Raw genomic sequence first — 71208 nt, 5'->3', positions numbered from 1 at the left:
GAGGAAGTTCTTGTGTTTGACCCAACCTGCTCTTTTGTTTGTCTGAACAGCTCAGCACATGGTGAGCAACAGCAGGAACCCCACGCCCTGCTTACAGCATCTGGTGCTGTCTTTTTTTGTTATCAAATGTGGCTGATACCTTTGAGAAGCTGTGTGGGGAAGGGTGGCCTGCTTCAGCCTAAGCACAGGGGAGATTTCTGTGCTGCATTGCACCTTGGGGGGACTGGACATGGCAGCTGGAGCTCTGCAGCCTGACACCAAAGCCAGGAGTTCTTGCTGGCACTTTCAATTTGCAATGCATAATAGCAAAAGGGCAAAACCACTTGACTTCATCAAAGGCTGGGGAGGGAGCACTGTTTGTAGTGTGCTACCTAATGGCTGGTTGACTTCTTCCTTGGAGCTGTTATTGTCTTCAGGAGAATCCCAGGCTGTTGTAATTCATTTTGAAACATTAATTATGAAGCTTTATGATGAGCTCATTGGGAACTCCTAAAATACAGCAGAGCCATGTGGCTCAGGTGAGGAGTTGGTGCAGGGCAGACAGTGGAAACTCCTCTCTCTCTCTCTGGGAACTGCCAGCAAAAGCTCTCATCACCCAACCTGCTGGCACACAGGCTGGCTGGACATGACTGCTTTGAGCCCCCACCAGCCAGGGGCTCTCCCTCTCTCCTTAGGCAGAGGATGTGCTCCCAGAGCTCCCAGCTCTGCCTGCTGGAAGCATGGCCCTGCTGGGGTGCACCCAGTGCTGTGCTGCCTCTGGGTGCCCGGCACAAGCCCATGAAGGAGTGGCCACAAGGTGCTGAGCTGGGTGGGTGGTGGTTAGATGACTCTGATGGATGATTCTGATGCATGAGCAAGAACAAATTCCACCAATTGTGTGTGAAACAGCCTTGTAAAATGTGGTGGCGTGATCAGTGGCAGCTGGGAGCTGATGGTGCTTGACAGGCAAGGCAAATGCTTGTTTCCTGATATCCAGCAGAGATTTAAATGTGGAACCTAATTATACTGGGAGCCTACAAGTGATGAGGCTCCCTGAGCATTTCATACCCGGGCTGGATTGGTGGTGCTACCAAGGAGGGGCTGGATTTCTGCAAGTGCTTTCCATCCCAGCTCCACAGAAACCTCTGAGCTTTCTGGCTCTGAAGAGTCTGTAAAATGTGCAAAGTTTGAATATTCCCCCCTTTTTTTTTATTTTTATTTTTTTCCCCCAAACACCTACATGCCCTGAAGGACAGAGAGCTGCAGTGCCTGACTGGCAGTCCCAGCCTGAGCACAGCACAGGTCACTCACAGCTGTGGCATGAAGAACCTGCCATCCTTCAGTGTTCCCACTGCCAGTCCTGTAGGCAGCTCCTCTGCCACAGCAGTGTCACCCTTCTCCTCCTCTGGAAAAAGGAAAAATACTCATAAACTCTTCTGAAAAAAGCCAAAACAGCGCAAATCTTGCCTGTGTCTGTTTTTAAATAAAAGAAAAATCATCTGGAGTCTGTGTATTGTCCTTGGTGATGTTCAGAGCAGAACACCTGCCACTCTGAAACCCTTCCAGCTTTCCTGGCTGCTTTTTCCAAGCGAAGTCCTGCTCCATGGGAGGAAAAGGTTATGTGTGGGAGTGAGCAGGGCAAAAGATTATGTGAAACAGAAACCCCGGCGCTGTTTGTTCTGCCATCTGCTCCACGCTCCATCCAGGCTGTGGGTGGTTTCCCAGAGTGCCCCTGCTCCCCTTCCTGCACGGCTGGCAAAGGCTTTGAGCCGAGAGAGGCACGTCCCTGCTGTCCTGGGGGAGCTGTCCTTGGCAGGGTGCAGCTGGGCACTGTGGCAGTGCTGCTGGCCACGCTGGGGCTGCCACTGAGAGCCTGCTCCAGCAGCAGTGCAGGAAAGCCTGGGCTCCAGTGCCTTTGGCACAGGCTCAGGGAGTGCCAGGGGTGTCAGGGTTGGCACTCTGCCATCCCTGCAGGGAGCACTGGGCCAGGACAGCCACAGCTTCCCTGGCACTATGCATGGTTCCATCGCTGCAGCAGTCGTGCAGGGTGCTCCCTGCTGAGCAGGGCAACTCCTGCCCACATGAGCTGCTGCCACCATCCCCATGGAGCAGCAGCAGGGCAGGCTGAGCCCTGCACAGCTCTGTGCCACACCATCCTGCCAGGGGTGAGATGTGCTGAAGTGTGGGAGGATGGAGGTGGCAGCTTTGTCCCTGCTTCAGGGACAGCTGGTGAAAGAAAGATGAAATCATCTTGTCTCTTACCCCTAGAGCCCTTTTCTGCTCTGCCTCCTCCCCCAGCCACCTTTTCCTGCTCTCCCCTGGTCCCCAGCCTGGCTGTGCCCGGGGCTGGGGGTTGTGCATTCCCTGTTCCACGTTCCCCTCTGCCCCCTGCCCACCCTCCCCACAGTGTGCTCACTCGGGAATGTGACCTTGCTCTCTAGATTATTTACAGACAAAATATTGCTGCAGGCCTGGGGAAGGGTTTTCTGTGTTGTTTTTGCTTTTTTTTTTTAAGTGACTGGATTCCACAAAAACTGAATTATTCCAAGGGCGTGGGGGCCTGGTGGGAATGCTTTGCTCTGTTTGGGAACAGGCTGCCTGCAGCCATCTTCCCTGGCCAGCACAGGGATGCTAGAGGCTCTTAGTTTCCCCAGCTACAGGGAACAATCTGTCTCTGGTTTTCTTGGAAAAACCCACCCCTTCCTGGGGGCAGGCTGCCAGGATGGGACAGGAGCCTTGCAGGGCTGTGGCACACATGGAACCAGGACCCGGCTGCCTCCAAGGTGTGTGTGAGCAGGCACAGAGAGCTGCCTGCGGCTGAGTGCACATTCAGGGCTGCTTTGGGTGGCTCCCCTCCCCACAGCCCTGGAGCTCTCCACTTCCCCTCACTTGGGAGCTCCTGGCTCCTGCTGCACTTGCAGCACACGCTGGCTTTGCTGAGGAGCTCAGACAGCACTGTCACATCCGATCGGAAGCTGTGGTGGGCTGATTTCTCCTTCTTTTTGCTTTTACTGGCAGCACCAGCAGCTGCCCTTTTCCCACTGCTGACAGCTCTTGTGTCTAGCTGAACTTCTGAAAGCCTCATGGAGGTGGTTTCCCATTGAGCAGAGCCCTCTTGCCTCTGACCTCGCACGGCTCTGGCCGTGTCCCCTTGTCGTGGCTGCTGGAGGCACAGAGTTGTGCCCTGCACACAGCAGCGAGCTGTTGTGTTCCAGCAGCACTGGGTGCTTGGGATGGGGCTGACCTGGGGTCCCTGGCTGGCACAGGTTTCCTTACAAGGTCAGCATAAGCCTTCAGGTGCCCAGAGCCTGGGAGTTGTGCCATGTAAGGCTCTGTGCTCAGCTTTTATTTGGGAGTAAGCACTGTCAGCTGAGCTAAACTCCATCACAGACAGCGAGTGCCTGTTTTGCTGTGGGAAGAGTTCTTGTGCCAAATCCCTTGGTCTGGCCTGGCATGCAGCGTGGCTTGATGTCTCTGGAGAACGAGCTGGGGCTGCTGAAGGTCTGGCAGAAGCACACTCCCCTCCCCTCTGAAGCGGGGGCTGCTGCCGGGAAGTTGCTCAGCAAGCCTGGCCACAGGGGCTGACCATGGAGCAGCACTCACAAAGCCATTCCCTGCCTGCTGGGGGGTAGGTGCCACTCCTCTGGAGTGACTCCAGCTTTCCCAGCCTGTGGAGGTGATGGCCTCATCCAAGCCCTTGCAGAGGTGTTAGGTGCAGGAAGGGTGCTGGGCAGTGAGAGGATGCTGGGGGGTGGAGAGGGTGCCCCTCTCAGGCAGGACCTTGATCAGCCAAGTGTGTTCAGCTGCTGGTGGTTTGGAAGCACAGTTAGCAGCAGGCTCATGTGGCTGGTGGAGTCATGGGAGGTGCTCTGGTCCATGTGCTGGTTTTGGACTACTGAGCTATGGAGTGCTCTGGGCAAGTCATAAATAGCATACTGCTTATAAACAAGGCTGAAAATCAACAGATTTTGTTCAACAGAATTGTGAAGTTCCCCTTATTGAGAAGCCATAGGGAAGGCTGGGACAGGAAGACAATGGTTTGTTATTTTAGTCAAATCCTTTTCTTTGCTGCAGCGAGCACATTCAGCAGTGTGGTAGAAACTCACCAGGTGAGAGGCAAAAGTACCTGCTGAGATGAAGTGCAGAGGAAGCAGATAAAGGGCATCATGGGGCTGTGCCTGTAGGGACTGCTCCTTATCAGCACACCTGCTGACTGCATTGCAAAAGCAGCCCCTGGTCACCTGTGCCTTTGGGTACATGGGGGTTTTTCAGGGGTGTTGCTGTTACCCTTTTTAGCCACCTGGCAGAGCAGGAGGGAAGGAAGCCAGGCTGCCATAAGAATGGGACCCAGTGCATTTTCCTCCAGATCTGCTTGCATGCATCCAGGTATGGATAATGCTGCTCCTCACTAACAGAGTCTCTGGCACTTTGCTTCCAGCCCAGAATTAATGGCTCAAGGGGCCTGAAGAAGCAGTGGTGACCAGCTCCATGCCATGTAGGGGCAGAGCAGCCCAGGTGGGTTCCACTAGAGGAAGGGGTGCAGTGAGGTTGCTGCTGAGCAGCTTTCCTTAGTGTCAGGCTAGCAGTGTCCCAGTCTTCAGAGTCAGCCTGGGGATTTCATAGGTGCTCGTGCCCCCTTAAATAGGAAATTTGGCATCCTGAGCTAAGCATCTTCTCCACCTGGGTGTCCCAAATGGTTAACAATCCCAGCAGCAAGGGATGGCTGGTGAGGAGATTGATTGCCTCCTGCAAGGTACATAAAGTCTCACTCTTCTGCAGAAACACAACACTTGTTCAGCCAGGTAAATAACTGGTTTAAAATCCCCTCTTGCAGCAGCTGACCCTACACATATTTATCCAAGTGACTGGAGCTGTGCCAGTCCCTCTGGTAAGTGACCTTTCCCGAATTTTTCTTTTCAAGTTGACATTTAAGAAGGGGGGGAAAAGTCACAGCAACAAATGGTGTTTTAACAGTGATAAAGCTTTACCCGTCAGCAAGGCCAGGAAAGCCACGCTGGAGCCTGTGCTGGTGTGTCCTGACTGCCTGGGTCTGCATGGAGCAGCATCTGCAGTGGGCTGCTCTGCTGCCTGGGCTGGGCTGGATAGCTCTGCAGCTCCTGGGAAAGGCTCCTGGGTGCAATTAAGTCTAAGGCAGCTGCTGGCAGCTGGAGGCACTCAAGGTATTAGTTCATTACTGCAATTCAAATGAGGAAGAGCCTTAAATCTCTGAGAAGAATCTGGGTTTGGCAGGCAGTGGAGTGCTTAGCTTATTGGGAAAACACCTTGGACAGTTTTGGTAAATGTTCTACTGTGTGTTCAGGCAAGTAAAATTTACCCTTAGTTTTCATGTTCCTTGGTTCCCAGCTTCAGCACAGCCAAGATTTACCCCTTGCTCCTGACAGTGCTCTCACATGGAGGTGTTTAAACTCTGAGACTTTGGAGGAGGTTCCCCTTTTAGCCCAGATGCTCAGTACATGAGCTCCTCTTCCAGGCTGGAAGTCCCAAGGGCTTCACAGAAGGCTGCTCAGCACATTGGGTTCCCCAAATCCTGCCCTCTCCACATCCTGGTGGATGCCATACCTCCATGTGCCACCTGTCAGCCACTCCTATCTACCCTGGGCTCTGCAGGATCTCTTGCATGCTCCTGCCTTCTCCATCTGCAAAGCACAGCCCTCCTGGCCTGGCCCTGCAGCCCTTTCCCAGGCTTTTGGCTTGGTTTCAGGTGGTGAGCAGGACTGAGAGCAGCAGCTGGTGTTGGTGTCTCCCTGCAATCCTCCCAGCTCCCCTCCACAGAGTGCTGCTAGTGATGGGCCAGCCTGGGGCCATGCCTGCTCAGTGCTGTCTGAGAAGAAAAATTGAAACAAGGGCTTCCCAGCTGGTTGTGTTTCCTGTAGCATGAGGGACAGGCAATTCTTGGGTGGTTTCCTGGCATTTCTTGCAGATGTCCTGATGGGAGTGGCTGCAAAAAGGCAGGAGGCAAGGAGGGGGCAGGGGCAGCACTGCAGTCAGACAGGGACGTGCTGCTGGCTCAGGGTCACCCTGGCAGCCCCATGCCAGAGACCTGTGGGCTGACAGCACCTTTGACAAGTCTCAGCTGAGAAACACCTAAGTGCCTCTGTGGAAAGAGGCCTGACGGATATACTTGGCTTTGTGGTTAGGCTTGTTCTTGGATTGAATATATCTGTGCTGGAGGAAAAAACAGTAACAATAAAGCCCAGGTAAGTGGAACAGTAAAGATGCTTTTAGAGAACTGATAGCCAGGCCTTGCCTTGGCTGACCATGTCCCTGTGCAGACCCAGTTCCACAGGCAGGGCACCACAGCCCCCAGGCTGGCAGCACAGGGCCAGCAGCTCACAGAGCCCCTGTTAGGGGTGGGGTGTCCATGTGCCACAGCTGTCCCCAGGAGGGCTCCAGCCCTGAACATTAACGCGAGGCAGATGAGTTTCTGTGCTGGGCTGTCGCTGAGTGTTGCTCCTGTGAGGCTCTGTGCCAGTGATGGCAGCTTTGGCACTGGGTGCACTAAGCTGTCTTCAATGTGCCGTGGCAAGAAGGGCTCGCAGTGCTCCTGCCCACAGCCAGCCCTGCTGCTGGCTCGCTGCAGGTCGGTACGTGAGCCCTGGAGCAGGACAGCCTGTGTCCGGAGCCTTCCTTCCTCTGAGCTAACGTCAGTGCTGGAAGCAGGCAGCTGTTTTGGTCCCAGCAATGCCAGGGGATGATTTCACTTTTGTTTCAGAGCCGATAACCTTTCCCTTCACAATGAGGGACGACGTCCCTGCTCCCCGTGCTTCCGTGTGCCAGGGGAAAGCCATTCAAGCGCCTCTACAGGGAAAGAGCCAGGTTAAAAATAGCTTCTGAATGTCCATGGAGCCTGGGCAAAGGAAGGGCAAAAGCCTTTCCATGTTCCTCTGCCCGATCCCATACACTGGGAGCGGCTTTTCTGGCTGGGCCGGGGCATGAGGACAGCGACCGTGGGAATATCTGGTGTGCCGGCCCTTTGCGTCAGCCTCGAGGGGTGGGAAGGTCTGTGAGAGGCTTTCTTCTCCATGCAAAGCTGTCCTGATGTCAGGCTCCAGGAGTGCTACAGACACCCCCTTTGTTTGTCACCTGCCTATCTCCAGCCTTCCCACCCTTCTCCAAGTCCTTTCCCTGCTGGGTTTGTGGCTGGATGCTTGGTCTGGAGCTCAGCGAGACAAACTCACCCCAGGCCTCGGGCGAGAAAAGTCCGGTCCAACCCAAACTGCTAAAGCTCAGCTCCAATTTTTATTTCCTGTGGGGGAGGAGTTGGCCAAAGTAATTTGTTTCTTTTTTTGAAAAAGCCTTTGACTTCCCACGAACTGCTGACCCATCATGTGACGGGCCGTGGTGGGGCCGTGGCCCGAGATGTGCTATCTGCTGTCAGCCCTTATCACCCTGCTCGTGGGGCAGGGCCTGGCCAGGGTGTGCTGGGGCACCAGCTCCAGCCTGGGCAGTGGGCAAAGCCCCTGTGTGTCACAGGGAGGGCAGTGAGCTCATGTACCAGACCCCATCCCTTATGGGAGATGCTTCCCTGCCCCCCTAGAGCAGCTGCTTCATGCCCACCCTGGCCTCAAGAGCACATTCAGCCACACATTCAGCTGGAAACTGAATGCCCACCTGAATGCCCACCCTGAATGCCCACCCTGAATGCCCACCCTGGCCTTCAGAGCACAGCACAGGCCATTTCATGGGCTGTCACACCTGGGCTCCTGTTTGACCAGTCCCTTTGCCCAGTGGGAGGTTTTTGCTTTGTCCCCCAGCACATGACTTACTGGGTGGCTCCAAACTGCTCTTGCTTTTCCTGGGCTGGAGCCTGTTTACAAAACAGTGGCTGAAAGCTGCTGTTTATCCTTAGGTACACATTGCATTCAGAGTTGCTAAATAGGCAAGCCCAAAATGAAAGTCATCTGGGTTTTCTTTAATTACAATAAAATCCTGATGAATCATGAGGTTCTGTACCTCAAGGATGCACCAGGAATTGACTCTGGCTGCAGACAGCAAGGTGCAGCAGTCAGCAGAGCCGGCTGGCTGCTTTAACATCTGCTGGAAAGACTTGTTTTTCCCTCCCCAGTCACATGCTAGCTTGTGATCTGATCATGAGATACAAAGGATAACCTTCCAATATTTACTCTTCTCATCTGCAATTTCAAAAGGCAGGGGAAAAGAGCAAAAAGCAGCATAAGGGAGGAAAACACAAGCCCCCTTTCTCACTTGGTCAGTGTTGCTGTGGGTGCTGTGCTGGTTGCTGGCTCAGGGCAGGAGGCTGGCTGCAGCACCAGGGGCTGTGTTTGTGCCTGTTGTGGCCATCAGGGCCAGTCAGTGAGGACAGAGCAATTGCTGCTCTGTGTTCAGCCACGTGGGCATCCTCTCCTCCAGTGCCACCACACCTGTGTGCCAGCAGAGGTGGGCAGGGGCTGCCTGTCCCAGGGTGACCTGCACTGGCACTGGCAGGGGAAGCCTGTCCTCCCCCAGCACTGGCCCTGTGCCATCCTTCAGCATTCAACTTTCACGTTTTATTATAAATGTCAAAGTGACATTTTTGATAACAATATCCTAATGTAGTCAGCCAGGCAGGTGGAGTTACTTGTACATGCTCTAGTCCAAAGGTCTATAGCAAGCCCAGCTGCAGGATTAAACCAGAATCACCCTTGAATAAAATCCCCTACATAATCTTTGGGGGAATTTTTGCTAGTGCAGCTTGGGTACGTTTAACTTCTGTGAGCTGATGCCTGTCTAAGACCAAAAACCCCCAGGACTGCATCGTGGTGCCCCAGGGGCTGCTGGCTTTGAGGCTTTCAGGCTGCTGGAGGTTTTGAGGGAGCTCCTGCTGCAGGGAGAGCAGTGGGGCAGGGCTGTGTGCTTGCTGAGCCAGAGAGCTGTGTGCCATTGAGTACTACAGCTGCAGATGTGCAGCAAACCTGGATTGCACGTGGAGTGGGATTGCTCTGGGAATGGCAGGCTGGGATCAGCAGTCTCTGTCTGTCTTCCCCAAACTGTGCCAGGGAGATGCTGCAGGCAAAGCCAAAAGGGCTGTGCCCGTGTGTGATACACGATGTGTCAGCCAGACACTGAGTGAGGAACAGCACCATAGCTGCCCTGGCAAACAGTGACTGCCTGGAGGAACAAGAAGGGCTGGATGTCACTGGGGAGAAGCAGCCAGTCCAGACTGAGTGATGAGAGCAGCACCCAGCCACAGGCTGGCCACAGGCTGGCCACAGCTATTCCAGTGTGACAAGGCTGAGTGCTGTGGTGTTTCCAGTAAAAACACCCACTGTGTCAGGTGGGGAGGGAGGGAGCTGGAAGGGCACAGAGGGAAGATAGCTCAGCTCAGAGGGAGGGCACGAAGGGAGCGTGCCTGCTGGGTGCCCTTGATGTGGTGAAGGGTGGTTTGTGCCAGACAGGTTGATCCCAGAGTTGCAGGGAGCATGGCTGGATGGTGGCGAAAGCAGCCTGCGAGGGGCTTGGATAGCTGGGGCTTGGTATGCTCCCTGCAGGGAGAGCTGGGGCAATGTGAACAGGAGGTGATTTTCAATTTAAACCCAAACTATCTGTGATTAAGGGCTGTCTCCAGTAGGCATGGTTATTTCTGATTTCAGGGTTTGGGAAGTCCTGAAACTGTTTAAATCCTAGCTGTATTTCCCCTGCTATTACAGGAGCTTCACATTGCAGTGTCCTAACCTACCCTCCCATGTCCACACTTAGCTTAAAGTCCCATTTTTTTTCTCAAGAGTAAACCACTTTCTTTCCTTTGGCAAATATTTCTGTGGCCTCTGCTGCAGCATTAGGCAGAGATGATTAGGAGGGCTGTGATGGGCTGATGAGGGGTTTGGGGTGGACTCATCAGTGGGCCATGCGGGACAGTGGCATATCAGCCTCTGGCACACAGCACTTGGAAGGCATTTGGGTTTTGTGGGCCTGGTTGACCTGTCACTGTGCCTCAGAGGCATTTCTGAGCACTGTGGTTTCCTGGTTCACTGGCCTTTTCCTTCCTCTGTGAAAATTAGAGCAGGCCTGACCCAGAAAGCTGGATGCAGAAGTGATCAATAGTGATGGCAGCTGGCCAGCAGCACTACCTGGCTCTTGCTGTCTTAGTCCCAAAAGAAATAAATGCATTCAGAAGACATGCAGGTGTTCTGGCTCCTGGGGCTGCCTTATCAGCTGGAGGAGGAGGCTTCAGCCTGTGGTGGAAGGGTTGTGGAAGGCTGAGTTTGCCATGCCCCATCCCTGGTGAATGACTTTGTTCTGCCTAGTCCCCCTTCCCAGTGATAGTGGTTCTCCAGCAGGTTTTGCTGTGTGAAGTGTTTGTTCTGCAGCAGGAGAGTGCCAAAGGCTCAGGTGAAGATGGAGGCAGGGCAGGTGACATGGGAGGGGGACACAGCAGCTCTGGCTGTGACCCCAGCAGAGCGAGTGCCTGGGGAAGAAGATCCATGCGCTCATCCCTGAGGGCACTGTAGACTCTTGCTCCTGGACAAGAAAGTACTCCCTGTCTGGAAGGAAATAAATCCTAAAGAACATCCTTTTGGAGCAGTCTCCTCCTGCCTGCTGTGTCCCTAGGGGACAACAAGGGCTTTGTAGCTGCTCAGGGCTCTGGGGAAGCAAAACAGCCACGGCATGAGCTCAGTGGCTGTAAATCAGCGGCTGCAGCACCGTGCAAAGGCACTGCCCACTGCTTTGATCTCCAGTGCTCTCATTCCATACCCTCTGCAGAGATAGACACAAGGTCACACTAATGGCTGATACATGAAAAACTTATGTGGCCTTTATTGATTTTGGAGTGATTAATGAGGCAAAGGGAAGGACAGTGATTCATGCACGTGAACGGTGCCTGGGAATGAGCAATGCTGGTCGGGGTGGCCTTTCAATTCCATGGTGGAGCCTGTGTCCAGCTGCTTAGGGGCAGCAGCATTGCTCTCCCAGACGTCTTTGCACTGGGCAAACACCTGTTAGTACGCAGGGAGCTCTCGTGCCTGCACCTCGGCTCTGTTTGCCTTGCTTTTCTCTGTCCCTTTTGAAAGGGGATCAAAAATAGCCAGACCTAAACTCTCCCTGTAGCTTTGTTGACAAAGCCTCTTGAGGCTTTCCTGCTGCTATCCCAGGTGGCCTGAGAGGAGAGGCCTGGGAAAGGTAAAGCACAGTGCCTTGCCCAGGCTCAGCAGGCATTCTCCGGCTTTGGCCTCTGGTCACCAGGACGTGAGCTCAGTGAAGGAGCTCCAAAGCTGGCTGCAGTGATGAGCCCTGCAGACAATGGTTTTTGAGTTGCTTTTCCACTCCCTCAAGCATGTGCAACTTCCCAGAGGCTGCTGAGCTGTGCCAGGGTGGATACCCTCCTTCCACAGCCTCCATCCCAGTGCCCCCTGTGGATGGGGTCCACAACCCCCACTTGTCTCTGTGCCACACATTCAGCTGGAAACTGATGCAAGGGGAAGTCATCCTAATTTTGGAGGGGGACATCAGGCCCAGCCTGAAGGATCTGGGCAGTGGTTATGCAACTTTCCTTTTATTTGAAGAAACTTCCCCCTCCTGGCTGCCCCAGCTTTGTGGCCATGACTTAAGCCATCACATTGCTGCCAGAGTTCATCTGCTGAGCTCACTGCTTTCACATGGGCTGTCCTGCTGAGTGGGTCAGAGACCTGCTGCACCTCTTAGGGCCTGAGGACTTGCCACAGTTAGGGATTCACTTGTTGCTGGCACTGCTGGTTATTCTTCTCTGCATTGCCGTTTCCTGATGTCTGTTCCTGTGTACACTGAGCCATGCCTGTGTGCTCCAGCTCCCCAGCCTGCCCTCCAGAGCTCTAACCCAGCCCCCTGTGCTGTGGCAGAGTGAGCTCCCAGCTGTTGGGGCACACTGCCCTAAGGGAAGGGCACAGGAAAACCTTCCTGGTGGCATAGGCAGGTGACAGCACCCACCCTGCACTGGGGTGCAGTGCCCACGCTCCTGCCTTTGCTTTGCCCACCAGGAGCACAGACACAGAGCAGCCCCACACCCCCATTCCTGCTCAGGAGCGGCCACAGGCTGTTGGCTCCCTCCAAGGGAACACAGGGTGCTGGACCCAGCGTTGTCCTGCTGACCATGGCACCACAGGATAGGGTGGGGAGCACCACGGGGAGGCACACAGAAAAACAGTGTGCTCCCAAGTTAGCTACCAGGCCAGGTTGGTTTTCCTGTTTACTCCCTAAGTGGAAAATAGGAAAGGAGTAAAAAACCTCATCCCCTTGGCTATATAAAGGTCGTCTTGTGTGGGCACAGAAATTTCACCTTCTTTTCCTTTTTGCCTTGGTGTTCCCAGGTATGTGGCGTGGGCTGTAGTGTCAGTAAAGTAAATAAAAAGGGATGCTGGGAATAGCAGCTCCTCTGCAGGAGACATTTCCTCTCAGACAGAGAATTTGATGGTCAGACCACTTTGCTGGTCTGCTGGTGAGCAGCTGTGTTGGGGTCACAGAGGGTCAGGCAGGGCTGGTGCTGGTTGAGCTGGGGACACACAGAGCCCCAGGTACACCTGGCACTCCCAGCTGATGGCTGCTCACATCGCAAAGAAAGGGCAAAAGGTGAAGAAATCACACTATCCCTGCAGAAATTCATGGGTAGGTGCCAGGAAAAGGTTGGCTGGCGGGCTTGGCCAGCAGGAGTGAGGGTTGGAGCAGATATTGTCATGCCAGGAAACTGTTTTGAGTTTCCAGCATCAGGATGTGTTATGGGGATCGTAAACCCTGTGATCCCAGAGATGTTGCTAAACCTTGTTTGCCTTGGACTGTTTGTCCAAAAAGATAGCAAGAGATGAACTCTTTCTTCTCTTCATGATTGCCCATAATCTTATCTGAAGCCTCCAAAGTGTCCTAGAGACTTCTCAAGGCGATAACACGGAGATAACCACCAAACAAAAAAGAAGTCAAGAGCAGCTATCTCTCAGGTCTGCTGGGAAACAGCACCGGTTTCTTGCCCAGCTTTTGTCACCCTTATTTGTCACAGAGGTGTCCAAGTCTCACTTGGGCAGTGACTGACCTTTCTTGCCTTCTTGCCCCTCTGGGATAGCTGAAGCTGTTTTGAGGAGTAAAGTCTCAAAGCTGCTTGAGGTGTTTGCTAGAAAATATTGCTGCATGAGAGCTGCAGCCCATGGCTCAGTGTCCAGGTGCCCAGGCCAGAGGGGTGTGACTGTGTCTCACCAAAGGGTGTTTTTGGTGTGTGTGCTGTGGGCCTGGGGATGCCCTTCAGGCAAGGGGCTTGCTGATAGGACTGGTGGTGGTTTCAAAGTACCTTTTACTTCACACAGTTTGTGGCTTCTCACTCGAGAGAGGAGCATCTAATCATCTCACCATAGACTTAGAAAAGTATGTGCAACTCTAAAAAGGATCTTCCAAACATAGTATTTTTTAAAAAATTCAGTTCAGTGTCTGTAGTCTTCCCATAACATTTACTGCCTGTCCAATTCTGGTGTCAGGACCTGGATTCTATGTTAATTCTGATTGCTTCATCCAGTTCATTGATTAAAAGTGTGACATTTCAAAGAGAGAAGAAAAAATTCTTATCTGACAAAGTGTGTCCCTGCTGCTGGTTCATGGCTTAGATATGGTTTTCAGAGCTATGAGTTGGCCAGGTTTTGCCACTGTTTTTATGTGCTGTGTGACTTTTTGTGTCATTCTGGTTCTCAGTCAAAATGCAATACCAAGAAAGAGCTGTACCAAATGTGAGCATCCTGTGTCAGCACCATAGCAAGTTACTGTGACCAGATCTGTTTTCTGCAAATCTTTCTTGATTAGCAAAATGAACTGTTTAAGGGAGTAGAGCTAAATCAATCAAGCCATGCCTTGGCTCTGGGTCATGGTGATTTGCCTCTAGCATTGTCCTGTTTACTCCTTCAAATACTGACTTCTCAGTTTCCTTTTGGATGAGCCCCTCAGCAGCTGGAGCTAGGGCAGGACACACATCCACTCTCCATGCCATTGGGGTGTCCTCAGTTAGTCCAGGTGCAACATGTATTTGGAAGTTGTAAAAGGGGAGGTGAAGGGTATTTCAAAGTCAGTTCTCCCAAGCAAAGCAAACTAATGGGGCCCATGAGTGCTTCACTACCCCACTGTGGTGATTTCATTAACACAAACCAGTGCACAGCCAGTGAGGACACGCTGTCAAAGCAAATTGATTTTTTTCTTCTGTTTTGCTCACCCACTGCAAGGCTTTGGGCACTGCCAGCAGGGCTTGTCCCTGGCTCGTGGGTGGACCTTTGCTTGCCAGCACTCAGCCCCACACACTTCTGGGGCTCCCTGCTGGCCTGGCTGCAGCACAGCTGAGCCACAGCCATGCCCGAGGGACAGGGGCACTCACGGTACAGGTCACCCCATGGCAGCACTGCTGAACCCCAGCAGCAGCTCCCAGGGAAAGCCCAGCAGCTGCAGGAGTGGCCAAGGGCTGGTGTGGGTGGCAGAGGAGCACAGGGACAGGCGCAGGGCACTGACAGCCCTTGGCCCGGCTCTGCCAAGCTTCCCACTGCAGCTCTGTGTGCAGAGGCTGCCCCAGTTCGCCCGGGGGTTACCACACATTTTTGTCATGCTTGCAAAATGCTGTTACCACAAATTGCACAAACCAGCCTCATCCTCATCTGATCAGAGCGAAACCAGCAGAGCTCTGCACGGCGTCTGCAGCGTGTCCGGTGCCTGCGTGCTCCTGCGGGCGCACGGCTCTGGCTCAGACTCGCTCTCATTTGCTGCTTTCGGAGGTTTTCTCCCACTGCAGACCTGTTGAAATGGCTGTGACCACTGCAGCAGGGTGCTTGCTGCCACTGTTACTGCCTTTTGCTGATGTGGCCTTTCCATGCACAGATGGCTGCAGTAAAGCTGAAGGTGTCGGGGAGTCTCTGCTGGGCTCTTCCTGAGCAGAACATGGGGGCTGCCACCAGCATCCTGCAGAAGAGCTGGGGCTGGGGCTGGCTGAGGAGCCCACCCAGGCTCTTCACTCCCTGTCCCACAGGGTGGGCAGCACCCTGTCCTGACAGGGCAAAGGGGGCAGGGCACCCCCTGTCTCCTCACTGCCAGGGCCCCAGTTCCACTTGACAGCTCCTCCTGACCTCGCCCTTGGCCCTGCAGTGGGACAGCCACGCGGATGAATGAGGGGCTGCAGCATGCAGGCACTCTGGGCATTCCCAGGAGCAGGTAAAAGTAGTACATTTAACAACTCCTACAAGTCCTAGAGGCTCTTTATCCTGTGGGAAGAGCAGCTTACCAGCACCAGTCCTCATGACAGAAACTTCTGTCTCTTGCTGGGCTGTGGTGTGGCTGGGTGCACATGTGAAATGCTGGGGAGCACTCCCAATTTCTTTCACTAGAGCTCACCAGGTGTGTTTGGCTGTGAGCCAGGCTGGAGCTCAGCCCCTTCAGAGCCGGATGGCAATGCTCTGGCTGTGGCTGGGCAGTCCAGGGGGGCTGGGAAGGACTCAGGTAACAGGCACAAAAAATGAGGGCTGTCCCAAGATGCTGCAATGAACTGCAGCCTGTGAACTGCAGCAGGGGCAGAATGACCCCATCAGTCCCACTGCCACCACAGTGGCAGGGTGTCTGTGCAGGGCCATCAGCTGGGGACACACAGGGCCACAGCTCTCTGCCTTAGAATGCCATGTCATATGCTGGGATCATATGGTTCCTCTTGTGTCAGTAATCAAGTGACTCAAAAAATCAGGGCATGAAAGTTCTTTGGCAATGCTGAAGCAAAACTTAAGGAAAAAATTCTCCTTCCCTTACACCATAAAAGTTCAACATTGTGCAGATGATCTAAAATTTTTTTGAAGTGCTAAAGGCTGTCTGGATTTTAAGTGTTTTATACTGGGTACAGGGATCTCCTGTGTCTGAAATATATGAGACCCTTCAGAGGGGAGCCTTTAGTCTTCCCAGACAAGAGATACAAGACACACAGCAGAGCCCTGCTACTGTTGGAGGCTGGCTGTAGGAAAAGCAACTGCAAATGGCCAGTCTTGGTATTCTGCTGTGCTTTGTACTTAAAAGTATGTGTTTTATCTTGACAGGTGAGGAGAAGCTGAACTTTAAAGGCTTGCCTTGCTCTAGCAGGAGGCCTCCAGGAGGTTGCCCAACTCGACTCCAGCCCAGGTCATTATGCTGGTCCCACCCCCTCCCAAATTCTTAGTTTTGCACATTTTTCTTTTTTGCAGGCTCGAGGATAATTAGCCACTCTCAGGAAGATAATTTTCCAAAGGCCCTTTGAGCCTTGCCTGTGTGCCTTTGGCACTCTCCAGGCAGGCATGGCAGGTGGATATTCTTCCTTTGAGCCCAAATAGGTTTGTAGGATGCAGCAGAAGCTTTCTGAGGTGCTGGACTTGTCAAAGACTGGCTTCATCCGCCCTGCCCGAGCTGGGCTTTGCAGCAGCTTGGGTGTTCCAGCCTCTGGACTAGGGGTGAGGGGACACATCACACAGGGCAGGGACAAGCCAGCACTGCCCCGACACAATCAGCATTTCTAAATGAGCACTGGGTTAATCATCACGGCTCCTATTTCCATCCCCACCTGTCACCTATGTCAGCTCACTTATGGCGACACCAGAGGGCAACCAAATGAGGAGAGCACTTTGGTATTACACGGCAGCTGGAGCAGCAGCTGCGTGAGGGCATTACAAGGCTGCAAACACCTCCACTCTTGGCAGAGCCGCCCTGCGGGGGTGGGACACATCCCCCCGGGATGGGGCTCCCCAGCAGCACGGCTTCCTGCGGGCTCAGCAGCCGCCTGGCCCTCCCTCCGTCCCTCCCTCCATCCCTCCATCCCTCCCCTTTGCCCCGGTGCGGCGGGGCTGCTGCGGGGCTCCGACTCCCCGCGGTGGCCGCTGCGAGCACAGCTGCTGGAGCCGGCTGGCAGCCTGCCTTTCCTGGGGAGCCGGTGTAAATAAACAGCGCCAGCTGCCAGAGAAGCGCTTTATATACACATACACCCAGAATGTATATAGAGCAACACCTATAGGCGCGCCTCCGTGCGCCGATGTGCGCACATCACCATGCGCGTCCCTCTATAAATTAGTTTGTGTGTGCGTATAAACGGGTATGGGTTATAAGCATCTACGGCTATAAAAACGCATATAAATTCTATAGGTGTATATATATGCGTATAAATATATTCATACATGTGCGCATGCACACTCAGTGTCCCTGTACATGAAATATCCATGCTCCGGCATGTGCACACGGACAGGTACACACATACAGTGCGCACATACCTTGTTCGTGTGCCTGTACACACGGGCACACCTCGGTGTCCCAGAGCCCCCCGAGTGTCCCCTTGTCCCCCGGCGTCCCCGGGCCCATCCCGCTGCTGGCCGGCGGGTGGCGCTGTTGGCCGCGCGATCCCCGCGTTGTCGGGAACGCGCGGGAGGTCAAGAGCGTCTCTGTAAAGTTTTAACAATTAAATATATCGCTCCATTAACCTGTGAGTATGTAAGGGAGAAATGGGGGAAAATGCCTTCGGGAGAGCGGCACAGTTTTCCAATGTATCTCTCTTAGGAATGAGTTTTCACGCGTCCTTGCTTGTGTTTTCACAGCAGGTAATATCCTGCTCGCTTGTACAGCTGAAGTCACTCGGGGAACGGGTGCTGTGCCGGGCAAAGTAACCCGAGGGACAGCAGGGCTTGTCCTGGCTGGGCCTGGGACCCCCACCCTCAGGCTGGCAGCAGGAGATGCCCTGGGCACGGCCCCGCAGCCAGCGGGACTGGCACAGCCGCCCCTGGCTCGCCCCTGCCAGGCTTCAGCTCTGGGCTCGCTGGGGCAGGGCAGCTCCAGCTGCACGAGGTTAACTGGTTTGGGTGAGTGCCTGCAGGGTCACAGAAGTAATGCTTTGCACAAAAATTGTAATGAATGACCGGGTTTCATTTCATCTGAACTGAAATGAAAAGCCTCCAACCCCGCAGAGCAGAATGCAGCAGCCGTGGGTTTATGCAGGCTGCTGGTTCTGCAGCACTGCGTGAACAAGGAGAGAGCAAAGGGGGAGAAGCTGCTGGCGCTCCCTGAGGCAGGGGGGCTGTTAGGGTGAGCGGGGCCATGGCCTCGCCCCTGTCAGCAAAATCCCACCCAACATGAGCCCTCCCAGTCGCCGAAGCTAACACTCTCCTCCTGAGAAAGGGCTAATCTTTACATGCCTCAGCCTTTCCCAACACATCCTGGTTCACAAGTTCAAAGTTAGGTCTGATCATTAACCCTGAAAGACTGGAGATTACTGAAGCGTTTAAACTGCGTGTTTGAGAGGGCTGAGAAGCACAAAGCTCAGGCACAAATCTGTACCCAAATTCCAAGGCAATCTTCGTGAGGCAGATGGAGGGGTTTGGTTCAGCTCTGTGATGCCAGCACATTGTGTAGGTTTGTGTCTTCATTTCTTTTTAAAGCTGCTTTTGAGCAGCTGATGTTTCAAAAATGGTCATGGATTTTGGGTGTATCTGCCCATGTGGTCTGTGGCTTACTGTCCCCGTGGACTTCTGTAAGAGAGATGAGAGGGTCAGAGTTCTTCACTTTTGACAAAGACTTAACAAAAATTTCTTTTGTGCATTTTCTCTATCACTTTTATTTTTGATATGACAGATACAGAAGAAAAAGCTGTTTGTGACCATGTTACACACAAAACCAGCAGCAGAAGGCAGAAACTCCATCTATGGTGGAGCTAGTTTTCAGTTCATTTCCATGGGGTGGTTTCGATGTCAGAATCACAGGGAAACATGGGTTGGAAGAGGCCTCTTGAGGCCACCTGGCCCTCCCTGTTGCTCAGTGTGAGTCCAGCTCCACTGGGCTTCTCAGCAGCAGTGGGCCCCTCAGCAGTGTGATCTGCAGCACCCTGATAACAATTTTGGAAGGATCTGAATGAGCACTGAGGAGCAAAATCATTGGTATTCTCCTTGATGGGATTTAATTTTAACACAGCTCATTAGTCTTCAAGGGTAGAAGTCTTGAACCTGACGGTGCCAAAGGATTAACCTAAATTTAAATTCCACAGGTGTAGCCTCAAAACAAGGGAGGTGAAGGTCACACAGTGAAGGAAGCCCATGAATACAGCCCTGTCTGTGACACTGAGGCTCCTGAGAGCAGAGGTCGAGCCCCAGGTGCCCCCAGGGCAAGGCTGGCAAAGGGCTGAGCTTTGAGCCCTGCTGTGCTGATGTTCCTGAGGGTCAGCGGGGGATCTGCTCCAGGAAAAGCAGAGCCCTCATCTCCTCCTTGAGCAGAAACTGCCAAAGCAGAAAGAATCAAGCACGAGCTGAGGTTGGTGCTGGTTTTGTTTTTACCTGTTTGCATTGCTGCTGCCTGGGATCAGTGGGCAAGGCTGGATCCTGCAGCTCAGACACCCTGCTGGGGCAGGCTGAACTGATGGGCACGGGGCTGTTCAGGCTGTGTCACCTGCTCCTCGAGGCACTGTCCCCTGCAGGCTCTGCTCCCAGCCTGGGGGTGCCAGGGCTTGTCCCAAACCTGGCCAGTGCCTGGGTGGTGGCAGTGGGCTGCCTGCCAGCCTGCAGGGCGCAGGAGCGTGGTGGCCATGGCCAGCCTCCAACCCACCAGGCACAGAACACCAGGGTGTGGCTCTGTTTCATCTTCTGCCTTTCATCTCCTAAAATTTTCCCACAATGCCCAAGTGGGCTGGCATGTTTTCAGCACTGAAAACCAGATGTTGCCAACTTTCCAGGGGTTGTGCTTGGTGCTTTGTGCTGTTGCTTTAGCAGAAGTGTGCACCTCATGCCTCTTGCAAAAACAGAATAGGATTTATTCCCTGAACAAGGGTCAGCCCTGTTTTCAGCCCCTTCATCTCCCTAGCAATGTCTGTCTAGGTCAGAAATGTTGCTGCCAGCTTCCCATGAGCACAGGTTCAGTAGCACCCTCCATTGCAAACTCAGTCCTCTCCCAGCCACTTGCTTACCTGGCCACCAAGCAGCTGCTTGGTTTGTGCCTGCCAAAGTACTTGCCTGAATATTTTTGCCAGTAAAATGAGTTATTTTTTTCCATCTGTATTTTTAGACATTAAACCCAGAGTTTAGTCATCAGCTCTATGCTTCCTATCTGTGTGCAAGGACTGCAGAGGAGATAAAAATAGATATAGATACATAAACATACATATGTATAGCTGTATGTATATATAATATACACACATAAGTGTATCTATATGTATATATACATAACAAACACATATGTAAGTATAGATATAACACACACACACACACACACATTCTTGCTGTGCAAAGAATGTGTGTGTGTGTATTATATCTATACTTACATATATTTACCTGTCCTGAAAAAGGGAATCTGGTACCTGGGGATACAGGCTTTCCCCAGACAAAATGAAGCTCAGAAGAGGAAGGAGGCCCTTGCTTTTGTGGGATCAGCAGGGAGGAGGGCAGGCTCACACAGGGACCAAAAGGCTTCTGGCAGAGCCTCTGAGATGTCCAGAGAAGTGGTGCCAAGCCACATGGACCAAGGCTTGCCAATGGCTGCAGGGGCTGCTGTGTGAGCTGCCTCAAGTTTTAACGAGGGAGGCTCATGGTCTTACACCCATCTTCATGATGAGTGCCCAGCTTCAAACCAGGCAAAATTAGTAAGATTCTTCCAGAAGTTTTATTAGCATTTTCTTTCTTAGTTACTGGAAAAATAAAGTGGCACATTAGTCATCTCAGAAATACAGCAGAGCATTATGAGGGCAGGGGGTGGGATTTTAGTGACGGTGGTTTTTGTGGACCAATTACTGTAACTGAAATATGGCATCCTTAAAGAAGTGGAAGCACAAACCTGAGCAGGGAGAGAGCTTGCTACGTCACTTCAGGCTCATTTTTACCTTATTTTTGAAGCCCAGATGAAAGTGCCAGCTACCTCTGCTCTGTAAGAGCAAGCAGAGGTGTTCTGCTGTGAACTGGGGCACGGGGCAGTCAGGGCTGTGGGATGGGGAGCACACAGAATTCCCATGATGGGGCAGGGCAAACATGGTCACTGTCACCCTGTGGGGCTCCACAGACCATCACCTGGGTGGTGACAACACCTGGGTGCCTGCACAACAGCTTGGGAGTGAAAGTGGTGCAAAGGCAGGGTCAGGCTGCCTCAGGTGCTGGGAATCACTTTTCCACTGCTGGATTCTCTCAGGAATGAGCACTGGCACTATGAGACCCTGGGGCCACTGACAGGGCCACCTGCTGACAGACTGGCCCTGCCCTGCACAAGGGGAGCCTCCCTTGGTGTGTCTGTGGGTGTGGAGAAGCCTGTACACATACGTGTGCATGAGCACACATGTGGACATGGGTATGGCTGTCATGTACTCATAGATGCAGTACGTGGTACATACATGCACACAATGACACATGTGATACACTCCTACATACAATATGTGTGTATATGTACTCTACACACATACAAACATCCACACACATACACAGACAAGTTGTGTATGTAAATAGATGGACATGGATGCACATGGAGACATGATACATGGATATGTACAACAGATCTATACTTCTGTTACATGTAATACACTGCTATGTTATATATATACACACATATTCAATGTTATATATAATACATAACCTCTGTTGCTGAGATCTAACTGTGCCTAAGGAGACTCAGAGGCTGGGACTGGTTTGCAGCCCTCTCTACAGGGTTTTTACCCTGTCCTTCAGCTCCACCACGTTTGCAGAAGGGCTGCAGTACCTCGCTGTGTGTCACAGTGGGTGGGAGCTGGCAGAGCTCTTGGTCCAAGCACTAAACATTTAGACCAAGGCACAGCTGTTTGTTTTGGTTGGGTAGTTTAATTTTTATCTGTAGATGACATAAGGGGCCATAAGCACTTGTATTACATGTAAGTATTGATTTCCAGAGGGAAGTGGCTGATGAATCACTGCAGGTCCAGCTCTGAAAGATGCCCAAGTGCTGCTTGACCCAGCATTCTCCTTGGGCCTGCAGGGGAGTGACTCTCCAGCAGTGGTGAGGGCAATGGAGACAAAGATGAATGGCTCATTTCCCCTGTAATGCACCACAGAAACAGGCTTCCATGAAAAATGGAGCACAGGCAAGATGGAAAGGGCCACAGCCGTTTCCGAAGGTCGCACATATCATTTCTTTTGGCAAGTTTGCCTCTGTGACTGACAAAAGCAGGACAGATCAAGTGTCTTCCATCAGACCTGGATTAAAAATGAAGTCATGTTGCTTGGAGAACTGACAGTCCCACCAAAAATAATAGAGGCTGCTGACAGTTCTGGCTTTGCAATAAAAAGCCTCTTCCCACATTGTCAAAAGAGCTTCTCTGGAATGGGCATAAATAAGGCATTATTTGAATGGAAATGTTAATGGCAAGGAGCTATAAATCATATTGGCCTGTTGCACAAACAGATTGGGGCTGAAAAACCTGTTCTTGTATCTCATATATATGGAAATACGCGTGTGTGTGTGTGTGTGTGTGTGTGTGTGTGTGTAAACAAAACATGCACATCTATTCATATCTCTATATATTTATGTAAGATTCTGTGCATGTTCCATACACATAATGGTAGCTAAAACAGTCCTTCCCCTAAGAGCAAATGCTTGGTGTGATCCACTGAGGGCTGCTGTGTAAGGTTTGACTGAGTCTCTTTCCTGTACATAAAGGTTGTAACGTAGCAACCATTTTTTTCTGCTCAGAAAACACCGTTTCCGAGCTAATTATTACTGCCCTTATCAGTGGCCACTGTCAGGGCTCCTGATGCACTGCTGGGCTGGCCAAGAGGCACAGCAGCTTCCAGCAGCCACAATCTGCACGAAGGTGGTCATGGAGAAGAGGCCTGGTGAGGGAGGGCTCACCCAGGGGGAGGGAGAGTATTGGAGCCTCAGGGGTTCTGATGGCCTCGCTGGGACAGGGAGCTGCCCCTGGCTGCTCAGTGGGACTGTGGCCACTGCTTGGGAAGAGCCCACAGCCCAGGCCATGCTGCCAGCCCTGTACTGGGGGCAGTCAGGTCACTATGTCATATGTGCACATATAAATATATCCATAACCATATATAAAAATAGATCCATAACCATATATAAAAATAGATCCATAACCATATATAAAATACACCCATATATATAAATATATCCATCTATTTATATATTTATATATATAAATATATCAATATCCACATATATTTATATATATAAATATATCCATATCCATATATTCAAATATAACCATATCCACATACATATATATATATATATGTATGTGCATTCGAAAACTGTGCTGCTCTTCTGAAGGCATTTCCCCCTATTTCTCTGTTACACACTTACAGATTTATATATATATATATATATATATATATATACACACACAAAAATAGATGTATGTTATATAAATAAATGCATGCATACACACACACAGACATCCGTGCATCCCTGCATGGGCATTGGGCTGGAGCAGAATTCCATCTATCAACATCCAAACCAGCCCTTTGCCTAAAGGAGCACAGCAGCTGGCCCTCAGGGACAGTGCCTACAGTGCCCAGCGGCCAAGGCTGGATGATCAGTGCTGCCATGGCACTCTGCTGGAACCAGGGCTGTCCCCACTGTCCCCAGGAGCAGCACAGTGGCAGCACCACAGCAATGTCCTGCAGTTGCTGCTGGGAGCGAGCCCCTGGGCAGGGAGAAGGGAGGGCACTGCACAGGAGGAATTGCAGCCCAAGGGCATCTCTCCCAGCAGGCACTGTCCCTGCGGGGGCACTGCCTGGCTGGGGACAGGACAGGAATTGGTCTGTGCTGCAGTCCTGGCCCTGGCCCAGCATGCTGGCACCAAACTGGGCACTGCCAGGACCCTGCACTGTCCCCAGCACTGGGCTCACAGCTGATGGAGGTGCTGGGTGCAATGCCAACATGGGGTTACATAAACGTGAAAGCATTTTATATAAGCCTATTTTATCTGCAAATCATTTATATTTAGAACACCTATTTCTACTGGAAACACTAAAACCATATTACATAAGAGCTTGTTTAAATCCTTTGGCTTAAGGCTTGGGCAGGGGGAGGGGTTGGTTCAGGCATGGTGCATTCAAGCTGCAGGTTATAATCACAGCCTCAACTGCCAGCCAAAACCCAGTCTTAAAATCCTTTTTGCTTTCATTCCACGCTGCCCTGACAATAGCAGAATACTTCCCTGAAGGGTAATTTTCCTCTTTCTCAGTGCTGCCTTCGTGTTTGGAAACTTTCATTTATAATACTGTGGATGTGCTGCCAGCACAGGAGAGATGGCAGTGGGCAGTGCCCGGTCAGTGTCCCTGTGCCCGGGCTGTGACAGGGGGTGGGAATGCTGCTGACATCACCTGAGATGCTGCCCAACCATTCTCAGAAATTAAAACAGGCAGTAACTGGAAATGACCATTTAGCACTATAAAATGACTTTGTCATTCATGCAATGATGTTCTCTAATGAATGAGTTATTCCCCGAGGGGGAGGCAGGGATGGCCGTGACTGTGGCCATCAAATCCTGTCCAATGCAGCTGCACCCTTTGGATGCTCACACTGCCCTGCTGCAGCCCTGAGAACATCTGTTCCCACCAGGTGCCAGAAGCTGCTCCCTGCAAGGCTGGGGTAAGCTGTACCATGCTGTGGGGGCATGGTGCACGTGGGGGCTGTGGTACAGGCTCCCCACAGCCAGCACAGCACAGCTCTGGGGACAGCAGCCCCTCCTCATGCAGGCAGAGGTGCTGTGGCAAACAAGTCCTTGCACAGCATCTGGATGCTACTCCCACCTTGCTTTCCCAATGTGAGGGACTCCAAAGGTGGAGAAGTGAGGATCCCCCTGACAGTGATGATGCTATCTGTCAGAGCTCTCCACTGCCCCACACCATCACTGCTGTCATGGTGAGCAGCACAGCTTCAGCAACAGCAGGTACAACTGACCTCCCCCCCTTCACAGCCAGTCCAGACCAAACCTGGTTTTCTCCTACCCCTCTTTTGAAGGTGAGGTCAGGAATCACTCCTCCTCACTGCTTTCTAAGGCAGCATGGCCAGGGCACTGTCTCCAGGCTGGATGTGCCCTGTCCAGGCTGGATGTGCTCCCTCTGCAGACACACTGCTCTCCCTAATGAACAAGGCTGGGCTCTCCCACTGCTTTCTCATCTGGATGCTACTCTTAATCACCACCACTGCTCCAATTCTCCCTGTAAGTGCTCCACGTTCAGGTGACACCATTCATTAGTTTCTATAAATGCCCAGGACACTGCAGAGATTTCAGGGACAAAGTAAGAGCTAAAGCTGTAAATGACTTTCCTCCTTACCTTAATCTTCCCACTCCCTTAAGGTGACTCCAGCACTGGGGAGCCTGGTTTGTCCCACCCAGTCAGCACCCTGCTCTTGCAGGATGAGGTTTAACCACTCCATAGCTTTCATTTTCCTGCTGTAGAGTGGAGAAGACAACACACCAATTTCTTAGTGGTGTGGGAGGAAGGCAATTAACATCTGTGCATGCTGCAAAGCCTCTTGAGATTTGCTTTCCCTCTGCAGGAAGTGAAGGTGTCTTAAACTGTTTGAAAGCTACATCATTCCTAAATCTCTGTGAGCTCAGCTGTGTGGGCCTTGGGGCTGGGGAGCTCTGTGGCAGTGAGACGGAAATGCAGTGCCCTAGTGCCCAGAGGCAGCATTCCCTGCTGGGAATTACCCCAGGACACGAGCAGTGCCATCTCCAACTCGGATTCTACAGCAACTTCCTGAGTATGTTACGGAGAAGGGGGAAAGGACCAAGTGGGCAGGTTCCTGACCTGCTGCCACTGGTGGAGAGCAGGGTGTCTGTGCTGGGGGATGGAGCTCTCCTGAGCCCTCCAGGCTGCTCAGCCCCACCACCCCAGGGCTGGTGCAGGCTGCCCTGCCTGCTCCCCACACGTCACCACTCAAATCACTTAAGCAAATTCTTCTCATACCTCACTTCAGCCTGATGCTCAAATTGGATTAAAGTCATGCCTGGAGAGATTTCTCATGTCAAAGATGTAAAAGTAACTGAATTTGAGCTGTTTCTGCTCTGCCACAGGGGTGTTGCTCCCCACACTGCCCTCCTGGCATGCAGGGAGCTCCCCAGATCCAGCTCCTTGAGTTTGAAGCTGGCTCACCTGTGACACGGCCATAGGAGCCAAAATTGGTGTCAAAACCTGCAACAGTGAAGAAGTTCATCTTGAAAATGTATCTCCTTATCTAGTCTTGGACCAAAATGTTATATGGGCTGATTGTTGAAGGAGCTGGGCATCCCACTACTCCAGAAAATGGCCCGAGCTCCAGGGGCAGCTGGGCCACTGACTCCAGTCAATTCACTTTAAGCACTCCATCTCCTCCTGTTTTTTATCACTTATCAGAAAAGCCAAGTGATGTAGTGACTATTTCATGGGCCTGGAGAACAAACCTGTCTCACTTTTTGAGCATGGAAGAAGAGGAAGTGGGGTGATAGGAAACACTGGCATCCTCAGGGCCGAAATCACCTGGAACACTCATGAGAAAAGCAAGTTGCAGATATCCCAGGGAGAGCCCAAATCCCCTGCTGCAGGGCCTGGGTGGTGCTGGGCACAGCACCCAAACCCCTTCACTCCCAAGCCATGCCTTGCCAGCTGGGATGCCTAACTGGGGAAAGACCTGATGTCAGGGAAGAACTGCCCTGTGTTAACTGGCTGATTAAAACTGGGGACAAGGTCCTCATCCAAGGGCTGTTCTGCATCCATCTGCACTGCACTGACAAACACTGGCAATGGCAATGTACATACTAGATTCAATTTAGCCATGGAAAGTAAATAAGTGCATAGGAGTTTGGACTCATGGAAAACAGCAATTTTAATTTCACCTGAAGAACAACCCAGTTTGATTTAGCCTCAGAGATTTTAGTATGCATTTGCTAATGGCTCCATGACCTCATAAATTATGGGGCACTGAGTTCACTTTGCTTCTGAGCATGGTCCACACGTGCTGGAGCCTGGGACCTGCAGTGCAGAGCCCTCTCATGAGCCCACCATGCTCTCCAGGCTGACACCAGTGTCTGGCACTGCAGCTGCCCTCTCCAGAGGAGCAGAAACACCTCGGTGCTGGGTGTGCAAGGCACTGGGGAAGCTGGCAGGGCCCTGGCCACAGCCCCTCGCCATCCCCCAGCAGCAGCCTCTGGCAGGTCACAAACTGGCTCTGGGGATGGAAGCAGCTCCCTCAGGCACCCCTGCCATAAATCCACAGCACTGACTGCTGCTGTCAGCCCCTGGGAGGAAGAGGCACTTTAGTGAGAGACAAACACTGTTTGGTTTTTATTTTGTCGTAGCTGGAAGGACGCCACAGATGGCAGCTCAGAGAGCAGGCTGTGCTCAGCTGGGAGATATCCAGCTCCCTGCTGGCAGCCAGGCTCTGGAACAGCTCCATCCCTCTGCCTGGCAGGTCCTATCTGCTAAATAAATGTGGTGCCAGGCTGATGTGGTGCAGGGAATGGCTTGTGACCTTCATCCAACAAAAAAGAAAGGTGTGGAGGGAAGGTGAGTGAGCACATTGGTGTAAATAGCCATCATCAGTCATGTTTTGGGGAACACAAGATAGCAGTCTGCTGCCAGCAGAGCTGTGCTGCCTCTGCCTCAAGGCTTTGGTGTGGGCCTGCACCTGTGAGAAGTGGGTGTTTTGCCTGTGAGAGCCTCCCTGCTCCCAGCAGCCCACCAGCCCTGCAGCCCCACTCACTTACCAGCTTTCCAACGTCCTGTTTTCACTGGGATTATTTTAATCTTCCTGTTTCCCATCACATTTTTCCTCCTGCCCATGCCAACAAAGACTGCAATTCCTGGCAGGCAGGGTGGAAACCTCCTCCCTGGGCTGCACCAGCCTTTTGGAGGATGAGCTGGACTCTGCCCTGGTCACGCCTGGCTCCTCTCCAGTGCTGGTGCTGGTACCCACTGTGACCCACCAGGGCCACCCAGCTGTCACAGCACGTCCTTAGAGCCCACTGGCCCAGTGAAGTGCTCAAGCAGCTCCGTGCTCTCAAATTTTGCTCTGTGCTGGCTGAAGAACCAAAGCCCCTGCTCCACTGCTGACATCATTGTGGTTTTGTCAGGGCAGCAGCAATGCTGCAAGGTACTGATTACCTGAGCCACACAGGTGTGGGCAGCCAGCCTCTGCCATGTTCCAGCTGCAAACAGTGAGCCAGAGCTCCACTCAGGCTCCCAGGGTTTGATTTCTCCTGGGTTTGCTCTGGATGATGAATCTCCTTGCCCTGTGCAGGTCCCTAAGCCAGTCACAGGTTTTTCACCTTGCCCTGCTGGATGCTGGACTCTGGGTGATGCAGTTCCAAGGCCAATAGAAATACAGATACAAGTGCCAGCAATCCCAAGGGACATTCCTGTCCTCTCTGCACTCCAACAGACTGGCACCTTGCTGCTTCACAGGGCTAGGCATGGTGCAAAACTGACAGACTCAATCACCTGAGGGTCTCTCTGTATAAAAGCAAGTAAAAAGAGAATAAAGAACCATGGAAAACCAGTGAAATATAATGTGTAAGGGTCCAAAAGATAATTTAGTCTCTAGAAGTAATTTAATCTTTCAATATGTGTCAACATCAAATCTGCTAAGACTCTAACAATAGCAGAAAATATCTGAGACAAATATGATACAAAGCAAAACCCAAACCCATCTGCTTTCATAATCATAGGCTTTAAGAATGTTTCTGCTAGTTACCCAGCTATTTCAAGAGCTGTACTGTGTGAATCTATATCCAAATAAACACAGAAGTCACAGTAAATCTGTCATTCAGTTACTGAGGTCTATCCTTTAAATCCTTCTAAATGATAAAATTCAAGACAGGCATCAGAAGGAAACATTGTTTTTCCACAGCCTCTATCACTGAAGATTTAAACTCTAATACAGTCTGAATGGCATCACCAAGAATGACAATAAAAAAATGTCCTTTCACTGCCTGAGCCTGGCTTTGGAGCATCCATTGCTGCAGATGAGCTGCAAACTAAAAGACCAACAATCTTGTAAAGCAGAAATTCTACCCTGGCTACACTTGCTTTTTGGGAAGATGCTGTGGAGATGATGGCACAGAAGAATGATGAGGTTTATACTTACCTTGCACCAGCCACAGTGGGATTAGTGTGGCAATGAGGCTTCCACACTACACAGCACCAGAGCCCTGGGATATGGCCTGAGGACCATGGCAAAATTCAGATATAAAGGAAAGCCTGTGTTTTATTAGGCCTCCCATCTATTCTGAGGGTGGCCAGTGATCTTTAACCAAGCAGGCAGGGGATCACCCCCTTGCCTTGGACTATACTCAATCATGAATAATTACTAGAAGAATACAATAGGCCTAATCCAAAAGTTACAAGAAATGAAAAGTGTAAGCTGAGACACAAGTAATGCAGCATGTTACCAAATTAGGACAAATTAATCAGCCTTCTACCTATGTTAAAACTGAAGAAAACCCATCAAACCATCAGACACCCATTCAGTAATGACTCTGTGCTCCAGAAACACAGATTGGATGTAAGCATAGATTAACCCAGGCCCCAGGGACAGATGGAAAAGCCCTTCCCTACTCCCTCTCCCTACAGCCTTACTCAGTGTGTGAGCTGCAGGAATCATCTCCCAGCACCTTTGTGCTGGGAACAGGGGAGCCAAAGCTGGGACACAAAGGGCAGTGGAGCTGCTGGCTCTGATGCTGGGCGAGTCACAAGCTCCCTGTCCCACCCCCAGCTGCCAAACACACACTGGTATTTCAGACCACGCGTGGCTATCCAGGCTGGCTGACATTAAGGTTAAAAGTAATTTTGGCTGCAGTAGCCCAGCACAGAGATTACAAAAGGTATTTTATTATCAGAGCTCTCTATAGAAGGGCTGCTCAGCAGTCAGGAGGCAGCAGACAGATTCCTGAGGAAAGCAGATGACACGTGTGGCTGCTGCCAGCTACCGGCCCAGCTATTTGCAGAGCGTGGCCATACCTGGCCATGCCCACGTCCCCAGGGGCTGCTGGCCACAGCTCCCTCTGCACATGGCCTGCTGCACACAAATCACCATTTCAGCCACGCTGCTCCCCAGCCAAAAGCAGCCACTGCACTTTTCAGCAGTCAGTATTTTAAGGAGCTCTCCAATAGCACTCAGAGTAAGCAGATAACCATTTTAAATATAGACAGTGGAATGGAAGCTCGAGTGCTGGGTGCCAGCAGTGATCTGGATTATTTGCTTGTTACTAAATACCCCCTGGCATGGCTGCCCAGGCCCTGCAGCTCGAGTCTGACGCAAACAGTGGCAGAACAGCAAACAAGAATTTACAGGATTTAGTAAGAACTGCAATAATTCAAGGAGTAAGGAACAAACTGGTTCAGGGCTGCTGTTGCTCAGGGCTGCGTCTTTGGAAGAACGAAGACAGGTTACTGTTTAATTACCTGTAAAACCCAGCTGAAGGCTTGATAAGCACTTCCAGATCTCAGCAGCAGGAAAGCAACATGAGTATAAATAGAGAAAAGAAGACTTGTGGGAGCAGATTTAGCTCAAGGATGGTTTTCCTCTTGATATTCAGCAATAATTGCACCACAAAGTGCCGCTGAATTCCTTGGGGCCCTGCCTACACTTCTCTGGGGTTTGCAGTATGCATGTGTAGAGTAGGGGATGAAAGTCCACATGTGGAAAAACTCTTACATCCCTGACTAGCACAGAGGTTAGAAGGGGACAGAAAAAACCAGCCACATTAGTTCCATATGGGAAAACAACTGGTGGACTCCTGTAAAAAAGGCATTAAAAACCTGTTCATAAACCAGTGCCTCCAGGCAATCAACTGGACCAAAGTGGGAACTTGGCAAGGCTTTAAAAGGATGCAGCAGCATTGCTCTAAGAGCTTCTGCAGCACAGAAAAGGAACAGCAAGGGGACAGCAAAACAAAGTACATCAAGGCACAGATTTTGCAGTAGGCAGTGAACCCTTTGCTGCAGGTACAGGTGCCCTGCTGAGCAGGGCAGGGAGGGGCAGCACAGCAGGGCCTGCCCAGTGCCCAGATGGTTCACAGAACCCCACATCCAGCCTAGAGCCCCAGCAGACCAGCTCTGCTCACAGCAGAGACCAGCTAAGCTGTGCTGGACTCACAGTGCCATCACCCCATTGCCAGCAGCATGGGCAAAGGCTTATAAAAATAGCTAAGATTATATATAGCAACTCTGATTTAATTAAAATTAAATACAACTCTGAGAAAGCTAACTGACCACGGCTGAGAACTCTTGATCAGAACAAACTGTTCAGCAATTATTAGACCTCATGTGATGACAGGATGTGCAAAAGGCTCTGTCCTGGTCTGTTGTAAACATCACCTCTTCTAGCTGAAGCTCTTGTTAAATATACTTTAAATGCTGCCTTTTAACAAAAGGCCACTTGGAGAAGAAAGGGCTCTTTTAAAAGCTGGTTAATTTTCTCATTCCTTATTTGCTTTTTTGTTAAATAAGGGTGTTCCATTGTACTTGGCAAGCACCTTGGTGTGAAACAGTGGTCCCTTTATCTGGTTCATAATTTAAGCCTCTTCCATATTTTGTTTTTAAAGACAATGCTGTTGCTAGGTCACAGCCAAAGGGCTACACGTGTAGCTGACCTATTTTTTCCTGAAGGGATAGGCACGGCTGATGAGTGCAGGGCAGGAACCATCTTCCATCCAATGGGAACAGCCTGTGACACCCTGCACTTTCTGCAGGCTGTTCTTCCCACACTCATGCAGTTTGCCAAGGGAGAACCCAGCCCCACACCCACAGTACCTTCACTTTCTAGCAGTGATTTCACTTTGCATGGTCCTTACAAAACACTTCTCTCCACAAAGGGAATTCCTTCTACTTAATAAACCCGACTGCCCAGCTGCACCCGGCAGTGACCCATACACAGCCTGCTGTGAGAGCAGGGCTTGCACCAAAGCAGGCAGCCCAGCCTGTACAGTGTTGCCTCCTCAGCAAAGGCAGTAGAGAAAGGTAATGAAGCACCATGATGGGTTTAGGCTCAACACTCAACTGTCCCCTTCCTTTTAGTGCAGAACATTCCCTTTGTACCCTTACAGGCTTCTTAAGTACTCTAAGTTTCACATGTGTTAAAAAAAAAAAAAAAAGGCAAAAAAGATACTTCATTAGTACAAGCTGTGTTTCTTTCACACTCCCCACCCACTGCTCTCCTCCAATCTCAACAAAAGCCCTACAGCCCTTGAGAGGGCAGCTGGCAGCCTCCCCCCAGCCCACATCCCACTGCTGTGGCTGCATGAATGTCCAGGGACCGTGGCCAAGGACACACTCCCTGTCCCCTCCCCAGGTGCCCATCCCGTGCCACACTGAAGGGGCAGAGATCCTTATTTTAGGCCAGTTGCAACCGAGCTACCTGGCAGAGGAGCAGGGATGGAAGAACCTGGAAGAACTAAAGCACTGTCATAAGAGAAGCTGTAGGAGTTTGCCAGAAGATGTAGCTTTATTCTGCAGTTAATTAGCTCCCTCTGGAACAGCTGTGATGGCAGGAATGGGAAGAGAAATACAAACTGTTCTAGGGCTTGCTGCAACAGAGACCTGACCTCACATTTTGTAACATCCCACAGGAGTTACCTGGTCATACTCCCAAAATCTCCTTGTGGAAGTGCTCCAGCCAGGCTTGGCTGAGGAAGCTGCAGGCTCACCTTCACTCCAGGCTGCCAGCAATGTGAAGGGACTGGCACACACACGCCACAGATTTTCCTTTAACGCTCATCTGGCTAAAACTTTGATAAAACAGTAACTTGGGTCACTTACACCCCCAAAGTCAACTGGTGTTTTGAACAGAAATGGACAGCACCGTATATTTGTGCTTTCATAGCCACACCAGCACATGATTTTCCTCAGTCCAGGCTGCAGGCAGCAGGACAGAAGGAAACTCTTGGGAGTCTCCTTGCAGGATGCTGCAGGATGCTGCATCCCTTCCAGGGAGAGCTTCTCATGCTCCCATGAGCACCCTGTGTTAGGCAGTGACCCTCACAAGTGCCCCAGCTGCAGCACAGCAGCTGCCCTTCATCTGGCAGGGTGTGTACAAAGCATCACAAACAGCCATTTTTGCTGGCCATGTTTTTATTTGTTTTTAGTTTTAAACAGGGGAGCCAATGATACATCCAGTATTTCAAAAAATCAGAAAGTAAAACAAATTTTTAAAAGACCGAGATGCTACATGCTATATTTAACCTAATTTTATTCATGCTTGCTTTTGAGGGGGGGTGGGAGCGGGACAGGAATCATTCGTAAAAACATACAGTAAAAACAAAATGTCTCACCATATAGAACTTTAACCTACAGTAATGTTGTACCTTAATTATTTCCATGCACACAACTAACATTACAAAATTTTTAAAAAATGAACACAATTAAGACTTCTAGGAGCATTTGATAATAAAGCAATTCCTAATTTCTTTTGTAGAGATCAAGCACCTCCAATTACAAATTCCTATACACAGTGAGTGCTTTACTTGAAATGAAAACTAAAAAAGAAAAATAAAAATGTATTGGATAGCCTCAGAATAAGCCGATGTTAATATATATCCAGCTATGTAGGCAATAAAACCATAGTGCTAAACAAAAACTTTTATCTGAAAAGTAACTCAAAAATTGACTTTCTATAATTACAGAAATATACTTATTTGCTAAAATAAATAAAAGTGCTGCATATTAACACTTCACTATAAAGAATGCATACCAGAACATTTATAAATATTGAATGATTTTCAATAGGAATAGCTACTACAATAATGCTGGCTAAATAGAAGTGCATAATGAGAAGCACTATGGGTGGTTAATGTTTTGCCACATACTGCTGTTACCTTGAGGTAGATAACACATGCGTACCAAATTCTGCATTCATTTCAGTTGCTGCTGGTATCATGTGTCTAAGAAATGTGTAGAGTATGAAAAAACTCTAAAATACGCATGAATGAAAAAAACGTTTCGGGAAAAATAGATATTCTCATGCAATTATGTACAGTCTCACTGTGTAAATTTCAAGGCAAGGTTCTTTTTCTGCAAAACATGGACACTGTTTTACTGAGAGAATGTTTTTTTTACTTGGTTTAGTGCATTTTTTTGTTACCTCCTGCATTTTGCATTATTTTGCTCTATTCTTTAATTTTGTGTGCAAACGACATGCCAGTTTAAAAACAAAACTAACTCATGTATAGAAAGTAATTCTGGATTGTAAAAACAATGGTAAACAGAAAACTAACGAAATCCATACCAAAATTACACCATCTGATTCAAGTAAAAAAATTACTTACACTAGTAATAAAAAAAGACAAACACATCTCATGAATATAAAAGAAATGTCTGCTGAGTGTTTTAGTTTAGATGTTTCAGAATGCTGCTGTAGGTTTTGTGGGGAATCTGGGGAGATGATTTCATAGCAGAAGGCGTTAGCGTGGCCTGGATGGACTTGAGAGGCGAACCAACGGGGCTGTGAAACTGAGGAATACCTATAGCCTCAAGCTGCTTGTTGAAGAGGAGCTCCCCACTGTTACTGAGAAAGCTCTCTTCTCTTTCCTTCTCCCCAAGCTTCCCCTCTTCTACTGGCTCAGGTTCTAGCATTTCAGCATCTTCTTTCTTACTAAAAAATTTGTCCAAATAACTGGTGTAAGTATTTTCTTTTTCAACTTGTTCATCCTTCCTTACTTCGCAACAGAACTGGTCTATGAGGAAGCACCCCTCCCCACCACTGACAAACTGACTGTCCCAAGAAGTTTGGTACAGAGCTTCTAACTGTGCCAAATTGGCCATTCCTTTCTCCTGCTTCTCTCTGCTCACCGACTTCGATATTATTCCTTTCAACTCTATCTGAGACACTGAACTATTCAAGTCATTTAATTTATCAACATCAGTAGACTCATGTTGTAAACTAAGCTGGATGGTTTCTGCTATAAAAGAATCAAAGTCAAACCCCTGATTCTTCTCCCTTTCTTTTTCAACAAGTTGCTGTGATGCTTCCTCAAGTGCTATCTGAGCTTTCACCAAGCCATTCTTTTCACATTTAGACTTGCCTTTCTTGTCAGACTTTTCTTTGCTTTGTTCCTTCCAGTTTGAAAGATCTATAATAAGCTTGGGCTCATAGTAATGGTTAACTTCACTGTCTCGCCAAACTAAATTATCTAGGTATGAAGAGGACCTCATTTTGTAATTACAAGTGTGACTACATTCCAGATCACAATACTTGTTTTCGTGGTGATCTGAATACTGCCAGCAAGGCTCAGTAGAGAAGTGGGTGTCAAAGGCAGGATCCTCCAGGTACTTTTCACGATCTCCATCCAAATATTTGCGAGGATCCACTTGCACTTCTTCTTCATCAGCAACGTCAGAAAGAGCCCTTGGATCACGCTGAACTTCATCAGCTTCATAGTTATTATGAATAGGCCAGTCATGGTCTGAAAACTGACTTTCATGGTATCTGTAAAACAATTTCCTAAGTGTTAGCAGCTAAAAACAGTCCTCTGGCTCCCAAAACAGAGACAGTCAAGTTTAGAAATTCCCTTACAAAATAATGACAATTCAACACAAAGCTCTTCCTTAATCCAACTGGGTACCTCTTCCAGGTTTTTAATTTAATCTAGCAAAAAGAAACAGAATTATGTACAACAGCTCACTCTATGTACAGAACCTTTTCTAAAGTGTGTTCAATTGACTTAAGATGACTACTGTGAAATCTCTTTACTACAATGTGCATTAAGCATTAGACAAGACAATCGTAATTAAAACTCTCCTTAAACAAAGTTTATTTTTAGAGAAGTATTTTGGGGAAGAAGAAAAATAATGGAAATATTAACTTTAGATTCTAGAGTCCTGAGTGCAACTCAGGAATCCATCAGCATATCCAAGTCACATCTAACAAATTATAAATCCAATGATATTGCTATATGAAAATAAGAAAATTTTATTCTCAGGTCAACTCAAGAGGAAGAAACACAGAAAAGGAAATGATGGCCATGAAGCAATGTCACTTCAAGCACAAAACCATCCAATTATGTTACCACAGCAAGTGATAAATTTACCTTTCCCAATTATAAATATGGCTGTGACTTTCATCCATTAGCAGAATATCATCAACCTCATCTTCAATGTGAAAAGGATGACTTGAAATAGGCTCATCCGTTGGAAAGGAATAAATGCTCATATAAGGATGGGACAAAGCTTCTTCTGCTGTCAATCGATCCATGGGACTAAATGTCAAAATTTGCTCCAGAAAGTCCAGCGCTGTAGAATATAAGCTACCATTAAATGGGAAATTTCTGACATTTAGAACCTAACATTAAGGTGCAGTGCTTTGCTCTAGAGCCCTCTAGTTGTTTCAAAGTAGCTGCCTGTGAAGTACCAGCTACTGACAGTACAGTGCCAAATATGCACCCTGTAGCCATCAGAAAGAGAGAGAAGTCAAATCTAAGATCAACCATAATTAAACTTAAAGCATAAAAAACCAGCAAGAGACAGAAAGCTTCAAGCTGAATCAGTATCCACCAATGGCTACCAGGAAACACTGCTGCTACTTTGGCTGGGGAACTCTCTTCTAAAAACATTTGAAAGACAATCATTCTATACTGACTGCATTCCAACGTTCCCTCGGACAATGTCTCAAAACAGCAATTCCAGTGCAAATAGGTCCAGCAGAGATTCACAATTCTACTGCAAAGATAACCAAGCAGCCATCATGGAAGTAAATTTCTTTTATTAGGGCAGAAGACAATCCTTCTTCAGAGAACACAGATTTTTCTAACTGAAACTTGCTTTTAACAATCACACACCTGCACCTCAAAGCTGCACACTTTTTGATGATTTTGAAACATCAAAACATTGAATCAAGGATTTTTTCATTCCTTACCTTCAGGACTGATGCCTGGAAGCAGCTGAGTTAAAGGTTTGTGTGGCTCAGTCATATCGTTTCTAATGTAAACTGGAATTACATTGAGAAGCTCCTGACGGTCCTCCTCATGTACGACAGGAATTGATTCTAAAATCAACTGCATCTGTTCAAGTTCATGTGCACCTGAGCACCAAAAGAAAACACAAGCTGCCATTTCAACTTTAAACATTTCTGATCCCTCTATATGAAAGGCATGTCAAAATTCTGTACTCTGAGCAGCTATTTCCAGTAAAAGATTATAATCTCCTGCAACAGAGGAAAGGCTGAAGTTCTGAATTTAAATGATAATAAATCTGAAGAGCTCTCAAGAAATGCTGTGGCACATGAAGAATTACAGAGCTGCTACTCACAGATAAAGAGACCTAACATTAAGCTTTTGTAAGGGCGTTTTCACCATGGATGAGGTACTCTACAGCAATACCCTTTTTATTATACACCATATACTGCTATCCTCCCCTTTCAACTGATCCACCTAATTAATACAGTATTTGACCTCACTTTGTATTATATGTCCCTTATTAATAAAAACAGTAGTAGTTTAGCTCAGAGAGACATTTTGAGGCCACAACCATTTGTATTAATATTCTACTCTGAAATCCTGCATTAACTGTCAAGTGCAAGACAAAAGTCACCTGTTGGTTACATAGAGTGATGCTCTTTTTGAAAAAAGTACTCTATTATGATTGAAATGACAGTGCTCTTTTAGCACTACCTGAAGCTTCCCTGGGAAAGAATGACAAGGGCCGACACAGCAGGTCAATTCTGAATAATGAACAGCATCTATAGTCAGTACTGGAGTACCCAGAAATACAACCTGTCAACTTCAGCTCGTTGTTCAGCTCCAAGGAGGATGTAGAATCCTAGAGATTCAACTAGTATATTATTAGGAAATTATATAGGATTATTTGCATGCCAATGTTTCCTCCCTTCACCAAGCAGCTCTGGGCAATCACAAGCAATACTGATCTATGTGACAACAAATATAAAAATAAGCAGGGCCAGCAATGGAGACTCTACCATCTCCAAACTTCTCAGTTCACTTCAGTGCCTGCACAGCACAGCAGTCTGCACTGGACATCCTATGACACACCTGCCAGGTGACTTGAAAAGCTGAGGCAAAGTCACTGCAGAAAATCTGACACAGTTCCCCAAATCAATCAGTGCTGCTCTGTGTTAATGTCTTTACTGGACTGAAAGAGCTGTTTTGTTCTACTTCAGATGACAACAAATTACTTAATATGATCTATCAGATGTTATATTGCTTGTAATTTGCTGGAAAATAGATTCTACTGAGTAGTAAGTGCCATCCTAAAAATTAATCAGCTTTCTGTCCACTACCAGGGAAATAACCATTGCAAAATACTCATTTAGAACAAAGAAGTAGAGAAGTTGTTTGGAAAAGCTACTGAATTCCACTGCCTCAACTTCCTTTCCCTCACTTGTTCCAGGTATTCTGCAATATTAATCTGTACTCTTCCTTCCCATTCTCATCAGCTTTCTGAACAGTAGGATTCCTAAGGGATGGTTCAGAAGCAGACAGGAAGCTGCAATTAACCAAATCAAACCCTCCAAACAACTCTGCAGAAGAACTTTATTCAGAGTCTTAGGGCAGAATAATTATCATATCTCCAACCATCTTCCCTTTCCAAATGCATGATGTCAAGTAATTAATTTTTTCTTTAAATTAGAAAACCATGGCAGGGCTAAATTTTCAGAGGGGCACATCTATATCTAAAATATTTTTCTAAGTATCTACTCAATGCAATTAAGGCATATGAACAACCCTACAAATTTAGGATTTTGGTGACTAAGACCAAGTTTTTAAACAGAATTCTAACTCTCTGCACAGCAATTGGGCCAACAAAAAATTGTGACAAATACCAATGATACTCAAAGAAAAAAACCCAAAATGCTGACAGTTGTGATCAATCTATGCTGAATGATGAAATCTGCAGACTTTCTTCCAATGGGAACCTAATAAATCTTTTATCAGCCAAGCATCTAATACTCTGGGGATATTACTCCAGTCGTTTGTAACTCAAAGAGTGAAAAACTCACTGCAAGTTAAGAGAAGCCTCTGCACGTATTAATCACTGATTCATACCAAATAATGCTTTCAATTGACAGTTCTTAATGGGAAGAAGCTCTCAATTCCACTGCCTTTTTATGCAAAGCTAAGAATGACTGCAGAGGTGTGCTTTCAGTCCACAGTCCTTGTGTCTAAAGGAATGTGAACTTTGAAATGCAAGCTTAGCTCTCAGAGGTTTTATCTGTATTACTCCTATAATTCAGGCCAACAGGAGCAAATCCAAGAGTGAGCCTGAATGAGACAGCTGCTGCTGAGGCCCCAGGGTGCACAAAAATAAGCATTTCAGAGGTATTTCTGCAGTTTGCTCATCTGCTCCCATGGACTGAGTGCTTGTCAGCAGGTGGTGATCTCCTACAGTGCAAATAACAGTTTCACTTTCCCTATTTGTGCCCTGAGCTAGGGCAGCAACATGGTACAGGATGGCCATCAAGAGATTGGCTCCAAAAATTTCCACCTGATCCTAACCAAAGGTCTAATATCAATGCACCCAATGAGATCAGAGCATTGCTTCCTATCTTAATTGAAACACTTGAAGGTTGCACATTTCCTTGCTGTATTGCACTAAATTTAAAATATAGAGAAGCAAGAAGTGATTAGGCTGACTACATTAAAAAAAATAAACTTTATGCATATGATACTCAAGGTATTCATAATCTTCAAATTCCCCCCTGATGCACCAATTCACACACGTACCAGAACACGTCTTAAGCAACCAATAAATTTAGATTAGCACAATTACAGACATATTTACCATGTATAAATTGTTGTATTTATCTAAGTACACAGCAATACAAGTAACGAAAGTGAAATGTCTGCTGCTTTACAGATACATCAATTTATAGTTTATATAAGTGCACAATAATATAGCATATCCTGATAGTCAATGACTACTGATGTCAGCCACAAGAACTAATCTTTCCTGAGGAAGATAATTAAGCAGTAGCACTCCTTTTATGAATATACCACTGATTTTATTCTACCCACCTGCAAAGAGGGTTTTCCCAGTCAGCATTTCAGCAAAGATGCAACCTGCAGCCCACATGTCAATGGCTTTAGTGTAGTTGTTAGGAGAAAGCAAAAGCCGGGGCGATCTGTACCATTTCGTAACCAATCCTTCAGAAAGATGGCCCTAATGAAATTAATTAAAAATTTTATTAGATTTTGAACTCTTATGTTTTTTAATTTATTTTTTAATGCACTACTAACAAGATTTTTTTAGTCTCAAAATCCCAGGGATTATATTGTGTGCATACTACTGTACCTTCTTTCTACTTTTACAAATATCTTTGTTCGTAAACAGCAATCATTCACAAATATCACACTATTTATTAGTCAAATGAGGTACTGCAGCAAAACTTCCTCATTCCCAGATGTCAAAAAAATGCAGAGATGATATTGAACTCTCTTGTGAAACACCTAGACCAGGGAGATAGTGTCTCTAAACCAATCCCGCAAAGTAGGCACACTTGCACTATGAATGCACTGCTTATAATCTTATCTAAGGCTTCTATAATTAAATATAACTAACTTTTGCTCTTAATCTCAGATTCTGTCTTCACTGTTAAAATCTTTGCTTTTCTGAACTCATTTAGTAAAAAAAAAAAAAAAAAAATTATGCTTGCAGTAGTCCTATCTGAGACAAAGCATGCTAAGGAGGCCTTCCACAGCCTATCTACCTGTGCAAAAGGGAGAAATGCTATTTTAAGAAGGAACAGTTGTCAAAACATCTCTTAGATATTCCCACTCTCTGCATACCTTGTGGGAATAATGAGGATCCATGATTCGTGCAAGACCAAAGTCACCAATCTTCAGCACCAAGTCTTCAGTATTAATGAAAAGATTAGCTGGTTTGAGATCTCTATGCAGAACATTTGCAGAGTGAATATACTTGAGCCCACGTAGCAGCTGGTACATGAAAAGTCTGGCATGATCTTCCAGTAAAGGGCCTTGCTCTAGCAAATTAGCCAGATCTGTCTCCATGTATTCCTGGACAATGTAAACACAGTTCAATTCTGTCAGGGAGCCCACGTCATCTGTTAACTGGCTTCCACTGGGACCAAGAATTTCAAATACTTTCACAATGTTGTCGTGGTCAAGCCTTCTAATAATTTTGATCTCACGTAGAGCATGCTTAACACTCTGGGGATCTGTAAGGACAATTTTCTTGACAGCTACTCTTTTGTCACAGTCATTATCGACAGCAGAAAAAACTAAGCCATTTCCACCACAGCCCAGTGGTTTTAAGTCCATATAACGAGAGCCCAGATCAAAACCATGAATGTTCATGAGACTTTCAAATTTTTCTGCCATTTTAAAATTCTTTACTTTTTTCCTCAAACTACTAAGCTTCTGTAAACACACGGAGACACTTCCACTGGTATCTGAAGGAAAGGTCTTAGAGAAAGGGAGAAGAAACACTTGGCTTTGACTGCAAGATGGTTTCTTGACACTCTCATTTCATTATGAGCCAGCCAGGCCTGTTGTGTCCCCTTGAATTTAGAGCCTGTAAGCTCTAGAACTCAAACCGAGCATAAGATCGAAAGATTGCAGCATTCATAGTTCAAGAAAGGTGCAGCATTTCTGCAGACATTAAAGAAAATACTCACAAGAAACTCAAACGGAATGAAATGACATACTATGCACTCAGCTCTACTGTGCTAATCTGGTTAACATTTAACAAAAATGTGAATAAATATGCACATAATAGGCTTCTATTAACATCCTCCTCCTCACAGTGCAGATACATTCAGTGTTGGACTGGTCCTGAGCAGCGTCATTCTATGGTGCTGGTAAGCACTATTTTTTTTTCCTTCTTCCTCCTTTTTCTCTTCTTTGTTTACAGTCTAGTTTAATGGGAAACTGGCAGCTCTTGATTTACAAAAGATGCCTTCTGTTAATGATCAGGTGGCTCCAGCTCACCACAATCACAATCAAAGCTACCATCCATTTTACTCCGTGGCAACCTGAAAAGCAGAGAAAAAGACATCAGTACCCCAGCACATACAAGTCTTCCTTCTCCCCCAACTTACTGAGTTATCCTAAATATACAGCTTACTTTCGGTCCAGTTACAAAAAAAAAAAAAAAAAAAAAAATCATAAAAAAAGCTAAACCAATTAGAAATTATATGTACCTTTCACACTTGTGGAGGAAAGCAGTAATGACCAACCACCATTTCTAAAACACATATTGTGAACATTTTTGATGTCATCTATTGAATTTATGGCACAAAACAAGAAATCCTCCCTAGTCTTAATATAGAGAACTAACAAAGCAAGCTTGCTTTTTTAAGAGACAAGCCAGAAGCAACACTATCCATAGCATCTGTCAGCAAATTTTGAAATAATTCTTTTCACTAAACTTTTATTTGAAGACAAAATCAGGTTTAACTGTTTCACCATAATAAGAGGTAACTAGGTACTGGTCACATGAAAAGGATGTCTTGGACACTCCCAGTATTTACTGAATATACAACACACACCCAATGCCACTTGCAAAGCTTTAATCCTTGTGATTTTGCATAAAGTTTACCAACATCTCAAATAATAGCTTTGCCTCTACAGACTCAATGTTACAGGAATCACAGAGTTAATTCCTACATTTGAGACAAATATTATCGCTTTATCAATTATTTCTACACTTATCCAACCTAGACTACAAAGAAAAACTAGCAGCAAGTACATTTTACAGAGTAACTGATATGTTCTACAACAATTTCCCCTAACATATGGGCTCTTTCAGACATCATTTATTTTTTAATAGTGTAATGAATTCACCTACTATTATGAAAAACCAAACTGGCAATTTTCTCAATAAGTTCCCATCAGCAACAGCAGAATGTAGTCATAAAGACCACATGGTGCATTTTTGTACAACATCTTCACTTCTTTTAAAAGCTCAAAAATGCCACAACGGGAAGAGTCAGAGGTGTATGTTACACAGTGTGGTAAGCTTTGGGCAGTTCCACTACAAGTCACTTGATCTTCTTCCCCAACATGTATAGGTCACATCAAACCACTAAGTGCCTCCTGTTCAATCTCAGATTAACACATTTCAGCTCTTCCCTAAATGTAAAGGTCACCACACAATCTCAACACTTCAGAATTAATTATATGAATGTTTTCCTTTAAAACAGTGCTAGCCTTTCAGTGGGACAACTGGGAGGAAGCAAAACAAGTCTCCTCACTCCTAACACTAGCAAGAGCAGCTGACAGGTTATTAACATATTTTAAATAATGGCCTCAATTCACTAAAGCAATCAGAATTATACAGAAAAAAAAAACAAAGAAAGAAAGGCACACTGGCAATGAGAAACACGACTTTCAACACATTTAAATATTACCCTTCCTTTGGCTCCAGCCTGGCGGTCATCAAAACACAGCCCCAATGCCCGGCCTGGCTCCCTCCTGCCACACACCACCTGCCCCCAGGTATGTGGGCAGAACATGACAGACACAGGGAAGAAGGCAACACATGCAGTCCTCTGCTCAGTTTTTCTTTTTAAATAGAGATCACCAAGTGAAGTATTTCTGAACTGAAAAGCACTGAGTTGCCCTCTACTGATGTGGTATCCCCTGCCACAAGGGTGATCTTCAGAGCTTTCTCTGCTCAGCACACAGAACTTAAGATTGCCTTAAAATTCCTTTCTTTCTGCTTTGGCAAGAGTCCTAATCTTAAACAGTTCTTTACAAAAGTTATTATAGTCTCAGTACAAACACAATCAAGTAACACTACTATTTTCCCCCAAACTATCTTGGATTTTTAGCAATATTAAGACACTAGAGTGAGGACCCCTTTTAAAATAATATGAATTTATTTAAAGAACAACAACAACAAAAAAAAAAGTATCCTTAAGAGGACAGCATTAGTGACTATCCAACTCTGTTCACAATTGTAAAACCCAGATGTCTACCCTCTTGATTTTTAACATTTTTGAACCTGAAAGTATTTTCTCACTCACACTTACTACTTTCAGGTTCACTCATTCTGAGCTGCTGCCTGGACAACAGTTCACATCACCCCGTTCACCTTTCACTCCAACATCCCACCACTTGTTACAGAAATTAAAATTTGTACCAATACTTCAAATATCACATTAACTTGAGGTCCAAGGCCTCTGTTCAATTACCCTGCATTAAGGTGTATTTTACATCCTTGGGACCATCTACAACCAGTTGTATTCTGCCTTATAATTCGGCTTATTGTTTCACACTGCTGATGTCTTCAACATGCAGCAATACCGAAACTGTTTGCACCAGCTGCGTGACACATCTGGAAACTCTCTTTTAGCTAGTTCCATTAAACAGCCCAGGAACAGATTCAAAACTATGCCCATCAGCAGCAAAGATTAAGATCTACCATCTCTTTACCATAACTCAGATCTTACCCCCTACTGCCATGAGTGAATGCAGCAACAAAAGGACTGCTTCAGGGAGAAAGGAAACCATGGCCAACTCCTGAAGTAGGAGCCCAACAATTTTCATTCGGTATCTCTGAAATTATGCATTTTTAATCATCAGTTTATACTTATCCTTCCACCAGGTGTCCACTAATTACAATGTTTTCAGAGAGCCTGCAATGATCTCCACAACCAGACTGATTTCGCTAACAAAACAAATGCTAACAACATAAGCAACCAACCCGGTGCAGCCTTCATTTGATCTGATCCTGCTCCAAGCTTCCTATCTGTGAACAAATTACTTAACCCCATGTTCTAACCACTTGAAACATATAATGGACTACTGTATAAAAAAGGGGTTGGGTTTATCATCCCAATTTGTGCTGAACAGGCTATTGACGCAGGCACTGACATTTTCATCTAGGCTGTCACCTTGCCACCACATCCAGGTTTTTTAGAAGTGGTACTTTCACTCCTTCTTCACACAGAGTTTAAAGAGTGAAACACAAAGATACCGGTTTCTTAAGTGGTTTGTAACTATGATTTTAAAATGGGTCAGCTCTTGGGAGAGGGTAACAGAAGTGACCCACAGAAAGGCTTTGAAATCATCCCTGCGATGATCACCACACTTTACAGGCTTCAGGCATTGCGCAAGCAGACCCTTCAAACCACGCTCAACTCCTGCACGTGGATTTATCACAGTTTTCAGGAAACAGGATGTACACAGAAATAGTCAGGTATGAGATGTTTACTTTGTCAGAAATACAAATAAGACCGAAAGATACCGGTTAATTTGATTATGCTGACCATATAATGATCAAATTATTACTCACAGGAGAAAGACCGAGAATGACTAATGATATATTATACAATCTGCTAAGTACTATCCCTTTGACTAAAAAATACGGGGCACAGAACTTTTTTTTTAGATCAGCCACGTTGCAGTCAGTAGGCAGAGTGAGTCATCGTCCAACTCATGAAACTGCTGCTTTCTAAAGCCTCCTACTTGCTCCCCACACTGTTTAGGGAACTCGGTGCTGGCAGTAAGCAAATGTTACTATTAGTTTATAAATCTTCTGAAGGATCTGTAAAAACACACAAGAACCCGGTGTACTTTTTTGTATCGTGTTTAAAAATGGTTTGGCTCTACCTTTAGATACTAATAATGAAAAGCCCCCAGAAGAAGCGCCCACCATCAGGTAACCACAGCCTTCTGCATCTCTGCAGACCTGCTACCATCTGCTGTTCCACTGAACAGGTAACCAGTCAAGAGTGAATTCGAGATAAAAACCACACAAGCAAGGACTGAGCTTGAGCAAAGGGCTGAAATGAAAGTTACCATTTTAGCTTTAGAGCACACATTTTCTGAACGCAATTGCCAGACCAAAATGCACCTCTATTTTAAGCCACTGCTTTCCAGAATTTGTAACTGGTTTATTAACAAAATATGCTGTGACGACGTTGTTTTTATATACACACACATAACTATATTAAAAGCTTGCTGGCAACAGCACTGGCCATACGACAACACTGCGACCGCCGTTTCTTTTTCCTCAACTCAATTAACAGCCATTGTCAGGCTGATCCCAAACGGCACTGAATTAGCCAGAAAAAGAGACACATCCTACAGACGCCAAGCGTGAGCATCCTGCCTGCCTAGGCAAGGGTACCAGTTCCCCACATTCCAAAACTCGGGCAGTCTCTCTTCAAGCCATTTCCTTCGGGTGTTTCAAGCTACTTATTAAGAGCATTAAGTCACTTTTCCCACAAAAGGTTCCCGGAGCCTGCGGGCAGCAGGAGCGATAGGTACCTGTGCCCTATGTGGTTCGGCTCGCAGAACCGCGCCGAACGCAGCAGCAGAACTTCCGCGGGCGGCGGAGACCGGGCCCCCCCGGCAAAGGACATCCTTCCTCCCGCCGCCCCCGGGACGAGCAGCCTCGCCCGCCTCCGCCGCCGCTCCGGCCGCCCGGGCCGAGGGACCCGCTCCCGCCGCGCCGCGGGGCCAGCCCGGGCCCGGGCCCCCGCCGGAGCAGCCCTACCTTCAAACGCCCTTCAGGCCGCGCCCGCCGCCCCCGGCACAGGCGGCCCCGGGCCCGGCGCCGCAGCCGCCGGCAGCGCCCCCCGCGCGGCCGCCCCCGCCCGCCCGGTCAGCGCCCGCTCGCCCCGCTCGGCCCCGCGGCCGCCGCAGTGCGGAGGGGCCGGGCCGGGCCCGGGCGGAGGAAGCGGGGGGAACGGAACGGGCCGGGCCGGGGGCGCCGCTGCCGCCGCCGCCGGGCGGGACGGAGGGAACAAAGCGCCTTTGTGCGGCGAGGCCGGGCCCGCGCGTGCGGCGGCCGAGACCCCCCGCGCCCCTCGCCCCTCGCACTCACGGGCCTTCCCAGGCTCATCGGGGGTGCGCTGCTCACACGGCCGAGCCCCGCGGCCCCACCACCGGCCCTCGCCCGGCGCCCGCCCGCCTCGCCGCAGTTGTCGCTGCCGCAGCCGCCGCCATGTAACCCGGCGCGGAGGGCAGGGAGGGGCGGTGCGGCAGCGGCTCCGCCCGCCAGGGGCGGCCCCGGGCGGCCCTCGGGGACGGGGGCGGGACGGGAGCGGGACGGGAGCGGGACGGGAGCGCAGCAGCGCCCGGGTGTCGGTGCGGGCGGCGCTCAGCCGTGCAGCCGACCCTGTGCCCGGCGGAGCGGCCCGCGCGACATGCGCTCGCTCACCTCACCGCCTCGCCTGTCGGCCTGAGGCACAGCGCTGCCGCCGTGCCCTGCTGGCCCGAGGGGTTCAGCAGTCTCGAACACGGTTGGGTCACACGCAGCCCGGATAGGCGGCAGGTGGAGCGGTGTGCACCGACGGGAGCGCGGCCGCGGCTCTGCCCGCCCCGGTGGCCCCTGCGGCAGCCAGAGCAGCGGGAGCGGAGGCCCAGCGGGGCCCCGCCGAACGAGAGCTGTCTCCGAGGCTGTCGTTGTTCGAAACTCCAGCAGCGACGGGCGGGGAAGCGCCCGAGTGCGCCCCGTTCAACTGGCCCGTCACTAAACGTCCCTCACGGCGGAGAAACAAACAGTTGGAAGGCAACAGGCGGGCGCGGAGGAGGCAGTTCCTCTCTCCGAAGGTGCCGCTTCGGCTCAGATATTCTGCACTCTTAATGTCGTGGCCGATCTGGGTCTTCTCCCCACGAGCGTCTACAAATCTTTGCAATTGCTGTCACCTCTAGATATCAGGAAGGATTTCTGTCTTGCTATAGTATCTCCCTTAACAGGGAGATACTCCCTTACGAGTCTGCTTTTCCCCAAAACCACAACTAATACACCAAAATAAAGAAAAATAATGAAAACATTACATTTTTCCCCGTGAGACTCATATACAGTGCTCTTAGTACGGAGAGAGAAGCATGAGGACACCAAGCCTCTAGGTATCAGAAGTGCCTTCTGCTTTTACTAACCCAGTTTTGAGACAACTATCAAGGCAGGGTGCAATTTTCCTTTTTCAGTCCCTCATATGCAGGATGGCTCAAAAAGTGATAAAACAATCAATATTCATTTTTGCAGGTTAAACACAGGTTATTTATAGCTAGTACTAGGACAGAAGTTACATGCAATAGGGCTCTATTGCTCTGCTGCCATTTAGACAGAAGCATCCAATTGACCCTTGCACTATTAGATCATGAAACTTTATTTTTTTAAATTAACATGTCATATATCAACATCCAAGGATCTCCCCACTCAGCTTTTCTAAAGTTTTTAAAGTAACTTTTAAACTATCTTCAATTATGCAACAAACATCCTCTGTTTCAATTAGTCTGATGCAATGCTAGCTCTGATATTGACCCCACTACCAGGAGAGGTGACCTGGGCATTTGGCAGTGCAGCACTGTGCTCACAGCACACATACAGAAGTCAGTAACCAAACTGACACTTTATATTCCAATGCTTGCTAATTGATAGGCAGCTCGCCATGCTGCCAACAGCACAAAAAAGTCAGAAACAAAGCTGTAGTTCTGCCCACCCAGCAAAACAGAGCTGGAAGATTGCTGCACTGCTGCTCCAGAATGCCTGTACTTAAATACACTCCATAAAGAAAAATCTGCAGGAGTGCACATTTGGAAGAGGTGATGTTAGGACGGCAACCAGAGCCAAGCCACAGAGGAGTTTTTACTTGAATTAAAGGAAGATATTTGGGGCTTAAAAAAAAAAAGGCAGGAGCAGCAGTGATTGTATGTCTAAAACCAGAGCTATTTAGTTAATTAAAGAACCCCTCCATCCACACAAAGCATTTTCATTATGAGAATCAAAAGAGCAAGCAGATCCTCAGATTCCAGAGTGCTGAAGTAAGAAAAATTTTATATTACATCCTTGAAACAGCACCTGGAGGGCCCATAATCTATGTCCATTGGGACTGTTTGCCAATATCCCCAGTGTCAATTCAGTCAGGTAGAGAAGTTGCACATCCATGGAATTTGCTCTGCAGCAGCCCAGACTGTTTGAAAAGTAGTTTAACACGGAGGAGGTTTGCAGTAAGTAGCAAGCTTCTTCACTTGGGTAGCACATGCTCACTTATTAATCTCCCATAGCCCAGAAGTGCCACCAGTTTCTGGGTTTTTAATTCATAAGTCATGAACTACATTCTTTTTTTTTCCCCTACAAAATCTTTTCTCCCATTCCAGGAATGTAGTTTGTGGTAGGATTCAGTGAATGAGATCCTTCAATCTAGAGGAAAATCTTGCAAAAGGAATAGCATGGTGCAGGAATGTTACTTGTCTTCAGCCTCACTATTTATAGAATTACAATACTCATGAGAGTTGTGTGTATCATGGCAATTTATAACTATTTAATCCAGCAAATTGCTAATCTGTTTTCAGATTTTTAATATTCTATTGATTAGGCTATAAATTACCATGACAAGTTTTTTTCCACATTTCCACAAGAATGCAATTTCCTAGCATGTAGATTATATGCTAGATGATACCAACTCATTCTAAAACACTGGCAAATATTAACTGTCAGTGAAATGCAGAACAAGAAGAGAACTGGATTTCAAAGGTCATAAAGACCAGCAATTAAAAAATAATTAGAGCTGCAGCAATGATTCATTTATTATATCCAAGTTCAAAAAGATCAAACAGTAAATTCCAGTGTAATATTTCAGTCTTGTGTGTGAATTGTTACTTGTGGCATAAAAGGGAACGAAATATTTTTAAGTGTCCACACCCATTATGATTGGCAAGGGAAGAAAGATTTGGAGACGGTTTGAAAAGGTTGCCCAAGGTAACTTGGCAGCTCCAGGCTTTTGTCTCAGTTTCACTGCTTGACTTACACGTTCTCCCAGAAGAAGGGAAATGTGTCCTAGGATACATTTTTAAGGACTGACCATATTTCTAACCAATGTTTAAGATGAATTTTGCATGTGAATAGGGGTGAGTTGAAAGGAAAAAAATCTACTCATTAAAAGGGGATGGGGAGAGGTTCAAGAAACACTCAGTTTCTCTGGCCTCCTTGGCTTATTCCTGCTTATCCATGCTCTGAGCCCTACAATACAATTTAGTTTTCCTGGCACAGATCCCAAGAGTTTTCAATTGTTTCGGTCTGCTTTAACTGCAGCCTCTTCCCATCAGCCTATTTCTCTGCAGGTGTTAAGCAAAACCTTTACAAATCAATTGCTTTTCTCTTCCAGCTTAGTTTCATAGTGCTGATGCTCAGCACAAACAGTCCAGATAATTTGAGTTTCACTGGCAACCCAATAGCTCAGGTGGCTTCATTTCCTGGGCACCTTCATTTCCTGGAAGTGTCAGACACTACCTTGCCATAATAGACACAGGGTTTTTTTATTTGTTCTTTTTAACACCAATGGATTTTTCTAACAAGAACTCACTCTCTAGATTAGCAGACTTTAAAAATTTCCCAATAAATCTTAAAATATAATTCCAATCAGCATTATTGTCAGATAACCACACAGAAGTTGCCATCTGAGAAACTTAACAAATGTTAAGATCCTCTTTAGTTAAAGTTTACTTGGTGGTAGGAAGAGTTCCCTGGACACACAACACACTATCACCTCATTTGGGTTCACTTGGATAGACCTTACTTTGCCAGAGCAAGATTTGTACCATGTATATTCTGATCAGCAAAGAAAACTATGACAAAGACTTGGCATAAAGGAAAAAACCATACCCCAAGATCTGTATTCCTGCTCTTTTCCTGGAAAAGAGCACACCCTTAACAGAGACCAATTCAAACCAGGCAGCCAAGTACAAAGGGCAAATGGAGGTGGAAGAACAAAGTCACAGAAGATGTTCAACTTTGAGGCTAGAAATAAATGGGTTGTTTGACATACTTTGGAAATTCTGTAGGACAAAAAGTCATTAAACACTTAAAACAGAACAAGTAATTCTTCCCCCTTGGTAGATCATCAGTGATCTAGGACACTTTGGTACAGCAGGCACCCTGGTTAAAATCACACAGTTTTATTAAGTCAGGCCATTGCCTCCTTTTTCTATCTTTTAAACAACACTCAGCACAGGGCAGAGCAGCTGCCCAAAGCAGGAGTTGGCAAAGCCATGTCAATAAAGAGAGAAGAGAAAAGCTTAGAAAAGTTGCCTTGTAGCTGGGTCATCACTTGAAGCATTAGCCCACTGTGTGTAAGGCTGGAGCTCTCCCAGGTTCACAACCTTTCATCATTTCCTTATTAGTTTATCTTGCGCAGAGATAGCTTGCACAGAATAGCAAACATGCAGAAAAATTTACTGAGGTAGGCAATTAGGGCTGTATGTGTGTTAGTTTAATTTTTTAAAGGATGACAGGTACCAACATTTTCATACTTGGGTGCTCCAAGTGAACAAACTCCTTCTAACTTCCCAGCATGGGACATTGGGGGTGTGCTGGAGTCAGGTTGTAGATCCAGGCAGTGGGTGAATCTACAGATGAAAAATACTCTATAGGAGGACAAGGCAAAGTGTGAGATGAAGTGGAAACAAGAAGCACCAAATGTTTTTGTCCCAGGACTTCAGGTGCAAGAAAATTCAGCATGCGATGGTTCTTCCCCATTCAGACTTTCAGCAAGGGACCATGCTCATCCTCCCCTCCAAAACCTCAAGTGAAGTGGTTAAGAGAGCACATCTGCCAACTGAAGTGGCACCAGAACACAACTGTCTGAGACCTCTGTGCTGGTTATTTCATTAGCTCAAGTGCTCCTAAAATTGAAAGGCAGCAGATATTATTTAAATATCTGTAATACCTTGAGTATGCCAAGGTAGAGAGACTCCCTGGAAACAGGACTGGGTGCTCTCAGCAGAAAATACATGTGATTTTGGATCCCTGCTGGAAAATATGTCAGCTCTTGGGCAAGCTATGAATGCCTGATGATGGATTTATATAGAACAATTCTGTGTTTTTGTAGAACTATTGCATTTAATTGCAGAAATATACATATTGCTATGCAGAACTGCTCTTGCTCATTCTTCTAGCACTGTAAGCCTTCCTACACGAAGCATTTTGATTCCTATTGCATTACAGAGATAAAGCCTCTGGTGTGATTGTAAATACAGCTGGTGCTGTAGAGTTTGTCATTTACAGAGAAGAAAAAATTGGACTAACATTCACTAACATTTTCATCCACACCAGGATCCTCTTGAAATACATTTACAGGGGGCAAGGCTCAACACAAATACATGGGTATTGTGAAAAGAGGATGAAACAAACTGCCTTGGGAGGCACTTTAAGAAGCTGTGCCTTTGTGGCTGCTCAGGCAGAGGCCATCCTGGAGTTGCACTGGCTCCTGGCACAGCGATGCCCAGCGTGCCCCAGCTCACGGATGCAGCAGTTTCACAGGCAAGCAGCACGCTGGATGGCCAAAGATAAAGGGCCACGCGGTGCCTGCAGGGTCAGGGCAGGCCTGCAGGAGGCTGATAGCGGTTCTGCTGCTCAGGGTGCCTTTTGGCTGGGGCCAACACCCTTTTTCAGGAGTCCCAAAATAGCACTTATCAAAAGCAGCAGGTTGACTGGAAGCACACTGCTTCAAGTAATGATTGCAACTCTCCCTGCCAGACTCCTGCCCCAGTCAGTCTCCTGAAGCTAAAGAGACTGAAAATCTAAGAAATATCAAGAAGTAGGGACTTTTTATAGAACATCTACCATCAAATTATACGGCGAATACTCAGCCTTGCAAAGGCTATCTTGAATCACTTTTGTTGTATTGTCAGACAGCAAAACCCAAAGTTTTCATTTCACTAGCAACTATATTTTGGAAACACCTCCTCTGCCTTAAAACGCTAACTTTTTCTCAGCACATCTTATACTATCTATTTCTAAAGATATCCACTAAAAACATATGGGACTATTCAATTACCCATATTCCCCAACACCATTTATGTCTTAGCCTTCATTAAGATTTTCAAGGTTGTTTCAGGTTTTCTCAGCAGTTTTGAGACACTTGCTGGAAGGGATTACATTTCCAAAATATTTGTTTTCTCATGAAAACTGGGTTTTGCTTATGTGCCAGAATCAGCAGACGTGTTATAAATAGCTTTGGATAGATGACAGGAAATGATGCAAGATCTCAGGCCACTCTACAGAAGACAACTGTTTGAAGTGCTGAGGCAAGAACTTGCACCATGGACTGCTGCACAGGGGGAAAGAATTAATGCACAGAAGCATCATTTACTACAAAGGGTGTTAGGCTTATGAAACACAAGACCTCTTATTACAACTCAAGCAAAAATATTTGCTTGCAATTGCACTACAATGAGAAACAAGAAAGTTAATTTTTCCTTTGAAGAGGAAAAAACTGAGCAGAATTGTCTCAACTCGCTTTGTCTTTTACTCTTGGGGAGAAAAGACACTCTCCTTACGATACAAATGCCAACACACACACTGGAAATTCTCCAGGCTCTGACTGGTGCCAAACACTGGGATCATCTTCCTACCCTGGCATTTCCCATTAGCTTCAGCAAAGTCTCTTCCAACTCAAAGTGCTTTAAATGGGCTCCAATAACAGATGCCTAGAGGTTAAGCTGTGTCTATTCATCTCATCTGCAGAACTCCCTGTTAGTCTTTGCAGTAGTAATGCAAAATGGAACATGAAGTCCTGGTCTCATTCTGTTTCTATCAGCTCCCATGAAGATAAAGCCCAATAATTTAACCCCCAATAAATGCTTTATTTGGAATAGGGGCAAACTCTCAGCATTCTTAAGTTTATGACAAAACTTTGAACAGATGTAACCTGAACACAGTGACTCCAACCTTCACCTCCAGTACCAAGCTGGCTCCTTTTCCCAACTGCAGGAAGCACCTCTCAGCCATACTTGGGCACTGTGGGTGACTGGACAACATGCTAGGCATGGAGAACTACTAAATTAGTGAGAAACACAGAGTGTACGTCCCCAGCAGGTTGTTTTTCAGTCAGTCACTCAGAGAGGGATGCCTTTAGGCCCTCTACATTCCCACAGTACAGTTCAGCACCGTGTGGGCCTCCAAGCAGGTGTGAATCAGCCTCCTCCCTTCTGCCCTGGGCACAGGAGGAGCATCAGCATCAGGCACACAGCTCAGCTCATCCCACCACAACAGCCCCAGTGCTTTCTCTCCCAGAGACAGCAGCAGCAGGCACTTCTGCTGAGCTTTTACTTCAAGAGACAATGGCATATTTGATCCCTCTCATGACTGTAGCTCAGAGGCATTCTACTTTCAGGAGTGGATGGTTTCTACCCAGGATTTTTGAGTTATCTATTCTTCTGACAGACAGAAGAGCCTAGAAGCACTCCTACCTAGGAAAGGAATAAATAATACATTACACATTTTTTTGTACTAACTCATTTTACCCATGATCTACCCTTCTGTAAGTTTGAAGAACAAATTTTTTTTTCCCCAGTAAAGACATAAAATTTGACTGAATCTTTGTTATTTTGGAAATGTAAGATTTATTACCTCTCTTAGAGGTACAACAGTGCTGAAACTGGGTCATCCCAAACTTTTTCAGTTAAGGGCTAGACAAATGAAATACATCTGTCAAATGTACACACTGCAGGATAGAAAAACAAATCCACTTGCTAGTGGATACTGACACATGTACATACAGTGTATCCAAGAGAGCAGAGTAGGAGAGAAGGTAGGCAAGGCTGTCATCCTTTGCAGAACTTAATGAGAGCTCCAGTGCCAGCTGGTGCAACTGACCTTCATGACCTTGATTCTTGTCAGAAATTCTCCTTGTCAGGAGAATTTTCTTTCAAATTTTCTTGTCAGAAATACTTCCATTGGACACCCCGGTGCTGAGAAGCAGTCCTCCACCCAGAGAGTTATCTCATAAAGGTAAATATTTCATTGAAGGGTTATACCTAGAGGTTCTTTCATTATAGAAAGAGCAAGATTTGCCCTGCAAGTGAGCTGGAATTAAGAAAGATAAAGAGGTAGAGAAATCTTCTGCTTATAAGTGCATCAGCATTCTTTTATCTCCAGCATATCTTTAAACAGTTTTGAATTGCGAATTTCAACAGTCAAATATTAAATAAGAACTTAAGAGATACCCCCTGCCCCTAAAATTATATTTTTTGAAAAGAAAAATATATTCCTCCTTCACTCTCTGTGTTTTATGAAACACCAGAGACCTATTTTAGCCTCAATTAAAATAAAACCAATTTCTGATAAACCTATTTTAGCAAACACCAAAAGCTGCTAACCATTATCTCATATTTCTTCTTATTGTTTAATCAGGACACTCCCAAAAAAAGCAATCAAGATGACTCAAAGAAGATGAGTTCCAACCTTTGGACCAGCTCTGATTGCAATACTTGGTTCTCATGATTGCTGCAACTCAGCAGCAATCAGCTCCAGCACGATAATAGTGCTCACTTGTGCTCCATGACCTACTCCAGCACGGCCCTGGGTGACAGCAAGAGCTGCTGCAGGGTTCCTGTGTGTCATCTGATGTCCCCAGCTCACAAACCAGCTGACAGACCTTCCTGTGCCTCCTGGCACCCATGATCACAGAGGTCAGGTGCACAAACCCTCTCGCTCGTGTTCAGCAGTGGGAGTGACAAGGCCAGGCTGCACTGGGGCAGTTCTTACGTGGCCACCCAAAGCAATCAAGAACCAGCTCAGCCAGCAGACAAGACTGAGCAAACTCTTCCTGTGTCTTCAAATGGTGGCCCAGGGGGGTAAGACTGCAGCTTACAAACCTCTCCCCTTTTTCTTGCTGTTAACTTTTCCAGGACAGCCTGTCTATCCTTGATTTCCAACAGAAGATTCAGCCCTCGCCTTCAGAGTTAAACCATACTGCCAGGGCTGGACTAGGAATCTTATTACCACTGCCCAAGCCATCCTGCTCCAAGGGCAGCTCCAAGGAGGACTTAACACTCCCAAGCCTGTCTGTCAGAGATGCTTTACAAAGACTTCACAAAACAGCACAGTATTCATCAAAACCGAGGCGGTGATTTTCCCCTCAGCCCAACAAAGGTTTTGAGATGTCAGCTGTTTATTTTCTCCCGACAGACTACCCAAGCTGGTATTTCCACAATTTCATGGACTATCTAGATACTTCCTCGAAGTACAGAGTAAAGTGAGGCTGTTATGGTTTGTGATTATATCCCTGTTTCAGTCATTAAGGCAACTGATTTGCTTGTAGTAAAATTGCTTCAAGGACAGCATGTACAATTTGCGATCAAAGTACTGCCCTGTACCCCGTGTTTATCAGCCCAGGTCCAAAGAGGTTTGTTAGTAAACAATAGCAGTGTAATCATTGCTAGGCAGCAGGGAGTCAGAGGCAGGGCTTGAACAGGATGCTGTCAACTAAGAAACATCAACAAAGAGCCTGCGGGGACTGCTGAAATCAAGGGAAGCAGCAGGGCAGTAATAGAAACTTTTGAACCTTTTCACACAGAGGAACAAGAAGATTGGTCTTTTTGATTGCTGAAATGTTTCAGATTGTAGGAGAACATGGGAACATGGGTCTTCATGACAGCTAGTAAACTTCTCTGACCTTGGAAGGGAGCTCTATGTGGCATGACAGTAATCAGAACAAGCTCTGTCTGCTCTGATACAGCTTTACTGCAGGAGCAGAATTCCCTCTTCTCCTCGCAAGTGCTCAGTGCTCTCCTTCATTCATTGCATAAGACAGTGTTCACCTGATTACCAGCAACTGGGTACTGACAAAAACCAAAATCAGTGTACTGGTCATCACATATTGCCCCAGTCTGAGCACAGAACCACCAGGGTTTAAAGGCTCTGCAAATCACCATTAAATTAATTTCTACAATTTGAAAGAATGTCAGAATATTATCATTCCCACTGTTCTGAACCGAGTCACAAAAGAACTAGGTCAATAGAGCCCTTAATAGCAGATTTAAGATTACTAGAACTAAAATTTCCAAGGGTTTTGTACTTGGTTTCATTGTTCAACTTTTCAGCTCACTTTTGATCCTGGCACCAAGTACAGATCCCCAGAGTTCTGAATTCTGATTTTACAAGTTATTTTAGGCTTTGTCCAGGCAGTTCTGATTTTGCCCAGCACCAGAAGCCCCCGAGTAGCTGAGCTCGTACACCCTGAGTTTGCACGCCCTCTGTGCCAGTCTCTCCACTCCCTCTCAGAGCCCATCTCGTTTCTCCAAGTCTCTTCTTATTTCTTGGTTTCTATTTTCTTTTCTCCTGTCCAATTAAGATCTCATTTTTACAAGCTTTTTCTGAAAAGTTTGCTACCTATTTGGTCCTTGTTTCTTCCACATGAGTCACGTAGCTGCTGGAGCCATTAAAAGCAATACATGGGAGGAACAGTCCACTTAAATTCAGTTCAGGTGCTCAGTCCCAACAGAGCCTGTAGAAGCCTGTGGATGCAGTCACAGGAAAATTTCTGTTCATGAGTTGTGTGGGCTGGAGCACACCCAGGACTCACAGCACAGGAATTAATCTGCTAACAGATCTCTCAGGCTGCAAAACTTGAGGTCTCCAGTTCATGAACACCAAGACAGATAAAACATGCATTTTTGATTCTGGATTTCAAGAGTGCCCTCCTCTTCTGAAAAAGACAAGAGTCTTTTAAAAACTATTTTTTTCCTTTGCTTGTTTTTAAGTAGGACAAAATCAGTGGTCTCCTCTGCCCTGGTTCTTGTAAAATAAGTGAGACATTACAGCAGAGTTCAGATTTGGAAATCTACCTGGCACAAAAATGTTTCCATGGGAAGAATCGGCCGTCAGCAAAGTGCTGGTCTATCAAACGAACCTTGCCCGAGGCACCGAGAGGAGGCTGCCAGTGCCCAGTGCGGTGACACTGTGACACTGCCTCCACGGTGTCCCCCAGCAGGAGCACAGAGAGCTCTGCTCCCAAGGCTGCTGCACCTCTCCTGCTGCCTTCTGCTCACACCACCACCCAGGACAGCCTCTAGCTCTGGAGGAAGGCGCTGGTGAGGTTCTTGCTGCAGGCGGTAAGGAGGAAGAGAAGCGGCCCCGAGAGGTTCTGAGGAAGAAATGTCCCCATCAGTGCCCTCCCCATGGGTGGGTGACAGGCTGCTGGGGGAGCCCGGGTATGCAGGGACCGAGGGGCACCTGCTGCTGGGATGCACAGGGCCCTGCTCAAACTTCTCTTCCCCTTCACAAACCTCTTTTGGGAAAAGACCCTCAGCAGTGCAAAGCAAGAGGCTGTAAGAAAATATCCCACTCTCCAGGACAAAGACTTTTCCTATTCTTTGGCTCTAACACGTGGCCACACAGCATCTCTTCCCAGCCAGAGCCTGCTGCTTGCCTGGTGTGCTGGTGCAGCTCCCGGAGTGCTCAGTGCAGCTGCTGCAGGCTGTGGGACAGCCAGTGCCAGGGCAGGCAGGGCACACAGAGTGACAGAGAGACCTTTAGGGGAAGGCAGGAGAGGAGAGGCTAAGTGTTTAAATAATCTCCATCACCAGCTTCTCTGTAATCTCAGGTTTTGGCCGTGGAGAGATGGACAGAAACTACATGTGACTGTATGCAGGGGATGAGGAGAATCATTAGCCCAACTTTCTGATGGTTACAGAGGCTGTAATTTAATTTTCTTCCCATTGTCTCCTATGTGAAAAGCATTCCAAGTCGTGCCTCACCCCCTAAATCCTATTAAGAAAAACCAGACCTTGTAAAGCTGTTTTCCAGTGTGTTGAATTCAGGTTTTGGGGCTCTGTTGGACAGTTTTCCATTAAGTCCCAACTGAGCACAGGCACTGAACAGCAGGAGAGCAGGACTCCTTGCCCAGCTGCCTTGCCTGGGTTGGATGTGCCTGTCAGAGCCCCCGTGTCCAGCCTCAGCAGAGGCTGTCCCACCCCTCTGTCACTCAGCAGCAGGCAGGTGTGAGCAGGGCACCTCGAGGGGAGCCAGCCCATCCCACCCACCTGCTTCAGGGGTTAATGCTGCAGCACATCGGTGAGGCCGCCCAGTGCCACCCACTGTCACCTGCGGGACAGCCACTGCTGCGGGAGGGACTGGCTCACCTGCAGCAGCAGCAGCAGCACAGGCTGCCTGGAGCCCTCCAGCATCCGTGCAGGCAGAATCCTGGAAATACTTTCTCAAACCCACCCTTGTGCTCTTTAAAACAAGCTTTTATCACCAGCTGCTGCTGGTGAAATATACCTGAGAATCTATCTGAAATATACAGAAAATAACCTGAGTCTCCAGTCTACCTTCAGCTGTGTTTTTCTCAAAGCTCTGAGGCTCCTCTCCCTCTGCAGAGCAAACACAGCGTTTGCAGAAATAAAGCTGCACTTATGTAAGTTTCTGAGAATGCCAAGTTGAAAGTCTGACAGAAGAAAAACTCCTGGTAAAAACCCATTTTTTTGTGTTTTCAAGAGATCTAATCTATCTTCTGCGCATTCCTGACCTTCAGAAAGCATTTTCATCTCACACGTTAAGTATAACAATCCTCTTAACAGGGAACATTTTGTTAGAGCTTTAAATTGGTTACGTAAATTATTTGTAGTTCTGACAGCAGGTTTCTCTTCCGTCCACGAGGACACTTGTTATGAGCCTGCTACAAGGTTCATTTGCAATCACTGCAGATAATCATCTCAGGGGACTGTTTGAAAGGAGATTTTATCTGGGGCATATGCTACAAGTTTGTCGAGGCTTTTTATAAAAGCAGCATGTTTGCCAAATAATTTGCAGTACAGTAACATGCATGAGAATTAAGACATCCCTGATGGGGATGGTAAACTGAGTGAACAAAAGTTTTTCTAACTTTAAGAAACTTTAGGATGTACAGAACACAAAGGGAAAAAAACCCTGCAATATACATGTAGATAGGTGGTACTGAGCATGTCTCAATTCATGGTTTTACTTCTGTTGACTGCAGTAAGGATTGTAAACCGTCAGGATGGGGCTCTTTGTTCACTCTAGGTACTTTCTCAGAAAAAAACAGTAGAAAAAGTATTCAGAAGTTACAGCACAACATTTAGGATTGTATCAGAGCAGCCAGTGACTTAGAAACCCAGTTTGCAGTACTCTCTTTTCATTCTTTCCTCTCCCCAGCCCCTAGACAGGCACAGGCTTAGACACTGGTTTTGAATGGGAAGAGTTCTCTGGCAGCAGAGACCTCCTGCCTCCCTCTCTCTTGTCACTGGCAAGGCTGATTGGGGAAAAAAAGTTTCTACTGATTTCATCATGGGTGGGAAAAGAAAGGCATAATTTGTAAATTTGGATTGATACTTAGGTTTCCCATTATATTTATGAGTTCTTAGCACCCCCCTCCCCCCCACAGTGAAGCAATAAAACAATATTTTAATAAAATTTAAAGTATTTTGTTTGGCTTTAAGAACAACAATTTACTAAAACAAAATTTTAAAATGAAAACTTTCAAAGGAAAATAGGGACATTTAATGTTTAAGTCTTTGTAAGAGCATTTCAGATTTTTTTTCCTAAGCAACAAGAGCAAAGAGTTCCATCCCATGCTAAATACAAGCCAATCCAGTAAACCTGATTTCTGCACTCCTGCTGGCATTACATTCTCCACAACAAACCCTTCTGCAACATCAGAGTACTGAAAGGAGCCACATTTTCAAGGAGGAGAAAAACTGTGGATCTGTAAACCACACACACATGCACAAACACAAAACCCATGCAAAAGGGGCTCAGCAGAGAGGACCTTTACCCACAAAACTTAACATTTACTAACATTTCCAAATCTGCCCAGGAATGCTTTACCTTGCTATTTCCATTTGTATTGAACTAACTGGTGGTGTTTTTTCTTTCCCTCTCCTTCTTTATTCAGTGCCAAACATTTGTTTTCAGCAGTCTATACAGAGTTGTCTCGTGGTTTTATTAGCAGTATTTCTTAAAATACTTTATCTACAGAGAATGCAATGCATTAGGGCTTCTAGGGACAATGTTAGTACTACTAGGGACAATGTTTGAAATTCCTGTGAATTATCTAGAGACACTAGCTGCTTAATATAAAATTATTTTATTTCTATAAAAGACAATATGTTATTATTCTGGCAATTCTCAAAGAGAAAGAGATGTTTCTAAGTGTTAGTTAGAAAGAGTCACCTTTACACTTCTTTCTCTCTAAACAAACAGATCTCATGAGAGAATACACACAGACATTTAACTTACCATTACTGCAGCTATCTTTTGAATTCCTCAGTATCATTAATATTTAAGCAGAAAGAACAGAACAAGCAATTATTGTAATGATACCACACCAGAACTAACAAAGTAATTCTAAAAAAATCATCCAGAAGAAGCGAGAAGGTCAAGCAGAAACCACGAGTCAGGAATAGCTGTGCTCCAATGAGGAGGGGAAGGTTATGTTGCTGTGATATGAGTAGTGCACAGCTGTTACTCTAGTAATAATTCATCATATTAATATTTAAATGAGAGGAGGAGGAGGAAGAGGGCACGAGATTGTGTGTGACTCAATGGTCCCTCCCTGTCCTCAAGCAGAAAAATAGGCCACCAATACAGAAAGAGCATTAGGAGCTGCAGAGTGGGAAGGTTTGTTTTCACTACCTCATGAATAAAAGTGGGCAAACTGGTCCCTGAAGAAGTCTGGAAATTATCCTGCTTTTACTCCAGCGAGTCAAATTCTGTTTCTAGTCTCAGAAGCAGCCATTGCCTAATGAACAAATTGATCCAATAACCAGTGCTCTGTGTCTGCACGTGGTGTTCCTTGGCTTTCAATGTATTTCCAGCAAGCCTCTACACTCCTCCAAAGAGCTGCCTGCAGGAGTCTGGCCTGGCCTCTCCCTCTCAGAGAATTGCTGAATTGCTGCTCTACTCTGCCCCTTACCCAAAGACACATTTATAAACATTTCTTTATGGGGGCTAACTTACCTCCAGGCTCGCTGCATTGCCTGGGCCCCTCTGGGTGGGCAGGTCAGGGAGCTGAGGAGGAGCAGGAGGGGCTGGGGGTGTTGTGAGGAGCACAGCCTCAGCCCTGGGGAGCCTTGGGGAGCTGCTGGAGGTAGAGCAGCAACACCCAGCAACAGCAGGATCAGCTCGAGGTGCAGGGCTGCAGGAAACAGCTGATGTAGGCATAACCCAGACAGATGTGGGTGGCATCCCTGGCAGGAGAGGCAGCCTAACTACACTTGGTTGCATATAGGGTTGCACAACTTTATCCAACAATTCAATATAAACACACCTCTCACCTGCTGGGTTTTGGGAGGCTGGGATTTTCTTTTGAATTCTGTACAACTCCCTCCTCTTTGTTAGCAGAGCTGTTACTGTGATAGCCCTGGCTGAGCATTGCCTTGTTGGCTGTGTAACTCTAAAAAGGTAATAAGCAACCATTTAACCAGAAGCAGACATGGACTCCAGATATGGTCATGAGGCTAAATAAAAAATAGTTTTTAACAGAACAAATCCACAGAAAAGCATTTGGTTTAGTGCTTGGCATGAAAGTGCAAGGTACACAAAGTACAACATTAGGAGATGCCAAATTCATGCTGTAACATCAGTTCTCAGCATACTAAGGTAAATTCTTCCTCAGAAATTTTCTATTTTTTCCTGTTCAAGCAAAGATGTTCCTCCCTCCTTTCATTTTGGTAGCCTAATCCTTTCTGAACAAGTTTGCAAACAACCTGAGTTAACATTGATATTTTTAGCTGACTGTTAGGAAGGTTTTATTTTCTGTATCCTGTACAAAGTTATTTGTTATTAATACTCTGCAGAAAGCACCACTCGCCAGATCTTTTCTATATCCATTATCAGTATCCCAGGAAAGTAACCTTTAGAACTGGTCCTCATGACTTGCTCCAAAGGTTTTTACATAAAGCTGAATCAGGCCCCTGGATATGTTGGAGGAATGGAGACTGTTGATTGAGGCTGCTTTCAAAGAGTAGATGACAAGGGTCTGCAGGAAGATACCTCTTCTCTGCTTCAGTAATTACACTAACACATTAGCTTGCCAGGATTAGGTTCTTCCTTCCTGGATTTTGGGAGTGCTGGAGGAAGAGACCACCCACACTGCCTTTAATCCCTGGCAGAGCCCTCCCTCCAGCTCCACCACTGCTCCTGCCTCATGGCTAGGACAGATCCATGAGGCTGGAATTAACCACCTAATGCACCTATGCTGCTGGATCACTTTAATTCAGAAGAAAAAAAATGTGGACAAAGGCTAAAAAATTCTTTGCAACCACTGAATAGCTAATTGAAGGCAAATGTGTCATGGAAGATAAACATTTTAGGTACAGACTGGGCCAGCTGACAGATTTAATAGCTTCCATAAAACACCAGATTGCAACAGCTTTTACAACTGTCTTTATAGGCAACCATCAGTTTCCATCTGGACTTGGTGGCTACCCAATCAGTGTGCTGTGTCTGAGGAGGTGCAGAGGCCCAGGCTCAGATTTGCTCTTCTTTCAGTGACAGAAGTTGCCAGTTTAATCCAAATCCATGGCCTTGATTCAGAAGAGGCTACAGCCTCTGTTGATGAGTACATTTGAGGCTAAGGTTTTTTCAGGCTTTGTCTAATGCCTGCTCAATTGCCACACCATTCCAGCCCATGCTCTTAGTTAAAAAGGAAAAAAAAACCAAAGAAATTCATGCTTGCCCTGGGAACAGAGGGGTCAATGTGAAGAGCCATGCTGACACCACAACCCCCAAACCCTTATCACATGCAAATTCTAACTGAATTAGCATGTGTTAAAGGTGCAAGCACCAGATGCAAATGGCTGAGTGCAGCCCTGGCATGGCCAAACACAGCCTACATCTGTGCCCAGTTTTTCCTTCACCAAGCCTCCATGGCTTGGCCTTCCTAGTTGAAACCAGGCAGTTGAGCTTTTCCAAGGCCACACAAGGGGACAAACTCCCCTCTGGCTCTGCCAAGGCCACGTGGTCCACTTGAGATACTAACAAATGCTCTCAGAAGTGCTGTGACTAATTTAGATTCCAAGTAACAGCAGCAAAGCTTACATAGTTATTTAACAGTCAAAAGAGAGGGGTAGGCTTTTTATAGTCTAAACTTTATGAAGTGATAAAGATCTATTAATCATCTAACATGCAGTTTATCTACAGACAAATAGGATTAAAAATAGAGCAGGTAGTTTCGGCTCCTTGGGTTTTTTTCCCCTCTTAATTGGCATGAGAACAGCAAGCTGGAAGATGAGGAAAAAGAAGGTTGCTGAGGATGGTGAGCACAAAGCTATGGCTGAGCTGCAACCAGAGCTCCCTCAATTATTTTCTCTCCCTGATGAGAGGACAGATCTTAGGTACCCTTGAGTGGCCCTTTTCTGTAATGAGGATCTCAGTATCTGGCCTATTCATATTTTTAATTTCATTTCTCTGCACTTGGTCTGGGAAATCACGAGGCTTGTCTTGGCATTTTACCACAGGAATCAATGCAAAGAATTCTTCCTTTTAAGTGCTTGGCTCTGCCTCTGAGATTTTTAATCTTTCCTGTCCCAAATGTAACTGATTGACAGGGAGTGTGCATCCCTGGGTCAGTTTTCAACTCATGTTCCTGATAGCTTAGCTTGAAAATAATACAGTTTCACAAAGAATTTTCCATGGGACAGTCTGGAAACCCTTCTTGTCAATAAATAATTCCTACCAAGTGAAACACTGACAGAGCTGTGCTGCTCAGCTAAGGATACTGTGAAACATTAACCTCCTTCCCTGTCCCGTGGTGGCAGAGACTGTGTTTTGCTGCTTTGTGACCCATGACTGACCTCACCATGAACTCCCATATTTTCAGCACACCTCCTTGAGGTTCGGGATTGAGTTAGCACCTATATTTAAAGAAACAGATGGGAAACAGCACCTTGCATTTCTTCCTTGTCTCTACTGAGCATTATATACAGTGGGAGTGGGGCAGATAGTGCCAGGACCATTGTTCCTCATCCAGGACACAAATTTGTTCCTGCTGCTGCTGGACAGGAACTGTGACACTGGAGACACCAGGGCGTCAACCCGTGGAGCTCCAGGAACTTGTGACAAACTCCTGAGGGTGAGAAGCTCTAGGAGACCCCTCCACACTCCAACAACCCCACCAAGAGAGAGTGTGCCCAGAAGATCATGGGTGACACCGGAGCAGCATGCGGACAGGACCCACCTCACCAGTGTCCTGGCTGACACCTGTGCCTCTGGCTCTTCCCTGTCCAACCTCACCCCTCCACTGAGTAAGCTTCAGTACACCCACACTGCTCCACACCCACAGCTCTCCCTCCTTCACCTGCCAGAATGGGCAGCCTGGCTGTGCTGGCAGGCCCGCGACAGCCACACTGCTGTTAGCAGGCCCAGAAAGGGAACCTTGCTCAGGCACCTGCTCTAGGGGTGCACAGGACACCAGACCTCCCTCCCTTCCAGCCACCTCTCCTGAGGACCTTTTCTCACTGTGGCATTGTCCTGCACAGGGATCCAGCTCAGGAGGGCTGCATGACTTTGCCAAGCCTGTGCCAGCAGCCCAGAGCTATTTCATAGTTAGGATGCTTCACTCAAACAAGTCAAGTTGTTAAGAGACATGTAGAGAAGAGTGTTTTGTAGAAAGGCTGGGTTGAGAAGCAGAAGGCAGTTTAATGTCCTCACAAGGAAAGCTCATCCAGGAGAGGATTTTTCTTTTAATTGGAAGCCAAACCAGACCAAACCCCACTTTTCCCTCAGTGTCAGCAGAGCACCCAGACTCTTGCAGGAAGGCTGCTACAGCCCTGCTCACCAGCCCAGGCCTGACAGCGCTGCCCTGGCAGAAAGGAGAAAGCCAAACCCAACAACCAAAAAATCCACTCTTACTCAGAAGTCAGTCCTGCAAGCTGTACCCAGCAGCCAGGGCAGAGGCAGGACAGGTGAGGAGAGGTCAGGGCAATGTCTGGAACAAGCTCACACAGCACAGAGGCCGCAGCTCCCAGCAGGGCCGGCCGCCTCCGGCACGGGCAGCAACCTCTCCCTGCCTTGTGCCTGAGCTTCTCTTTGGAGCTTGTGCTGCCAGGGGCCCTGAGCAGATCCAAGGGACACGGGGGACAAAGTACATGCCACGTTGTGGCCAGGTTTGCCAGGCAAAAGGTCACAAAGGGCACTAAGCTGCCCCACGCCGCTGGATGTGAGGCTCAGGCTTTGGGCTGCCTGTGTGTGGCTCAGTGAGAGGTGTGCAGTACCAACCTGCAGGGCTCAGCAGGAGGAAACCAAAGGAAAAAGCCATGTGGCACTCAGCTCCTGCATGCCCTTGTACTTATGAGAGCTGCTCCTGCCAGGCCAGGTGCCTGTGCCTGCCACAGAGGCTGGTGACACTGGAGATTTGTCCCCAGGGTCTTGGCACTGCCACCTGCAGTGGCTGCTCTGCCTGCTTGCTGCTGGCCACCCAGCACGTCCTGGCCTTCTGCTGGCTCAGCATGAAGAGGTTGGCAGTGGAGCTGTCTCTGGGATACTCTCTTGTCTGGCATCTCCCTTCAGAGCTTGTGGTCAAACTCTTGTTATTTTGCTTTCAGCAGCAGCAACTCTTGTACTTCAACAGAGATGCTCCAGCAGGATTGAGAAACCCAGGACTCTGCTCTACCTGCTTTACCTGCTCAGCCTCCCTTACAGCCCTCCCCTGGCCAAGCTAAAGTAATTTCAGCAACTTGGATGGTAAAACATTTTAGCCTTTTGGTCACAGCTGGGAGGAAGTTGTAATGGCAGCATGGACACAGCCATCCTTGTGCAGTCCTACAAATTCACAGAATTGTAGAATCACAGAATGGTTTGGGTTGGAAGGGATCTTAAAGATCATCTAGTTCCAGCTCCCTGCCATGGGCAGGGACACCTTCCACTAGACCAGGTTACTCAAAGCCCCAGCCAACCTGACCTTGAACACTTCCAGAGATGTGGAATCCACACCTTCTCTGGGCAGCCTGTTCCAGTGCCTCACCACCTTCACAGTAAAGAATTTATTCCTCATATCTAACCTAAATCTACCCTCTTTTTGTTTAAAACCATTCTCTCTTGTTCCATCACTACATGACATTGTCAAAAGTCCTTCTCCAGCTTTGTTGCAGCCCCCTTAGGTAGTGAGGGGCAAATCCATAAGGAGTGTTCATCGTGCTACCTACTGACCTGACCAAGAGCTTTGGATGTGTATATTCAGAGACTAGAAGTGTGACATTCACAACAAATACACCACACCAAACATGGAAATATTTCTGCCACATCCTCACTGTAGCTGGCTCAGTCTTGACCCTGTAAATGAACAAAGCCTAATGCTGGCAAAGGTAGAAAAGCCTCTGTTAGGGGCTCAAACTGTGGAACAAACAAAAGTGTTATAGGGAAGGAGAATGGAGAAGGAGGAAAGGGAAAGAAGGAAGGAAGAAAATTCAACAGGGGTTATATTGTGCATGAGGATCAGGCAGCTTAAAGTGACATAAAATCCTTTATACAAATATTCTGCAGTAAAATGAATTTTCTTAGGGAAACTGCAGCTACCCTCAGTGATTATAGCAACAGCCTGAATGATGCCATATTTTTTCCTTTTTGAACCAGTTCATCTCACTAGTGGTATGTACCTGTATCCCTACAAAGTACTTCAGAGCAGCATATCAACTTCAAGTGGATACTGTTTAATACATTTATACACTCAGGCTGCACAGGGCTTTGTTCCATAACTATTTCTCATGGTGAGATAACAGACAGAACTGCATGAGTCACTGACTGTCCATCAAAGCACACACAGGTTTATTCATGACTGTCCTTACCCCTGGGAACAGATAAACAGTTTAGATATCCCTCAATTAAATCTCTCCAAGACCACCTAGTCACAGATTTGGTTTTGATTTCCTACTTTTAAAAGCTTTTGTCCCTGTCTACTGAGTTCACTACAGGCAAAGTTGGTGCACTATTACTCTTTTTTATTTCAATCCCTGCTTTTGTCAGAAGGTTAGTCAACATCTTGAGTTCTAACCCACTTGACCAGACAAAATCTCACTGATTGCAAATATGAATGGGGCTCATTTCCTCATTTTGTCCTATGGGACAAGAAACATTATAATGCTCCAGGTTACATATGGCTCAGATATACTGCCAGGGCCTTCCAGCCTGTTCTAGGGCAGATTTCCTGTATCCCAGACAGCTTCCCATTTAAACAGGCACAGACTTCCTTCCCACCATGCAGGTGGGACCATAAGTACCCATGACCCTGCATTATCAAGCCCATATCTTGTGAGCAGGTCACAAGGGCATAGTGGGAGCAAAGAGGTAGTGTTTAAGCACCAAACAGTTATTCTTTCATCAGAGCAGCAACAAGACCAGCACTGCACAGATCCAAAGAGGAAGCTCTGCCATAATAAGCTTAGATCAGAGTGCAGAGTAGTGGAAACAGGCCAGTTAATGACTTCCAGCTCCTACATGGAGAGCACAGTGGAGGAGGACAAATGGAGCAGTGTGTGTCCTTAGCTTGAGAAGTCACAGAGCTCCTTTCTTCTAGATGCTCCATTTGTGTATTTGGAGTGGGGGTGGCTTTAGGGATGAATACACACAATGACACATAGAAACATGCCACACATTTGGATCTCAAGTCAGACTGGCTTCCACAACATTCTGCAGTATTAATAGTTGGATTTTCATGTAACTCATTACAGGACAGAGCTATTTCATGAATTCAGATATCACACTGAGTCCTAAGAGCAGTACTTCTCCCTTGGGGCTGGGAAGGCAGGAAAGAGAGGAAGGTCTGGAAGCCTACCACTTGCACTTGGGTCCCTTCTTTCCTTACTCACAAATTTCAAAGCAGGCACTTCCAAAATATACTGAAAGGGCACAGCCACAACCTCATCTTTCACACGACAGAGAGAAATCCTCCAGCATGCAGCCAAGGCATCCAACTAGGGCTACAGGACAAGGCAAGGGAAAGAAAACTACATCTGTGACCTGCCAGTGGATTAGCACTGAAATAAAGACTGAGCTCCAAGATACACAGCCCTCTCAAAATCTGGGCTTGATAAAAGTCCAGGCTCTACCCACGCAGCAGAACCAGTAACTGCCTGGGAACCAGCAACAGGTCCAGGCCAGAGAGAAGCAGGTCAAGAGTCTCTAAGGCTCAACCACTTTATTCAATACACACAACCAAAAGGGCCACAACCTCTGCAGGACTGTACAGACAAGCAGCAGCACTGCCTCAGGCCCTGCTACCCCTCTGCGTCATCATCCCACTAGAGATGGTTGGCTGTTCCTGTGTTTCTCAGATGTCTGCTTCACTAGTCACAGCTCTCCCAGTCAGAGGGAAGGTTGGGAGTGAAATTCCAGACTCCCACCCTTTTGCCACTAAAGCACCCAACCATGTCATTCCCCTGGTCTTCAGCAAGCCCTCAGATTTGATTTCCCACAGAGAGATCCCCTCCACCCTGTCCTGCCTCTCTCCTACCCCTCCAGAGGCTGACAAGCAGGTCCCATCTCTTTTATCCCCTCATCCTGAGAAAGTGGATGGCCAAGGCATCCCCAGACAGCCAAGAAGTCTGGCTGCAGTCTCACTGCCAGGTTCAGCAGACAGAGCTGGGATGCCCTTGCTGGGAGAACGACCCGGCCAGTCACCAGCTAGTGGTCCCTCAGACAAAACCTCCTGAGGGGGAGAAGGGTGAGAAGCAGAAAGACTCACACTGACCCCACTGTTGCTGAGAGGCAGCTTTACATTTCAGCACCCTGGGAACTGAAAAAAGAGTTCTGGGGCTGAACAAATCTGAAACATTAACTTTCAGAAGTATGGGCAAGCACTTCTGCCTGGTTCTTTTGCAGCATGTGAACCTCACATAGAGTGGAGGTTTCTACCCAAAACTCAAAGCAAAACTGCTGGAACCACAGACTTTTACAGAAACTCTGCTCAAAATAACTACCTCAGCTCAGGTTTACTAAAAATTCAAATTTCTCCCATAGGCAGGGGACAGGTTTTCAGGCTGGTGAGGAGAGCAGCAGCTGGGGGTTCCATGGGAAGGAGTAAGGCAGAGAGAGAACAGGAAAGCCAGGAGCCCAGCCCTGCTGGCCAGAGCAGCAGCTCTGCACACCTACCCCTTGAACCACCAGACCTGTTCCTGAGCTGTCAGCATTTCTGAGCTCAGTCCCTGGACATGACAATGAGGTTCTTTGCCTTAATTACCACATCTGTTTGCTGCCCATAGGGAATAAGGACTGTAAACTTCTCCAACACTTGCACGGGCTCTTTTTGAGCTTTCTGCTCCTCCTGCTTTGTGACCACTCTGCCCATGCTCCAGCCATGACCTTGTGCCTCCCCTCTCTGTTGTATTCCAAGCTGGAAGCCTACTCCACTTACTCGTTTTAGCAGCCTATTCTCCTTATCAGCAATGCAAAGAACGTGGGACACAACAGCACTTGGATGGGACACCTGATGTCAGGAATAGCTTCCCTGGCTCCTTGAGCAGGACTGCAGCTTGACAAACCTTGCTTGACAAACACCACTGCAAGCCTTGGAGAATGTGGGAACAATTCTTCCCCCTGTGAGTTGGATCTGTTGCTCTTCACCCTGGATAAAAGGCTGTTCAGCACTCAGGGCTGCCAGAAGCTGCTCTTTCCTTGTTTTTATTTTCCCCTAATAAGCCACAGACAGAAGAAAACCACAGAAGGAAGAAAAGCCTTTAATCAGCATTGGAGATTTGGCTACTATACTTCAATTCTCTCTTTTATTTTTCAAACAGGCAGATCTATAGCAGAGATAAGCATATGCCTAAGCAGTTTGCTGAATCAGAATCAAAAGAGTAGTCAGATTCTGCACTCAAAAGTTGCTTTGATACCTCAGTTATGCATTTCACTTCAACAGTACGTGTAAATGAAATACATTTTTTTGATGTTGATATTTCTGTAGGAAAAACTGCATATTCCATCTCTAACAGAATTCACACTTCTTTGGCAAGGCTGGCACTGCTGAGTAGTACAAACAGGCAGTCACCTTGTCCAAAGTGACACTGGCAGGCAGTGGGCTTTGGTCCCCAGGAGTCAGACTGCTGAAGGCTGTCTGGCAACCTCTATTCAAAATACTCGCAAATCTCTGCTCTGAAGGCACAAGGTAGACTAAAAGAGAGTGGTAATATAACAGCCCTGTCTCTAACACAAGATTTTCTCAATGCAATAAAAATGACAAACTTTCCTACCAAAGGTATTTTTGCTGGCAGAGAATTCCCAGTTCAGTAAGTTAAATAACCTAAACAGGAAAAAGATCACATTGATTTAATTATGCACCTACAATGGTATTTTAATGATACAAAAATGGCATAATTTTTTTTTTTCTTCAACAAGCATTTCATTATCATAAGCTTCTAATGTGGCCCTGGCCTTAAAGACCTGGGGGACAAATTTAAGTCATAAGACATTTTATTCTGGAAAAATCTGTAACCATTATCCTTTGCAGATATAGAAGCCAGTGCAGTCTGCCACACAAAGCAAAGGCACTTGCTTTGGTGTTTTTTAGAGAGGAGACTTTTAATTTCATTTTAGTTTTTCCCCTTACAATAGAGAACAACCCTAAAGAGTTTTGCAGACAGCTTTTCATAATAAACACAAATGTCACGCTGCTGTGGGGAGGAGGGAGAGG

The 71208-nt window shown here is 47.2% G+C and overlaps 2 protein-coding genes across 7 annotated transcripts in view; one reads left to right on the top strand and one right to left on the bottom strand.

Moving 5' to 3' along the window:
• BCL2L10 (BCL2 like 10) overlaps nucleotides 1–22397 on the top strand; it is a 29222-nt gene extending 6825 nt beyond the window's left edge. For 2 of the 5 annotated variants that reach the window (XM_050978528.1, XM_050978527.1), the window contains 2 exons: nucleotides 18959–19221; nucleotides 21809–22397. The gene's annotated coding sequence lies outside the window, so the exon portion shown is untranslated. Of the gene's footprint in view, nucleotides 1484–18958; nucleotides 19222–21808 lie in introns of those variants that run through there. The other 3 variants (XM_050978526.1, XM_050978525.1, XM_009090136.4) reach the window with 3 other exon arrangements.
• Nucleotides 22398–32972: 10575 nt separating this feature from the next.
• MAPK6 (mitogen-activated protein kinase 6) lies at nucleotides 32973–61041 on the bottom strand. Of its 2 annotated transcripts, none has more exons than XM_009089910.4 (6): nucleotides 60825–61041; nucleotides 40655–41862; nucleotides 39884–40028; nucleotides 36769–36933; nucleotides 35945–36146; nucleotides 32973–35343 (listed from the first exon to the last, which is right to left on the bottom strand). In XM_009089910.4, exons 2-6 carry the CDS (start codon nucleotides 41207–41209, stop codon nucleotides 34245–34247), a joined length of 2166 nt encoding a protein of 721 aa, XP_009088158.1. In that variant the 5' UTR covers nucleotides 41210–41862; nucleotides 60825–61041; the 3' UTR covers nucleotides 32973–34244. The 2 variants fall into 2 exon arrangements, with proteins under 2 accessions (XP_009088158.1, XP_030084314.1); XM_030228454.2 differs by lacking the exon at nucleotides 60825–61041 and adding an exon at nucleotides 46665–46832.
• Between the last annotated feature and the right edge of the window lie 10167 nt (nucleotides 61042–71208).

This window comes from Serinus canaria, chromosome 10 (assembly GCF_022539315.1).
Source record: "Serinus canaria isolate serCan28SL12 chromosome 10, serCan2020, whole genome shotgun sequence".
In the NCBI taxonomy this organism is placed as follows: Eukaryota; Metazoa; Chordata; class Aves; order Passeriformes; family Fringillidae; genus Serinus; species Serinus canaria.
The sequence above is the reverse complement of the archived record's forward strand: the minus strand, read 5'-3'. Positions and strand labels throughout refer to the sequence as shown.

Bases quoted from the DNA above. Each gene is read 5' to 3' on its own strand.
- MAPK6 (XM_009089910.4), bottom strand. From the start codon at position 41,209: ATGGCAGAAAAATTTGAAAGTCTCATGAACATTCATGGTTTTGATCTG. The intron at 40,029-40,654 runs GTATGCAGAGAG...TAATTTCATTAG, and splicing joins ATCCTCATTATTCCCACAAG to GGCCATCTTTCTGAAGGATT. The intron at 35,344-35,944 runs GTAAATTTATCA...ATTGTTTTACAG, and splicing joins CATATTTATAATTGGGAAAG to ATACCATGAAAGTCAGTTTT.